The following is a 72,089-nucleotide window of genomic DNA, read 5'->3' on the forward strand; positions in this document are numbered from 1 at the left end:
CCCTAAATAACTGTTCTGCAGTATTTAGCAAGTGTCATGCTATAGTAGACATTCCAGAAATATCCAGGAGAATCAGGGCTCCCTTAGGATTGCACATTGGCCCTCATATGCTCCTAAACTGCTCATTCTATTGCAGCAAGGTTTCAGTGTCTAGAGTTTCCTAGTCTACCCCGTGGGCTCTAGCAAGGAGTACGCTGATTTTCATCACTGTTTTCTCAATATCTAACACAGTACTGAGTACAAAGTAAGGTCTCTCTCCACCAATCGACCAGAATGAGTGCCTTACAAGAAGACTAGGGCTGAATCACCCCTGTCTGGCTTTTTATATATTGAAATAACCAGAGACTGGCTGGCACTTCTACTTAGTTTAGCTTTTGTAAGTTCATGAGGGGAGACAGTCTGAATTTTACTACTTCCTCATTTTTAGTGGCCTCGATCAATTTAGGTCAGTGGGTGTGAGGATGAGGTTGGGAACTGCCATCGGTGTTGCTGTTCTTTCTTTGGGCTCTTGCAGCTCCTGTAAGCTGAATACGTATATCTGAAATACAAAAATGAAGGCAACTACTTTGAATGTCATCCCCAGAATCCCGCACTGCCCCCAGCCCCACCGGAGTTCCACTTCATGTTCTTGTCTTCAGGTCCAATTCAAACAGGAGCCGCATCTCTGGTTTCCAAGGAAATCCTGAAAAAAAAAATGAAATTTACATAATTCGCTTTGCCCACTCCTGGAATGCAGCCACTTCTGGAGAAATCAGAGCAGCTGTTCAGCTGCCTCATAGCAACACTTCACAACAGTATGGGAGGAAAACTGAGAAGAGCAACGCACTTATAATAAACCACCCAGTGAGGGTAAGGTAGCGGGCGGGAAAGCATCATTTAGAACTGTCAGTATCTAATTAGTCAACAGACCTGCTCAGAAGGACAAGGCAATGCATTTTTAATGAAATCAAGAGAACCAGTCTTTGGTTTCATGTTCTTGATGAAGAACAAAGATACACATTAAATGTTAAAAATGATACATGTTAAATGTTACACATGATATATATTAAATGCTACAAATGATACACATTTAATGCTATCATTTAAGGACTCCATCTCTTCAGAACATGCTACCAAAGAAGCAACATTTGCAAAGTTGAATGAAATTTATTTCAAAAGAATCCAATATAAACACCCACAGTGAAGAATAAAAGCCAACTGAGTTATGTGTTTGCACAGTTCCTCTGTTTCCTCAAAAGTTTGTAACATTTCACTCCACTGCCACTTGTTCAGAATTGCCAAAACCTAGAGATCAATGCAAGAAGAAACATTCTAGTCTTTTTTAAAACTCAATACCAGCCGTTATTTGAATTATGATTCATAATTATGGGTTCATACATGAGAAGGTAGACTCACAATTTCAAAGGTTGAGAGGAAGACCCTGGAGTAGATAGGATCAGTACCGCTGCATGATGCTGTGTAGTTGGTTCTGTAAAAGGCACCTAGCCAAGGGAGAAGATGGAAGCTTAAAATTTATCACGATCACAGAAAACTAACCAATATGATCACGCAGACCACAGCCTTGTCTAACTCAATGAAACTATGAGCCATGCCGTGTAGGGCCACGCAGGACAGGCGGGTCATGGTGGAGAGATCTGACAGAATGTGGCCCACTGGCGAAGGGAGTGGCAAACCACCTCAGTATTCCTGCCTTGAGAACCCCACGAACAGTATGAAAAGGCAAAAAGATAGGACACTGAAAGATGAACTCCCCAGGTCGGTAGGTGCCCAATATGCTACTGGAGATCAGTGGAGAAATAACTCCCAAAAGAATGAAGAGATGGAGCCAAAGCAAAAACAACACCCAGTTGTGGATGTGACTGGTGATGGAAGCAAGGTCTGATGCTGTAAAGAGCAATATCGCATAGGAACCTGGAACGTTAGGTCCATGAATCAAGGTAAATTGAAAGTGGTCAAACAAGAGATGGCAAGAGTGAACATCGACATTCTAGGAATCAGTGAACTAAAATGGACTGGAATGGGTGAATTTAACTCAGATGACCATTATATCTACTACTGTGGGCAGGAATCCCTTAGAAGAAATGGAGTAGCCCTCATAGTCAGCAAAAGAGTCCAAAATGCAGTACTTGGATGCAATCTCAAAAATGACAGAATGATCTCTGTTCGTTTCCAAGGCAAACCATTCAATATCACGGTAATCCAAGGCTATGCCCCGACCAGTAATGCTGAAGAAGCTGACGTTGAACAGTTCTATGAAGACCTTCAAGACCTTCTGGAACTAACACCCAAAACAGATGTCCTTTTCATTATAGGGGACTGGAATGCAAACAGGCAAATTTGGCCTTGGAGTACAGAATGAAGCAGGGCAAAGGCTAATAGAGTTCTGCCAAGAGAATGCACTGGTCATAGCAAACACCCTCTTCCAACAACACAAGAGAAGACTCTACACATGGACATCACCAGATGGGCAATACCAAAGTCAGACTGATTATATTCTTTGTAGCCAAAGATGGAGAAGCTCTATACAGTCAGCAAAAACAAGTCTGGGAGCTGAATGTGGCTCAGATCATGAACTCCTTATTGCCAAATTCAGACTTAAATTGAAGAAAGTAGGGAAAACCACTAGACCATTTAGGTATGACCTAAATCAAATCCCTAACAATTATACAGTAGAAGTGAGAAATAGATTTAAGGGACTAGATCTGGCTTCCATCACTTCATGGCAAATAGATGGAGAAACAATGCAAACAGTGAGTGGCAGACTTTATTTTGGGGGGCTCCAAAATCACTGCAGATGGTGACTGAAGCCTTGAAATAAAAAGTCTTACTCCTAGGAAAAAAAGTTATGGCCAACCTAGACAGCATATTAAAAAGCAGAGACATTATTTGGCCCACAAAGGTCCATCTAGTCAAGGCTATGGTTTTTCCAGAAGTCATGTATGGATATGAGAGTTGGACTATAAAGAAAGAATTGATACTTTTGAACTGTGGTGTTGGAGAAGTCTCTTGAGAGTCCCTTGGACTGCAAGGAGATCCAACCAGTCCATCCTAAAGGAAATCAGTCCTGAATGTTCATTGGAGGGACTGATGTTGAAGCTGAAACTCCAATACTTTGGCCACCTGATGCAAAGGGCTGACTCATTTGAAAAGACCCTGATGCTCGGAAAGATTGAGGGTAAGAGGAGAAGGGGACGACAGAGGATGCGATGGTTGGGTGGCATCACCGACTCAATGGAGATAAGTTTGAGTAAACTCCGGGAGTTGGTGATGGACAGGGAGGCCTGGCGTCCTGCAGTCCATGGGTTAGCAAAAAGTCGGACATGACTGAAGCAACTTAGCAGCAGCAGCAGCAGTGCATATAACAATGGAATATTACTCAGCCATAAAAAGGAAAGAAATTGGGTCATTTTAGATTCTGCACATAAATGATTTCATATGATATTTCTCTTTCTCAGATTTCACTCAGTATGATAATTTCTAAGTCCATCCATGTGGCTGCCTGGATGGGAGGGGGGGATGGATACCTGTACAGGTACGGCTGAGACCCTTTGCTGTGCACTCGAAACTATCACAACATTATTAATCAGCTATACTCCAATGCAAAATAAAAAGTTAAAAAAAAACAGCTTCTAATTCGAATGGGCAATATAGCCTCTCAGGGATGTCAGAGCGTATCCACTTGGAGATGAAATGCACTTACCTTGTCCACTTGACTCACCTTGGATTCCTATGCATTATCCAGAGTCCACTAGAATTTTTTGTTGTGGGTAAACGGGGCAGTGAGTGAGAAACCACGGCATACGTGTTGTGCACATCTCCTCCATGTATGCATATGTGTGTGCCTGCTCAGTCGTGTCTGACTCTTTGTAACCCCACGGACTATAGCCCACCAGGCTCCTCTGTCCGTGGGATTCTCCAGGCAGGAATACTGAAGTGGGTTGCCATTCCCTTCTCCAGAGGATCTTCCCAACCCAGATGGAACCCGGGTCTCTGGCGTTGCAGGCAAGTTCTTTACCATCGGAGCCACCAGGAAGATAGGCTAATACAGAGAACAGGTCTTCTCATGCACTTTGGAGATAGTCCAACCTTTGCAGACTTCAAAGAGTAATTGCAGATTCTTAGAAAAGGTTCTTACCTTTTAATCATGTAGAGAATATATTTAAAAAATTCTTAAATAGGGAGCTATTTTAAACTCCATTCATCTTAGTGATATAGAATACACGAGAGAGTTGAGGGTTTTGTTTTGAATCTTACTGTGGTCTCTAGCCGTTAAATTATATACAATTTTATATTTGTGATTATCTGAGAAAAAATTTGGAGGGAGCCCAATTGTTCTCTGACTTTACCTTGATTAGGAAATGTTGAAGATCAAAGAAAAATTAGTGACTTCCCTGGTGGTCCAGTGGTTAAGAACCCACCTTGCAAAGCGGGAGATGCAATCCACTTTGCAATGGATTCGATCCCTATTCAGGAGAGCTGAGATCCCATGCCCCACAGAGCCGATAAGCCCACAAGCTGTAACCACTGAGCCCTCTCACTCTGAAGCCAGAACACTGAACTCCAGAGAGTCTGCACGCTGCAACCAAGATCCTGTCTGCTGCACCTAAGACCCAACGCAGCCAAATAAATAAAATTAAAAAAAAAAATTATTTTAAAGTACCTCTGAAGACTTCAGCAGAGTTATTGCCATTTGGGGTAGGGAAAATATAAATCCCAAGAAACTCCAAAATGCAAAAAGCATAATGATTCAGTCAAGAATGTTCTAGGATCAGTCAGAAATTACAAGTAGAAAAGAGAGGACAACCAGGACAAATATCCCAGCGTGAGAGGAGATGTTTGTGTCGTCCTTCGGTGATTTCTTCTTTCTTTCTTTCTCCTACTATTGGCTTCATGAGGCTAACAGTGTTAAGCACAAACAGGGATAATAATGCTAAATGGTGGTATTTTTCCTGCAAGAAGACTCAGGTAGAATTTAGAGCATGGGGTTCTGGGTAGTAGTGAAATTGAGTAAACTCATCAGGAGCTATTGTGTCTCTGGGTAATGGAATTGATTAAAGAATGTGCCTTTGCCCAAAGTTTAACTCCTTCCAGACCATTTTTAGGGCTACTAAAAACAGGAAACTAAAAGTTGTTAGTGGCCAGTTTTGCCTAAAATCTTAACGGGTTGATCGCAGCTCCTCTGTCGTTACCTCACAAGAAAGCTATCAAAACCACTTATCTTAACCATGATGAGGAATTCCCCGAGTAGTTCCTCTGGCCAGCAATCACATTCACCTCTGTGTCTACAAATAACATGTGCTGTTTCCCCAGAAATCGTGTTTTCATGACTATTAATGGGTTACTACTTTTTAAGCCCAGACAAAAGGTAGTTTAAAAAGGCATTAGCAGAGGATATTTTAGGTTTTGTTTTTCCTTTATTTATTTGCTCTGATGCTAACGATCTGGAAGGAAACACTTCATTATGTTTCTTCTTCCCCAGAATTATATTGTTTAAGTCATCAATACAGCAAAGTTCTCATGTAAGGAAAAAGGCCCCCTCGCCAGCAAAACTCAACAGAAGCCAGGAAAATGGATAACGAAGGCAGGGGAGCCTGGCTTTTGAAAACCATTAGCATCAGAGCACCGTTTGTGCTTTTTCAAATGACCGTGTTACATCTTCAAGTCCTGCCCTGTGTCTTTGGACATGCGCCCATGGAAACTTCTCACGTTGCGCTGGGTCAACAAGTTTCTGATCCTGGAGGGTGTTCAGTGAACTTTCAGGGAGGAGGGGTTTCCCTCTTCACTGATAAATGTATGTGCTGAATAAGGAAACTTGTGTTTTTACATGTTAATAGGTGTCTAAGAACATTGCTTTAAAAACGTAAGTTACAGAATTCATCATAGTGAGGTTACTAAGAGATTAATTATAATTAGAGCAAGCTGGGCTTCCCAGGTGATGCAGAGGTAAAGAATCTACCTGCCAATGCAGGAGACAAAAGACATAGGTTCGATCCCTGGCTTGGGACAATCCCCCGGAGGAGGAAATGGCAAACCACTCCAGTATTCTTGCCTGAGAAATCCATGGACGGAGGGGCCTGGTGAGCTATAGTCCCTGGGGTTGCAGAGTCAGAATTGACTGAGCATGCATGCAATGCTTAAGAAAACACTCTAAAGAATGTATGTACATGTATCTATATGTATGTACACACACACACACACACACACACACACACACACACATAACTGAGTCACTTTGCTGTATACCTGAAACTAACACACACTTTAAATCAACTCAGTTCAGTTCAGTTCAGTTGCTCAGTCGCGTCCGACTCTTTGTGATCCCATGAACCTCAGTACGCCAGGCCTCCCTATCTATCACCAACTCCCGGAGTTCACTCAAACTCATGTCCATCGAGCCGGTGATGCCATGCAGCCATCTCATCTGCTGTCATCCCCTTCTCCTCCTGCCTTCAATCTTTCCCAGCATCAGGGTCTTTTCCAATGAGTCAGTTCTTTGCATCAGGTGGCCAAAGTATTGGAGTTTCAACTTCAGCATCAGTCCTTCCAATGAACATTCAGGACTGATTTCCTTTAGGATGGACTGGTTGGATCTCCTTGCTGTCCAAGGGGCTCTCAAGAACACCACAGTTCAAAGGCATCAATTCTTCGGTGCTAAGCTTCCTTTATAGTCCAGCTCTCATATCCATACTTGACTATTGCAAAAACCATAGATTTGACTAGATGGACCTTTGTTGGCCAAATAATGTCTCGGCTTTTTAATATGCTGTGTAGGTTGGTCATAGCTTTTCTTCCAAGGAGCAAGCATCTTTTAATTTCATGGCTGCAGTCACCGTCTGCAGTGATTTTGGAGCCCCCCAAAATAAAGTCTCTCAATGTTTCCATTATTTCCCCATCTATTTGCCATGAAGTGATGGGATCAGATGCCATGATCTTACTTTTCTGAATGTTGAGTTTTAGGCCAACTTTTTCACTCTCCACTTTCACTTTCATCAAGAGGCTCTTTAGTTCTTCTTCACTTTCTGCCATAAAGATGGTATCATCTGCATATCTGAGGTTATTGATATTTCTCCCAGCAATCTTGATTCCAGCTTGAGCTTCATCCAGCCCAGCATTTCTCATGATGTACTCTGCATAGAAGTTAAATAAGCAGGGTGGCAATATACAGCCTTGGCGTACTCCTTTCCCGATTTGGAACCAGTCTGTTGCTCCATGTCCAGTTCTAACTGTTGCTTCCTGACCTGCATACAGATTTCTCAGGAGGCAGGTCAGGTGGTCTGGTATTCCCATCTCTTTAAAAATTTTCCATAGTTTGTTGTGATCCACACAGTCAAAAGCTTTGGTTTAGTCGATAAACCAGAAGTAGATGTTTTTCTGCAACTCTTGTGCTTTTTGATAATCCAATGGATGTTGGCAACTTGATCTCTGGTTCTTCTGCCTTTCCTAAATCCAGCTTGAACATCTGGAACTTCACGGCTTATGTACTGGTGAAGCCTGGCTTGGAGAATTTTGAGCATTACTTTGCTAGCATGTGAATTGATTGCAATTGTGTGATAGTTGGAACATTCTTTGGCATTGCCTTTCTTTGGGAATGGAATGAAAACTGACCTTTTCCAGTTCTGTGGCCAAACTCAGTCCTGCTGAGTTTTCGAAATTTGCTGGAATAATGAGTGAAGCACTCTCACAGCATCATCTTCTAGGATTTGGAATAGCTCAACTGGGATTCCATCACCTTCACTAGCTTTGTTCGTCGTGTTGCTTGCTAAGGCCCACTTGACTTCACATTCCAGGATGTCTGGCTCTAGGTGAGTGGTCACACCATCGTGATTATCTGGGTCATGAAGGTCTTTTTTGTACAGTTCTTCTGTGTATTCTTGCCACCTCTTCTTAATATCTTCTGCTTCTGTTAGGTCCATACTATTTCTGTCCTTTATCAAGCCCATCTTTGCATGAAATGTTCCCTTGGTATCTCTAATTTTCTTGAAGAGATCTCTAGTCTTTTCCATTCTATTGTTTTCCTCTATTTCTTTGCACTGATCACTGAGGAAGGCTTTCTTCATCTCTTCTTGCTATTCTTTGGAACTCTGCATGCAGGTGGGTATATCTTTCCTTTTCTCCTTTGCCTTAGCTTCTCTTCTTTTCTCAGCTATTTGTAAGGCCTCCTCAAACAACCATTTTGCCTTTTGCATTTCTTTTTCTTGGGGATGGTCTTGATCACTGCCTCCTGTACAATGTTATGACCCTCTGTCCATAGTTCTTCAGGCACTCTGTCTATCAGATCTAATCCCTTGAATCTTCTCGTGACTTCCACTGTATAATTGTAAGGGATTTGATTTAGGTCATATCTGAGTGGTCTAGTGGTTTTCCCTACTTTCTTTGATTTAAGTCTGATTTTGGCAATAGGGAGTTCATGATCTGAGCCATAGTCAGCTCCCAGTCTTGTTTTTGCTGACTCTATAGAGCTTCTCCGTCTTCGGCTGCAAAGAATATAATCAATCTGATATCAGTGTTGACCATCTGGTGACCATACATCTGTATAGATGTCCACGTGTAGAGTCTTCTCTTGTGTTGTTGGAAGAGGGTCTTTCTATGACCATTGCATTCTCTTGGCAAAACCCTGTTAGCGTTTGACCTGCTTCATTCCGTACTCCAAGGCCAAATTTGCCTGTTCCTCCAGGTGTTTCCTGACTTCCTACTTTTGCATTCCAGTCCCCTATAATGAAAAGGACATCTTTTTTGGATGTTAGTTCTAGAAGGTCTTGTACGTCTTCATAGAACCGTTCCACTTCAGCTTCTTCAGCATTATATTGAAGAATTACATAATGAAGCATTATAATCAACTGTACTTGAATAAAAACAGTTTAATTTGCCCTCATAGTCCCTAAAGGTACAGTGATGTAATATATTCCCCACGTAGCAAGTTAAGCCACATTCTTTCCCTTGTTCATAGCAGCCATACACCAAATTGTAGCTACTGATTTGCTAAGAGGGGAAAACAAATATAACAGGAATATGTGTTTAGCCAAAACTTTTCTTTGTATGATATATTTTGAATGGGGTCTACTCATCATTGATTTATTCTACAATCATAGATGTTAATTATTCAGAAAGAGGATGGTATATTGTATAGATGCTTGCGTGCCTGTGTGGTAAGTCATTTCAGTCATGTCCAACTCTGTGCAACCCTATGGACTACAGCCCGCATGGCTCCTCTGTCCAAGGGATTCTCCCGGCAAGAATACTGGAGTGGTTTGCCATGCCCTCCTCCAGGGGATCTTCCTGATCAAGGCTCAAACCCTTGTCTCTTATGTCTCCTGCATTGGCAAGCAAGTTCTTTACCACTAGAACCACCTGGGGTCCTTTATATAATATATAAAATAGATATAATTATAATACTTTATTATATTTTAAAATATATTCAATATTTAATTATATGAGTGAATATTTTAATTATATTAATTAATATTTTCATACTTTATAATGTAAATTTTATATAATTTATAATTATAAATTAATGTTTTATATTAAATATTGCAATTAACATTTTAACTATATAAAATAAATATAATTATCATTATATAACTATATATAATAAATAATAATTCCAATACTTAGGTAGGTGGCAAGCACAATACCACCCTGCCATCTTGTGGCAGCAGGAAATTTGACAGCAATATTATTTCCTCAAGTGTAATGAGTTTTATTCTATGGCCAGGGCTTCCCAGTGGCTCAGCTGGTAAAGAATCCGCCTGCGATGCGGGAGGGCTGGATTCGATCCCTGGGTTGGGAAGATCCCCTGGAGAAGGGAAAGGCTGCCCACTCCAGTACTCTGGCCTGGAGAGTTCCTCCATGGGTTCACAAAGGGTGGGAGAGGACTGGGTGACTTTCGCTTCCATTGGGCACCCTCCTTTTTGCCTGAGAAATCCCGTGGACAGAGGAGCCTGGCGGGCTACAGTCCCTAGGGTCGCAGAGAGTCAGACACAGGACTGAGCGATTAGCACTTTCCTTTTCAAACCGAGAGTGCCATAGTGACGGAATGGGCTGGCTGTGACCGAGTCATGTCTACGCACCCAGATGCTCACATTCTCATCCTGGAAACCTGTGAAAACTTAGATGATAAGAGACACGGTTATGGATGGAATGAAGACTGCCGATCCACTGACGTTAGAATAAGGAAATGATCCCAGTCTGACGGTGTGAACTCTTAAACGTGGGAGAAGAGGAAGAAGAATGTTGGAGAGAGAGGACAGAGGAAGGAGGAGAAGCACAGAAAGCGGTGGATGATGCAGGCCCTGAGCCAAGGGTCAGGCGGCAGCACGCTGAGGCCAGGAAAGGCAAGGGAGTGGATTTTCTAGAGAGCCCACAGAAGGGAGTGTAGCCCTTTAAAAAAAAAAAAAAAAAAAAGGAGTATAATCGCTCTACAGTGCCGTGTTCCTTTGCATCACACAACAAAGTGTGATGTTTACCTGTATGTGCACACACGCCCCCTCCGCCTTGAGCCTCCCTTCCCTCACGCCCCCACCGCCCTAGGTCATCACGGAGCCCCGAGCCGAGCTGCCGGGGCTGCAAACAGCTCCCCCAGCGGCTTCACACACGGTGATGTACGCGCGTGCACCGCCACCCCAGTTCCGCCCACCCCCACGTCCACACATCCTTCCTCTGCATCTGCGTCTTTATTCTTGGAGATGGGCTCATCAGTACCGCTTCTCTAAGTCCCACATATATGCATTAATATCCGGTATTTGTTTCTCTCCCTCCGACTTTCTTCACTCTGTGGGATCCACTCTAGGTCCTTCCGCGTCTGGATAAATGATCCAATTTCGGTCCTTTTTGTGGTTAGTGTTCCACTGTATATGTGCAGCACTGCGGATTTAAGCACTGTGAGACCGGTGCTGGACTTCTGAGTTAAAGAAGTATAAAGTGAAAGTGAAGTCGCTCAGTCCTGTCTGACTCCTTGCGACCCCCTGGCCTGTAGCCTACCAGGCTTCTCGGTCCGTGGGATTTTCCAGGCAAGAATACTGGAGTGGGTTACCATTTCCTTCTCCAGGAGATCTTCCCAACCCAGGGATTGAACCCGGATCTCCCACATTGTAGCAGACTCTTTACCGTCTGAGCCACCAGGGAAGTCTCAAGAAGTATAAGCTAATCCATTTTTGCTGTTTTAGATCACTATGTTTGTAGTCATTTGGTCCAGAAAATACACTAGTGTTGATGGTGAATAGACCAGGGAAGCCCGGTAAGCCACAATAAGGATTTTATTCTTTATGGTCAAGAGGGAGCTCTTCTGTAGTTCAGGAAGGATTTTTTTTTTCCCCCTTGCACAAGCAAAGATCACACCATCTGGTTTTCTTGAGAATTGATGAATGGAAGCAAAAGTGGACCCAGGAACACCTGGAGAGAGGTTGTTGCAATGGTCACTAACAGATGACTAGAGTACAGAGTAGCTTTGAAAAACAGAGACATCACTTCATTTAATAGATGTTTAGGTGGGAGAATGGACAAGCGTCACCCGTTGGTTATCAGTTCTGAGACTTAATGCCCACGTGGTGCCTCAGACAGGAAAGAGCACCCTGTAATGCGGGAGACCTGGGTTTGATGGATCCCTGGGAGGGGAAGATCTCCTGGTGGAGGAAATGGCAGCCCACTCCAGTACTCTTGCCTGGGAAACCCCATGGACAGAGGAGCCTGGCGGGCTACAGTCCACGGGGTTGCAAAGAGTTGGACACGACTGAGCACACACAACACAACAACTCACAACACAGAGTTAATGCTCTTGCTTCTGAAATTGTTAACCAGTAATATGTGAGTGACGAGCTATGTCTGCGTGGGCCGCTCAGCTGAGTTTCTTTTGCAGCTGGGTAGATCATGTTAATCCGAAAGATCGTGAGTCTTATCCACAGTCAGATTTCCATTTCCACTGTATGGATGAAGAGAACTCAGGCGCCTTCTTAACTCCCATTAAGGACCACAGAACAGTGCCTCTCCCCTGACAAAGGTGTCTGGGTCCTAATCCTTGGAACCTGAGAATATGTTACCTAACATGGCAGCACCCTCCAGGAGATAGTAGAGGACAGGGAAGCTTGGCACGCTGCAGTCTTTGGGGTCACAAAGAATCGGACACGACTTACTGATTCCATAGCAGCAAACAGCATGGCAGAGTGGACTCTGACGACGTGATTCGGTGAAAAATGAGTGACCGAACAATAGTGATATACCAAAATTAATTTCTTAGTTCCGACAAATGCGCCAAGCAATAGTAAAATGCTCACCTAAGAGGAAGCTGGGTGAGGTGTATACAGGAACTCTTGTATTACTTTGCTAAGTGTTTGCAAATATAAAATTGTTCCAAAAATACAATACTTATTACAGATGACATATATAGCCATATATTTCAGTAAGTATATTAGAGTGGTTTTTCAGTTAACAGTCTTGATACTTCTAAAATGAGACTATCAAAAAATAAAAAATAAAAAAAAATAAAATGAGACTATCGTATATTTGTGATGTGTTGGTCACTGTGTGTAGCTCACTGAAAGTACTCAGGAAATATTTGCCAAGCCACTGAATGATTGCTGTTGTCCAGTGGCTAAGTCGGATCCGGTTCTTTTAGACTCCATGCACTGCAGCACACCAGGCTCCCCTGTCCTTCACTATCTCCCAGAGTTTGCTCAAACTCATATCCCTTGAGTTGGTGATGCCAGCCAACCATCTGTCCCCCAAACTTGTTATTTTTAGTTTTCGAGGTGAAAAATTTGTATTCTTCACGTTGGCCACTAGGTGGAACTATTGGTACATTGGTTAAAATTCATTCTTCATCCATGGGGAAAAACTACCTCTTGAAAACAAATGACATTTGAAAAATGTTATGATAGATAGTAGGAGGAAGAATTCCTAGTACTGTGATGAAGATCAAGAAAGATATGAACTGGCTGTGGACAGAAATCCAGGATTCGGAGATATACAGAAAGGAGTAGGAAGAAAAAAGGCAGCCATTAATTTAAACATTTCCAGACACGGATATAAGTGCAGTTGGAGAGATAGGACATCTGGAAAATTAACAGACATCTATCTTTCCCCAGACATCAGTGCAGCCTGCAGCGTCTGAAACACCAAGGCGTGGAAGGCTCAAAGGGCCAGAGTGACGTTGTCAGGGCTTCCATATGGACGGCAGGCTAAGTGCAGGAGAACTTAGGGGCGGCCACTTAAAGGACTAAACAGCATTTATTTCTTCTTTACACGTTCTGTCACTTAGGACATAAAAGCGCTTTTTAGTATCAGACAGGACAATATGTAAGAAGGCGAATTCGAAAACTGAGAAAGAATTAGAATGCATTTCTGTGTTTAAAAAAACCGCTTGCTTTATGGTCTCCAATTCATCAGCTTCATTTGTTGAATCATCAGGCCTTTGTTATATTTTGGGTACCATGCCAGTCAAGTTCTCTGCTCTCTGTATAAACTCTCTAAATAAGGATTGAACCAGAGGAAAGAGGAATATAGCACTTTTCCAGAAAGATTATATTTGGCTGATACAAAGTCAAATACAATGTAATAACTTAATATTATGTAGTCAAATATAATATAGTGATTCAGCTATCATTTGATAGATATTGACTTATTTATTGATTATAAGTAAATATTTATAAATATCTATCTGCCTTAGATGCTGGCAAACTGAAATACATAAATAATGATTCACTCTGGTCCATTTTCTGAGTTATATATTCTTTTAGATATGTGTTGTGTGCTTCTTTACCTGCTTTTCAAGTTTAAAGATGCTGATTATTCCTCTCTCAGTTGTAAGGAAAATCCATAGACCAGGAAAGGAGTAATAAAGTCAACACATTCTTTTCAAGACTTTTTTTCATGTGGCCCATTTTTAAAGCCTTTATTGAATATGTTACAATATTGCTTCTGTTTTTATGTTTCTGTTTTTTGGCCAGGAGATTTTTGGGATCTTAGCTCTCCAAACAGGGATTGAACCCACACTCCCTGCATTGGAAGGTGAAGTCTTAACTGCTGGACCCCCCAGGCAAGTCTCAATACTCACTGTTTTAAAATAGAGAAAACTCCAGGAGTTTGTGATGGACAGGGAAGCCTGGCGTGCTGTGATTCATGGGGTCGCAAAGAGTCGGACACGACTGAGCGACTGAACTGAACTGAACTGAACCAGCAATATTGCTTCCCTGATGGCTCAGCAGGTAAAGAATCTGCCTGCAATGCCTGAGCTGCGGGTTCGGGTTCCATGCCTCCCTGGGTCAGGAAGATCCCTTGCAGGAGGAAATGGCAACATACTCCAGTGTTCTTGCCTGGAGAATCCCATGGACGGAGCCGGGCAGGCCACAGTCCATGAGGTCGGAAAGAGACACAACTGAGCAACTGAGCACAGCACACCAATTTCCCTATAATAATTAATCAATAAATACTGTTACGAGACACTTCCTTGCTGGTGGTTGGACAACTGTTGGTAGTTGTTGGACAATTGTCTTTGGTCAGACAACAACATCCTGCAGACATTGTCTTTTCCATATTTTATAGGTAAGAGGAAGAAAGCATAACCCTTGATGGTCTTTGCTGCTGCTCTGCTTCTGTTTTGCTTCTTTTTTTACAGCAAAAAATTGTAGCTGCTTTCAACTTCAAGGTTTTTGTAACAAGTATATGGGAAAATAGCATTTCATTCTGTCATTTATATTTAGAAATGCATCCAGTTTGGAGATGGGCAAAATACTCGAATAAATTAAAATTGCACTTTTTTGCTAGTTCTTGGGTTTTACTAGTTTTTACTAGTTGCTGTGTGTCTGGAATCACAGTCCTCCCGCACCCACCCCACAAGAAATACCTTTTTTTTTTTGAAGAAAATAAAAGGAATAAGGTGAAAATGACCTTCGTTTATTTTTTTTAAGGCACATTTCTTGACTGACTTATTTTCAGTTTTATATATATGCTAATAAAAAAACCAGAAGTAATGGATTTCTGGAATGAGACTAAGAACAACCCCCCGCCCCCCTAAATTAGGGAGTTTCTGAAAAACTAACGTAGCTTGTGATTTTACATATTAACTATCTGATCATTATAATGTACGTTTGTCCTCACCTACTGATTTTTAAGTGCAACTCGTTGTACTTAATCATTGTCTGAGATTGTTTGAGCATTTGCTCCTTGACCCAATTTTTTCTCCTCAAGAGAAGATAATTTTTTAGAAGAGAAGCCGTCTGAACTGCCATCGAGTTAAACAAGTTCTATGCGCAGTAAATTATTATTGGAGCCATCCACCCCAGAAGGGTCTGTTCTGTAAGGGGGTGTGTTTGGAGGCCTCCCTATGGAGAACAGAGGTTCCTTTGCTGGGACATAGTTTACAGCTGATGGAGAAGGAGTAAGCAGAGGAGAAATGATGATGAATGCGTGCTTGTTGCCACGGAAACCTCTCTCCAAAGGGCTCACACTAACAGAAACAAAGGCCAGTTGAAAAGGCGCTGACCTCGGCCTGGACCAGGTGAGCCTGCCGCACCCGCGCCTCCTGGCCGGGCCTGCAGAAGCCCGGGCCGTCCCCGAGCTGGCAGCCAGGGTGGTCGTCTGTGTGCAGAGCCGAAAGCAAATGGGCAGGCTGGAGCCAGATGTGGGGGCTCCCTGGTTCACTGACGGCTCCTGGGGTCCTCGGAGTCAGAGCAGCCGACCCGCGTTCCTGCTTTTCACCAGGAAACATGGAGACTGGAGACCCAAGGAGTCTGACAAGCCCCTGGTCCCCAAAATGGTCTCTTTAAGCCACAAAAGATACCAGGTTCGCTCTTCTCCAAGACTCATAATAAAAAGCAAGTATCTCTGATATACAGCAGCATCCGTTTGTGGTTTAGTTGCTCAGTGTCTGACTCTTTGTGACTCCATGAACTGTAGCCCACCAGGCTCCTCTGTCCTTGGGGTTTCCCAGGCAAGGATACTGGAGTGGGTTGCCATGACCTCCTCCAGGGGGTTTTTCTGACCCAGGAATCGAACCTGTATCTCCTGCATATCAGTGTCTGTTACTTAATCTAAAAGTAGTATAAGTGAAGTGAAGTTGCTCAGTCGCATCCGACTCTTTGTGACCTCATGAACTGTAGCCCACCAGTCTCCTCTGCCCATGGGATTTTCCAGGCAAGAATACTGGAGTGGGTTGCCATTCAGTTCAGTTCAGTTCAGTCGCTCAGTCATGTCTGACTCTTTGCAACCCCATGAATCGCAGCACGCCAGGCCTCCCTGTCCATCACCATCTCCCGGAGTTCATTCAAACTCACATCCATTGAGTCGGTGATGCCATCCAGCCATCTCATCCTCTGTCTTCCCCTTCTCCTGCCCCCAATCCCTCCCAGCATCAGAGTCTTTTCCAATGAGTCATTACCTTCTCCAAATTAGTAGAGTGAAGCTGATAAGTCAACGGCTGGCTCCACCTTGTGGCCTACGATCCAGTCATACATTTTCCATGAGATCCTTTCTAAGCCCTCATCCCTGAATGAGTTTCTAGAGATTGTGGCATCAACTCTTTCTACTTAGTGGAGAGAATTTTTGTTATTACTTCTATAGAAAAATAGAAATAAAATTCTTGTTTTCTAAAGCATCTAATTTGATCTTGTCCTCTTCTCCACCCAGCTCTAAAATCAACATTTTGGTTTTTCTTTTTTTTTTTGCTCAAACCACTTGGCATGTGGGACCCTAGTTTACTGACCAGGGATCAAACCTGTGACTTGGTGATTGGAAGCGTGGACTCTTACTCACTGGATCACCAGGGACGTCCCCCTTTGCTTTTTGTTTTTGTTTTAATTTGACTGAATAACTTCACCTTTATGTCCTCATTTCTAAAAGTACATCCCGGGTTGTATGAAATTCAAAAATATAATTATTATTGACTATAAACACAAACTGACTTTTACACATAGTTCACTTTCCAAGTGGGCCCTGATCTTACCTTCGAGCCCTGAACACTTTATTGATGTTCTCTACATCCCAGTCAAAATGAAACCAAATTTTGTTTTCCCTCACCGAGAGTCTGTTGACTGAAGCCACTAAATCACCCTGTTTCTGACCTCTGCTCGAAGTTCAAACCCTTTTTCACAGCCATTAACTTTCTCCGCGTCCCACCAAGCAACATGTGCTGTCTGTGGCTTAATCTCTTCCATCCTGGACGGCTGAGCGGCCTTCCTTCCATCTGATGTGGGCTTTGCTTCTGCCTGAAAACCTCATTCATGGAACCCCATTGGCTCATTTTGTTTACCTATGAGATAATTCAGAATAATTTTTCCCCCACAGGAAAGTCTTATAGTTTGCTTAGAGATTAAAATAAGAGATAGCAAGATTGCTGGCGGTTCAGTGGCAAAGAATCCACCTGCAATGCAGGAGGTGCTGGAGACCTGGGTTTGATCCCTGGGTCAGGAATATCCCCTGGAGAAGGAAATGGCAGCCCACTCCAGTATTCTTGCCTGAGAAATCCCATGGACAGCAGACCCTGGTGGGCTACAGTCCATGGGGTCGCAAAGACTCAGACACCACTGAACGATTTAGCACTCATGCAAGATTGGAATGATGTATTCACAGGAATATCCTTTCAAGTAAGTCTTAGTATACATATTCCTCCACCCCATATTTCTTCCTTGTTTCATTGCTTAGTCTCTTGTTCATGTCCAACTCTTTGCCGCCCCATGGACTGCAGCACACCAGGCTCCTCTGTCCTCCACTATCTCCCAGAGTTTGCTGAAATTCATGTCCATTAAGTGGGTGATGCTATTGAACCATCTCATCCTCTGCCGCCCCCTTCTGCTGTTACCTTCAGTCTTTCCCAGCATCAGGGTCTTGTCCGATGAGTCGGCCTTCACGTGAGCCAAATTCACATGTGAGAGTCACTGACAGTCAGTGGAATCAAAATGCCTTTTGATTAACACACATCTTCACTGCTCTGAATCACTGCACTGCGTCAAGGGCCATGCTTGCAGAAATAAGCTGGAAAGGAGTGAAGAATAAACTAAGAAACTGGAGACATAAGCCACATTTTTTTTTTTTTTTTTTTTGCCTATTAAAAGTAAGGGCAAACTGCATCTTGTAATTCTGATTTGCAATCCTTATTCCGCCTATTTTTAAAAATAATATTAAAGCTAATGTGTAGTGCTTATTGCTAGATCCTAAGTGCTAAGATATTCATCTCCCTTGTCTCAGTTGGTTCTCACATACATGATGAGGGCAATTATTATCCCATTCACCGGATGAGCAAACAGAGGCACGGTGTTTCAGGAAAATAATACCCTCCTCTTCTATGCTGTTGGGTCCCTACATTGTCCTTCTCGGTCTTTCTGCTGATATAGAAACTACTAGGAAATTCAGAAGGCATAGAATATCTGTTTTGTGTTTCTTTGGAGAAAATAAAACCTTATTTTAACCACGATTCTTTTAGGTTGAAAATGATTTCTTTCAGTCTCTTAATGCTTTAGTTAGACTATGGGTTGCTGCATTTGACCTTGGGCTTCGCAGATGGTGCTGGTGGTAAAGAATCTGCCTGCAATGGCGGAGATGCGGGATGCATCCCTGGGTGAGGAAGAGCCCCTGGAGGAGGAAATGGCAGCCCACTCCAGCATTCTTGCCTGGAGACTCCCATGGACGGAGGAGCCTGGCGGGATACAGTCCAGAGGGTAGCAGAGAGTTGGACACGACTGAGCACTCGTGCACATTTGACCTTTGCATTTAAAAATGGACAGCTTGCAACTCCTCTGCCTCCTTCCTTCAGAAGTGTAGTATGTGGAGACATCTCTGGTGGTCCAGTGGTTGAGACTTCCCCTTCCAAAGCAGCAGGTGTGGGTTCAAACCCTGGTCAGGGGACTCAGATCCCACATGCCTGGAGGCCAAAAACCAAGACATAAAACAGAAGCAGTGTTGTAACAAATTCAATAAAGACTTTTTAAAAATGGTCCATACTAAAAAAAAAACACAAAAAACAAACCTGTAATATGTATAGAAACATGAGAAATACGTGTGAAGAGGCAGATGACTTTTGAAATCTCCTTGACTCCATTTGTTCCTTGAGCAAAAATGCAATTGTTATTGATTCTCAGCTGATGCTTAAAAAATTCAATTCCTCCAAATTAATTCTCTTTCTAATTGGAGGTTCCAGCTGCCATTGGATTGAATTTTCCTGTTGTTTACTTGTCCCAAAGTCTCTGTAAAAGGTTTTATTTCTCTAGGCAACCAGCTGGTTTTTCACATAGATAAGGTCAATTAATTTGACCTTTGTTTCAATATGAAATGCATAATAAAAGCTGGTGCCCCACAGACCGGATGTGGCCTTTCAAAAAAAAAAAAAAGCTACTTGCCAGGACAAGGAACAATAATTTATGACCTCATAAACCCCAGTTGCAAGGCTTGTTGCTGAGCATGGCAATGACAAGGGGCCTGTGTGTCTTTATTTATTTATTTTTATTCTGTGTGATAGAAAGCTGAAAACAGAGCCGAGCACCTGCGCCTTGAAGGCGGGGAAATGGCAGAGGCAAAATCCAGGACTGTGTTTTTTTTAAGGATCAAGGACGCTGTTAGAATTTTCGTTTTTCTGCAGCTTGTTTTCTCCTGACAAAAATTCCTACATACAGGCTCAGAGTTTATTATTGCCTTCTGCCTGTAAGATCTCGTCATGAAAATGTATTGTGGTTCTGAGAGATGTGCAAACTCGTTATGAAGCAAAGTCGAAAGCAGAACATTTGAGCTGGTATCTATAGTCAATCCCCAAATGATTAGTGCTTGCGGTTTGATGGATGGATCTCTCTCAGAAGCTGATTCTAACACATTTAGGAGGATGTGAGCGTTCTGACTTTTGTCTTCCTTTAACTGTGTTAACCACTGTTCTGTATGCCATTAGCGACGTTCATATGGGATATGTTAGGAGTGTTTATTACTTCGTGTGAATCTATTATGCTTGGCATTTGTGTCTAATTTTGTTCTACATTTCATACAACCCTGGATGAATCCATTTTGGCTAAATCTTTGATCACATGTCTGATTAAGTCCTAGAAATGGGCTAAGTCAAGACATAAATTAAGAGCTTCCCAGGTGGCTCAGTGGTAAAGAATCTGCCTGCCAAGCAGGAGGTGTGGGTTCAAGCCTTGGGTCAAGAAGATCCCCTGGAGAAAGAAACAGCAACCTACTCCATTATTCTTGCCAGATGGGCTATACAGTCCATGGGGTCGCAAGAGTTGTATATGACTTTGTGACTGAACAACCACAAGAGACAATTTTGAATTAAAAAAAATTAAAAATAATTTTAATTTTAGTTAAAAAGACAATTTTAAATCTATTAGTTAATGCTTTTCTCATTAATTCCTCATCTCCAGTCACCATATATTTAGTGATCCATTATTTTAATGGTTCTTTTGAATAAGCCCTTTGGGGTACCTTAAATTTTGGGTAAAGGATACTGTAAACAAACATTCACTCCTCGAGATATGTGTGTGCATGGTCCGTCGCTCAGTTGTGTTTGACTCTTTGTGACCCAATTTCGTTCCTTTTTATGACTGAGTAGTAACCCATTGTGTATACATACTAATGAGAACCAGCTCTACAGCTCAGGGAACTCTACCTGGAGCTCTGTAGTGACATAAATGGGAGAGAAATTTTAAAAAGAGGGGGTACAAGTATACATACAGCTGATTCACTTTGCTGTACAGTAGAAAGTAATGTAACATTGTAAAGCAACTATTCTTTAATTAATTAAAAAAGAAGATATTCTGTCTTGGTGTGTGCAGTTTGAAACTTTTATCCTAGGAAAACCATCATAGATACTTTTGCAGAAAATAACTTGTATGTATAAAAAATGTATGTATATTTTTCCAAAGTTTCTCATATGTAGATAGCTAATTGGTATCATGCATTTTGTTTGCAACCAGTCTTGATTTTTTCACCCACATACTAACAATGATTATTTTTGGTTTATGTTTTTTTTGTGATGCTAAATTTTATTACTTTTCAAAATTTCAAAAGACAAAAATTGTTCTGTCTTTAAAAGTCATTAACAAATGCTACTTTGCAATGTCTAGGATGGTTCAGTATTTCATCTTTGTTCGGTCACTAAGTTGTGTCCAACTCATTCATTGTGACCCGTGGACTGCAGCACGCCAGGCTTCCCTGTCCTTCACTGTCTCCTGGAATTTGCTCAAACTCATGTCCATTGAGTCAGTGATGCCATCCAACCACCTCTTCCTCTGTTACCCCTTCTCTTCCTACCCTCACTCTTTTCCAACGTCAGGGTCTCTTCCTATGAGTTGGCTTTTTCCATCAAGTAGCCAAAGTGTTGGAGTTTCAGCTTCAGCATCAGTCCTTCCAATGAATATTCAGGGGTGATTTCTTTTAGGATTGACTGGTTTGATTTCCTTGCAGCCCAAGGGACTCTCAAGAGTCTTCTTCAGCCACACTTCCAAAGCATCAATTCTTTTTTGCTCAGCTTTCTTTATGGTCCAACTCTCACATCTGTACATAACTACTGGAAAAATCATAGCTTTGACTATTTCATCATTGAAGAGGAAGAAGTTGCTTTTTCCATATGTCTTCATACAGGGTTCCTCACAGCCCCTTGCCATCAAGACATGGACCTAGGATTAATGTTGTTAATATTATATTTCAAATGCACTATTAGTTAAATAGATGCTTTGTTGACTGTCTTAAGAACCTAACCACAATTTATATCATCATTTCCATTGGGAAAACCATATTCCAAGTTTCAAAAAGCTGACACGAAAACAAATCCAAAACAGCTTGTTTGTACGTTGAAGACCATCTATATATACATATTTTTTTTTTTCCCTCATTTTTACTACTGAAAACTAGTTGCTGCCCTGAAGTCATTAATTGCCTGAAAATACAATACACCCAATGCTGGAAACTGTGGTCTGGACTGTTTTCGACCTCTAGTTAAGAAAGGCTTTTTCTAGATCTTTGTCCCATATAGAGTATTTTTCTTTTCCCTATGGGAATTTCTTTATTAATTTACTTTTAAAGTTGTCAATCGAAACCACAAATTTACTGATGTAGGTTTGAACTGTGTCTGACAGAAATCAGGGAAGTCATATTTAAGATTATTAAATTATCATTCTTATGATTTTTTTTTGTTGGATTGCAACAAAACCTCAGAATAGCTGTCTCTCTCTCCAAAACTCCTATTATATTGATCTCCAGAGAACTAGCTAGCTTAAAAAAAAGAAAAAGAAAGAAAGACTATTATCGGACTGCCTGAATAGTTCCGATTGCAGCAAATCTCACCAAAATATTGTCAAATGTGTTCCAGCCATAAAGCTCAGGTAATAAGCTGAGTTTCTAACGGTCTGTGTCCAGACTCTCCTCTCTGATTCTCAGTGGTACTTGGGTCAGGTCAAGAAGAAGAGGTTAAGGTATATGGCACTAAAAGAGAGAAAGAAGCATATAAAAGCTTTGTGAGTTTCAGGAACATGAGACTGTCGGTTGTATGCAGCAAAATTCTCACGACCCCAAAGCTGAACTCTGTAAATAGGCTTGGCATCCAACTCTTGCCTGCAGAAAATAAAGAGAAAAAGAAACGGGGGTGGGGCGAAGACCCTCGCCCTGTTCCAACCCACACACAAATGCATGTGCATATGACGTGCAGGCACTGCTTAACTAGGCAAGGATGCACATAACTGGCCTTTTGCATGGTGTGTAACAGAACCTCGAGCCACCAACCCCGGCTGAAAACAGTCTTCTTTCCTTTGAATTTGCTTCTTGACAGGGCTTGTAACATCCCGACTAGACTGTGCCAGGTTGAATGATATAATTCTTTGTACTGGCAAACCGTCTCCACCTCTGTGTCTTGGAGAGTCTATTTCTAAGGTCAGTCCTATAAAGTCCCTAATGTGTGAGGACGAAAGGTAACTTATGATGTTACATATAACATGTTTATGTATTAGTTGATTGAGCCTTAGCCCAGCTAACTTCCTCCTTTGAAATCTAGTTTACGGTTTCTTTGCTTTTGGCTTTCTTTCCCTTAAAACTGTCAAGAGGAGTCCTTGCTTCTTTCCATTGTTGTGGACACCGAAAGACGCGCACACCAAGTGACCATACACATTTGGAAAGCTTAGCTCAACACCAGACTCCAGCTAAGTGTACAATCTACATATTAAATCTAATAATCAGCACAGTTATTATTATTATTAGGAGGGCATAGGGTTTCCCAGGTGGTGCTAGTGGTAAAGAACCCTCCTGCCAATGCAGGAGACGTAAGAGACGTGAGTTTGATCCTCTGGGTCGGAAGGTCCCCTGGAGGAGGCAACCCACTCCAGTATTCTTGCCTGGAGAATCCCATGGACAGGGGAGCCTGGCAGGCTACAATCCATGGGGTTGAAAGAGTTGGACATGACTGAAGTGACTTAACACACACATACACATACGCACACATGCATGCTGCTAACTGAAGTCATAGACCTGGTAAGAATGACCTGTACATCTAACATTTAGCTATTTTTATGTTTTCAGTTCCAAAAAGAGATTCTTTTAAAAAACCATTTAATTAAAAAACATTTGTATTGAAGTATAGCTGATTTACAATGTTGTGTAGGTTTCTGCTGTATGAATATGGATATGTAGGTTTCTGCTTATGTATATCGTTTTCTGATGTTTTCTGTACTAGAAAGTGTCTTGGTCTATTCTTGGCCCAGTCTGTTTGTTGCCTAAATGCTTTCTCTCCTCTCTTGGGACTTACTTCGAGTTTTTGCTTTCCTTGATTTTATTTTGTTTCAACCATCTAAATGCCTTTTATTTATTTATTTTTTTAAACATTCTTTTTTTGTTCATTTAAAATTTGTTTTTGGCTGCACAGCATGGCATGTGGGATCTTAGTTCCCCAACCAGGGGTTGAACCCACACCCTCTGCATTGGAATCACAGAGTCTTAACCACCACTAGACTGCCGGCAAGTCTCTAAATGTCTTTTAAAATCTCCTCTGAAGTAGACTCACTGCAAGATTCATGTGCCCGCTTTTCTCACATGCTGCAATTTGATCTTCAGAAAATCATCCCTTACAGCCCACCTTTGATCTTGTGACAAAATACTGTTCTTTCTGTCCACACAGGTCTGCTAATTCCTTCCCAAATTTTTGTATGATAGGCTTCTGTGTTGCTGATTTTCAGAATCACAAACAAGCCTAATAAAAATATGCAAAAATGCATATTTACCTCCCCTATTTTTCGCTCGTCAGATATTTTTGCAATTTGATAGATAAATCCATTGTCTCCTCTGTTCATTTCATCCCACATTCTCAAGGACATTTATTACCTTTAGGTTCGTAAGAATTTTCTGCTAGAATTTATTGTTCTCTTTATGTTACTATTATTATATTTTTATCTATTTTTTTGTTTGTTTCCCATTAAATACAGACAAGCATAGTAGATGCTTATTGAATAAATGAATAAGAATTGATGACTTCCACCAGTTACTTTATTACAGAAATCAGTTAAAGAGTGTGACATGATAAAGGCAGATATCTATGAAGAATTTTTAAGGGAAATTCTTATTTTTTAATTTTACTGGAGTATAGATGATTTACAATATTGTGTTAATTTCTGCTGTACATGAGTGATTCAAATATACATATATATATATATATATTCTTTTTAATATTCATTTCCATTGTAATAAGAACTACTAGACAAGTAAGTGCAGGAAAATGTGGCTTTTAAAGGATAGTCAATATTAATAGATTATACAATATTCTAGGTGTAGTAATGAACTGATAGAACTTTTCTAAGCTCAAGGACTTAAAGGAAAAGCAATACTAATGAATGAACAGATGAAAAATCTCAAGAGGGAAATTCAAACTATAATAAAAAAGAAAATGGTGGAATTTTGAGCAACAATAAAAATAAACCCAACATCTACAATGAAAAAAAAATCACTGAGTCATTAAGAGTAGTTGGGAGACTGATTACAAATGGGCTAGTAAGTCTAAATATTGATCAACAGAAAATGTCTATTTTAAAAAATCAGAGAAAAGAAAATTGAAAGAAAATTAACAGAGCCTCCCTGTGCTGTGCTTAGTCCCTCAGTCACGTCTGACTCTTTGCGACCCCATGGACTGTAGCCCACCAGGCTCCTCTGTCCAGGGGATTCTCCAGGCAAGAACACTGGAGTGGGTTGCTATGTCTTCCTCCAGGGGATCTTTCCAACCCAGGGATCAAACCCAGGGGTCAAACCCAGGTCTTCCGCATTGCAGGCAGATTCTTTACCTTCTGAGCCACCTGGGGAAGTCTAGTGAGCGAAATGGTACAGAGCCTCAGGGACCTGTGTAAAATTACAAAGTGGTTCCAACACACAGATAATTGGAGTCCAATACAGGAAGGAGGCAGGACATGTTTTTAAAGAAGTTCCCCACCTTTTTGGGTTAAAAAAAACCCAAAATTTGTATATCCAAGGATGTATACTTAATGTATACTGAGTAGAAAAAAATACAGAAAGGACTATATTTAAGTATATCCAAATCATAGAACTCAAAAGCTAAGACAAAGAGAAATTTTAGAATCTGCCAGAGCAAAAGAGAGAATTCCTTTGGGGATTTGGTTTTATTGTATGGAGTCAACTGATTTCCCATCAGTGAGCAAGAAGACAATGAAATAACATCTTTAAAATGATGGGGTAAAAAAGGCTGACCTAGAATTCTATTTCCACTGAAAGTCCCCTTCCAAACTGATGAAGAAATAAAGACGATTCCATCCAAACAAAGGCAGAGAGAATTAATTGCCATCAACATTTTAAGGATGTTGAAAGGATTTCTTCAGGCTGAAGAAAAACATGGCTGGATGGAAACAATGACATGGGAAGTACCACTGTGCTTCGAAACTCACAGGCTGGCGCAGCAGAATTATCAAAAGAGGCCTGGGAGCCAAGTGCAGCCTGCTGACTGCGTGTGTGGGGTTTACTGGACCAGAGCCACACCTATCCATTTGCATACTGTCTATGGCCGCTTTTGTGCTAGAATTACAGAGTTGAGTTGTGACAGAGATCTTATCTGGCACTTGAGAGGAAAAAAAAAGCAAGTCTTATCATAGAGAATGAAAAGCGGAGACCGTGATAAAACACAGCATGGGCAAAGTACAAGATAATATAGCCCACGTTCATGCGAAGAGGAAACCCAGGGTTTAATTTAAAAAAATAAAAGAGCTACGTGGAGTTTTTCACTGGTAAACTGAGAGACTGAAAAAGTGAAAACGTATGAACGTTAGTGAGAAGGCCACTGACCAGGGTCTACACGTCCACCAGGACGGGAGAATGGCTAATGGTTCGTGGATGCCCTCCAGGACTGGATTCAAGAGATGGCATGAATATAAAAAGTATGGTTCTATTGATTTTATTGGCTTTTCCAATTTACTTCAGGGCAAGTTGGATTCCCTTGTCCGCACAAACCCTGTAAATAAATAGAGTGCTTGTGGGTGGTTTATCCTGCGATCAGCTTTTATAAGGCTTATTTCCGTAAAGCATTAATTCCTAAAATTTCCTTCACAGAATGGAGATTTGCTGCCAAATCTGTCTGGCTATTAGACTTATAATGGCACAGGTGGGAGTTTAGGGAAATAAACAGTCCCCATAAGGACCTGTTGATAAATTTGAGCTCTGACTTTTCCATCCTTTATAGTCTCTCTCATTTCTGTATCTTTGCACATCTGTGACACTGGAGTTTGGCCCAGAGGAAGAACACACAGTTGAGATGAAGAGCGGGTGCCAAGGATGCTGAATATTTGGAGAAGATGGGATGCAGATGAACATCTGTGCAGAGAAAAGAAAGCCAAGGATGATATTCCTCAACGTGGAAATAACTATACAGAATACTACCCCTATAAAAGCTCCCTTTTTTTTTTTTTTGCCAGAAAGTTTCTTTCTTTTCCGTCAAAGTTATTTATCTGCCCATGCCTCTGCAGGTGTGTGTTTTGTTTCGGTTTACCAATTCGAAGCCACAGGCAAACTTCCTAGGACGTGTATCCATGTTTAAAGTGGGCTTGACAGTCCGATTTTTGCACTGACAGGCACACAATAAAAATCATGTACTGTTACTAGTTTTCTAGGCGGAATCATTTCATCACAATTATCTTCAAATCTCCAATGTTCTGTGCCCTCAAACCCAATTGTCTTTCTTTTCATAATTAAGTCGAAGTGACAGTGGATGACAGCTGCAACTGGCTTCATTTGGGAGGCGAGCTCCGCTTGCAGTGTCACCATGGAATCACGCTGGCTGTGTGTCAGAATGCTTAAGCCTTTGAATGTAACCAAATCTGTATAGTCAGACAAGGTGCACGTTTATAGGCAAGCACACATTTTGTGTGTGTCTGTAACATGGTACACTTTCCTACAAAGTTCTGATAGCTTAAGCAAGATTTGTAAAAGACATCTCCAAAATATTGAATAGATGCAAAGGGGGTTTCCTACGAAAGGGCTTTGTTCCCATGTTGGCCACAGTTTTCTGTAAAGGGCTAGATAGTAAGTTTTTTTGGTTTTGCAAGCCATATGGTCTCTGTTGCAGCTATTCTACTCCACCCTTCGAGTGTGAACGCAGAGACAATACGTAAATGAATAGGCATAGGTCTGGTCCAATGAAACTATTGATAAAAACAGGAAGCAGGGAGAATTTGGTGCCTGGGCTGCCCTAAACAATTATTCAACATATTTTATTTATAGCAGAGTATGCCCTGGTGGCTCAGACAGTAAAGAATCTGCCTGCAATGCAAGAAATTTGGGTTTGATCCCTGGGTGGAGAAGATCCCCTGGAGAAGGAAATGGCAACCCACTCCAGTGTTCTTGCCTGGAGAATCCCATGGACGGAGCAGCCTGGTGGGATGCAGTCCATGGGATCACAGAGTCAGACACGACTAAGCAAGTAACACTTTATGCACCATTTTAATATAAGTTCTTATTCCCTTTCTGACTACTATAAAGTATTACTAGAAATAGAGAGTGAATGTGGTTTATAAAGAAGAGTTTGGGGGTTATTTATGATATCGAACAACCCAACGCGTATTTTATATAGATATAGCAAGTGATGTTTACATGGAGTGTAAGACAAAGCTTCCGTGTCATTTACTCATTTGAGTCCCATAACAACCCCCTGACTTAGAAAGGACAGGTCTCTGTCTTAAGGCCCATAAAGCTTGAAAAGGGGGCTTCCCTGGTGGTTCAGTGGTAAAGAATCTGCTTGCCAACGCAGGGGACACAGGTTTGATTCCTGATCTGGCATAATCCCACAGGCCAAGGAGCAGTTAAGCCCGTGCGCCACAAATATTGAGCCTGTGCTCTAGAGCCCAGGAGTCACAACCCCTGAGTCTACATGGCTTACAGGCTGTGCTCCTCAACGAGAGGGACCACTGCAGTAAGAAGCTCCCACACCACAACCAGAGAGGAGCCCTGCTCGCCGCAACTAGAAAAAAACCCATGCGGCAATGAAGACCCGGCACAGCCAACAAAAAAATGAATAAGTGAACTTTTAAAAAGCGTTTAAAGGCTCAATGCCCCCCCGCCCCCATATCAGAAATGCAAAGCATAGAATCAGGTTTTGAATGCTTCCATTTGGGTACTAAAGTTTTTCTTTGGAGCAGCAGGCCGTTTGGGGAGCTGATTTTTGGTGATATTTTGATTGCATAGAAGTGGCCCTAATTCAGCTCCTGATTTGCAATTACTGTTAGCAGTGAAAAAGAAAGTAAATATTTTCTGTATAATCAAATCAATGGAGGCAACAAGAATGAATCATTCAAGAAAAAAATAGAAACAAGCGTCAAACAGTGATGTTTTCCTTAATAACAGTGTTTCTTTGCCTGAATTGTAGACGTAATTGCCTCTATGAGCCACGTGGCTTCCTCTCAGAGACAACACCTTAATAGCCTTTTATGTGAAACTCTGAAACTTCAAAAAGAGTCTGAAGTGATTCACGCCTAGCCAGCTGGCATTAGAGCAATCTGTTATGTATGCTTTGGCTTCTGTACAATTTAACTGTTATAACTTTTGTTACATAAAAAGCTGAAAAAAAGAGATAAACTACTGCATCAGGATTTTTGATACAGACACTGAGCCATCGGCAAAGGAAACCATATTTGTGGATTATGTCCATAGCTGTCTTGACTGCCTAAGAACTAATCACCTTATAATATTACCATCTAATATAACCATCTGTATTGATGGTTTTTCTCCAACAAGGGCAAAATGTTTTGGAGAAACTGTCTGAATATCTTTACCACATTGGTCTAAGATCACAGGGTTTACAATTTCCATTCTTTTTTTTTTAAGGACTCTTTTAGAGAAAACCAAGTTAAACTATTTCACAGTTGTATGTATATATAAGATCTGAGAATGCTGGCCATTTATAAAGGCTTTGGTGATGCTAAAACTATGTAAATATTAAGATGAAAGCTCTTCATTACTCTAAAGTTGGGTGAAAATGACGTGTATGGGAAAAGGTAGGCAGCTGGGGACACAGTTCCTCATGCCGCAGAGATGGCATCGCTGACGTGTAAAATGAAAAGGCAGTCTAACAGACATGGGAGTCGGTTTTCCTCTGCACACCAATGTCCAGGCTGAGGACTGGGGCTGAATGAAGGGGAAGATCTTGTATTTCCGTAAATATCAAGGCAAAATCGCTACCCTCCTGGACATAAAACAGTCATATTATTCAAGGAAGCCAATTTCATTTCTCAATGTATTTAAGAACAGCTGAGGTGGGAGAGAGGCTCAAGAGGAAAGGGACGTGTGTATACATATGGCCAATTCACGTGCTGCAGAGACATGTGTATACATACGGCCAGTTCACATGCTGCAGAGGCTAACACAACAGTGTGAAGCAATTATGCTCCAATTAAAAATAAATTAAAAAAATACGCATTATGTGTCAGCTTCTTAATTTGAGTCACTGGCCTTCTCATCTATTGAGATTGATAAAAGTGAGCAAATGGGTTCCTTATCTTAAAAAGGCGTGCATTCTTTTATTTCCCTCAAAGGTTAATGGAAATAGTACCTGGAAAGTAGTGCCATCCAAATTTCATCTCCCTTCATTTATCTATAATCAATGAAATACCAAAACTGCTTACAATAATATTGTCACTTCAGAACACTTTTTTTCTTTAAAGGACCTCTGAGGCTCTCTCTAAACCTATTTGCAGGGCAGGAATAGAGACACAGACACGGAGAATGGCCCTGTGGACCCAGTGGGGAAGGAGAGGGCGGGGTGATTGTGAGAGTTGGATTGAAATATACACACCCCTGTGTCCAAGACGGATGGGATATATGTATAATTACAGTGCCCTCCCCGGGTCCGGAAGATCCCCTGGAGGAGGGCACGGCCACTCACTCCAGTATTCTTGCCTGGAAACTCCACGGATGGAGGAGCCTGGTGGGTTACTGTCCATGGGTTCACAAAGAGTAGAACACCACCCAGGCGACTTAGCACACATTCGTATATCTAATTCATGTTGTCGTGCAGCGAAACTTACACAACATTGTAATACAATTATATTCCTTTTTTTTTTTAGTGTGTGCATCATTTTTTGCAGCATTTTATTTTCATCAATAGTTAGTGGCACAGTGTCTGGAAAGCAGTACCGTTCAAATTTTATCTCCCTTCATTTAGCTCTAATCAGCAAGACACTAAAAATGATTACAATAATATCGTCACTTCAGAGCACTTTTTTTTTTTAATGATCTCTGAGATTCTGTAAGTTATTTTTAAAAGTGGGGTCTGTAGCTAGGGTAGTCAGGATTAGAGTAAGTCAGTTCTGGCCAGCACCATAAAATCATCACGTGTAAACCTCTATACCAGGCCCAGTAGTGATGGGTATGGCGTGGGCGTTATGTACGAGGGCCAATACAGAGGGACACAGTAGGAGCTGAGAAAGGCCTTTAACAAAAGGCTGTCAGATATGATTTACTGAGCTGGCCTCTGCTGGGCAGGCCTCACTGAGCACTCTGAAAACAAGCTTTCTATAGTGGCAGACTTTTCCATAACCCAACAAAGACGCAGAATTATAGGCAGTTCATAAAAGTGATGTCTTTTCTTTAGTCCTAACAGGGTCTCTCAACGGGGGAGGCAAAACCAATGAAGTGCAAAATATAATATGAAGTCAATTTCCCTTCTCACACAACCCTGAAAATAAGAAAAGATTCTTGTTTTCCCGGGGCTGCTGGAAATCTGAACGTCTTCTGGGTGGCTGGAGGAGAAGACCAGGAGTATTTAATAATATTTTTTAGCTTAATTAGTTCAGGCATTTCATTTGCAGAAAGATTTAGTGCATGTTTCATCTGTTTAGAAGATCACAGAAGTCTGGGTAAGATCGTTTTTCCAGATATAGGGTGAGGTAGTTTGAGAGAGGGGTTATGCTTAATGAGATCCACTTTCAAAAAAAATTATATTAGTGGCTGAAGAAAAGGACCAGTTCTATGATGCAGGACCAACTCTAGCACTTAATTTCTGAACACAGTGATGTGAGACTTGAGTGACTCTGCTTCACAGCAGAGATGGGTGATAAACACATTTAACTGAATTTAATTGTTTATAAACCATGCTACTTCTGAATATGTGGCTATACTTGATATTCTTATGAAGTGAATATGAATTCAATTTATATATATATAAACATGCATATATATACATGTTCATGTATATAACTATATATGTAGCTGTAACTCTGGTGATGTTGAAAAACATAAATGACATTAAAAATTCCGATTATTCTCATTAAAAGAATATATGACACAGACAATGAAGAGTTCCTTGTTAGCAGACTGTTGAGGTTTGAAAGTTACATCTTACTTTGCTATATGATAGGGAGCAATTATACTCCCTATACTTCAATTATATACTCTAGTTCTTATAATGTATGTCCAACCCTCCAAAGAAAAATTCCTCTATATCTCTTCTAAGAAATTTTATTTACAAGTTGTAAATTAGCTTGCACCATCCCTTTGTACTTACTTGTGACATTAGAATTTTTTCCAGTTTTTTAATGTGACAGTTTATTCAGTAATATAGATAATATCATCTGTTTCACTTGTGCTGCAAGTGGATAGTTCTGTTTTAAATATAGTCAACACATATTTATTTTTAACTTTTTATTTTATATTGATGTATAGCCATAGTTCAGCTGGTAAAAAATCTGCCTGCAATACAGGAGACCCTGGTTCGATCCCTGGGTTGGGAAGATCCCCTGGAGAAGGGATAGGCTACCCACTCCAGTATTCTTGGGCTTCCCTGGTGGCTCAGATGGTAAAGAATCTGCCTACAGTGTGGGAGACCTGGGTTTGATCCCTGGGTTGGGAAGATCCCCTGGAGGAGGACATAGCAACCCAACTCCAGTATTCTTGCCTGGAGAGTCTCCATGGACAGAGAAGCCTGGCGGGCTGCAGTCCATGGGGTCACAAAGAGTCAGACACAACTGAGTGACTGAGCAGGCGCCTAGCCGATTAACAAGGTTGTGGTAGTTTCAGGAGCACAGCAAAGAGGCCCAGCCATATACACGTACCCATTCTCCCCCAAACCCCCTCCCATCAAGGCTGCCACATCCCACTGCGCTATACAGGACGTCCTTGTTGATTATCCATTTTAAATAGAGCAGTGTGTACATGTCTATCCCAAACACCCTAACTACCACTCCCCTGCCATCCTTCTCCCCATAAGTTCACTCTCGATGAGTCTCTTTCTGTTTTGTAAGTAAGTTCATTTGTATCTTTTTTTTTTTTAGATTCCACATGTAAGGGGTGTCATACAGTATTTCTCCTCCTCTGTCTTACTTCACTAAGTATGACTGTTTCTCAGTCCATCCGTTGCTGCAAATGGCATTATTTCATGCTTTTTAATGCCCGAGTAATATTCCGTTGCCATCACTTCATGGCAAATACATGGGGAAACAAAGGAAGCAGTGAGAGACTTTATTTTTTGGGGTTTCAAAATCACTGCAGATGGTGAGTGCAGCCTTGAAATTAAAAGACGCTTGCTCCTTGGAGGACAAGCTATGACCAACCTAGACAGCATATTAAAAAGCAGAGCCATTACTTTGCTGATAAAGGTCCCTCTAGGGAAAGCTATTTCACTTTTCACTTTCATGCATTGGAGAAGGAAATGGCAACCCACGCCAGTGTTCTTGTCTGGAGAATCCCAGGGACGGAGGAGCCTGGTAGGAGGCTGTCTATGGGGTTGCACAGAGTCAGACACGACTGAAGTGACTTAGCAGCAGCAGCAGCAGTGAAAGCTATAGTTTTTCCAGTAGTCATGTATGGAAGTGAGAGTTGGACTATAAAGAAAGCTGAGCGCTGAAAAATTGATGCTTTTGAACTGTGGTGTTGGAGAAGACTTTTGAGAGTCCCTTGGACTGAAAGGAGATCCAACCAGTCCATCCTAAAGGAAATCAGTCCTGAATATTCACTGGAAGGACTGATGCTGAAGCTGAAACTCCAATACTTTGGCCACCTGATGTAAAGAACTGACTCACTTGAAAACACCCTGATGCTGGGAAAGATTGAAGGCAGGAAGAGAAGGGTATGACAGAGGATGAGATGGTTGGATGGCATCACCAACTCGATGGACATGAGTTTGAGTAAACTCCAGGAGTTGGTGACGGACAGGGAAGCCCGGCGTACTGCCGTCCATTGGGTCACAAAGAGTCTGAGACGACTGAGCGACTGAACTGAGTATTCCATTGTACATACACCGCATCTTCATTATTCAGATAGATAACTCTTAAAACTGTGAAACAGAGTACCCGAGCACCAGAGTATCAACTGAGACCTCCAAGAAACAGACATCAAGATGGAATTAGTAAGAAAACATTTCCTGAAGAAATACTTCTGAAGGATAAGGTGGAGAAGGACTAGGAGTGAGCAAACCCAGGTCTGACATCTATGAAACAAGAGAGAAGGGAGGAAGACCCCAGGCTGCACTGCATCTTGGAGAATGGCTGAGCCAGGCTGGAGGGTGCTCCAGAAGGAAGACCACCTCTAAGAGAGTCCTGTGTTCAACAGGGATGTCTGAGCTCTGATACCCTGGCTGTATTGAGGCATTTTCTGTGATAAACCCGGAAGGAACATGACCTGCATTCCCAAGTTGTGTTGGCAAGACTACCAGACACCTATCTGCTTTTTTTCCCACCCATATGATTCTGAGTAGGTTCTCTCTTGAGGTACAATCTGAGCCTTATGCTCCTTTGTTTGACACATACCTAGAAATCTCTTTTGTGAAATATTATGGCATACTGATGTGGTCAACATGATGAAGAATTACAGACATAATCATACAGCAAGTGTGCTTCCAACACATTCAGTTCTAACAGAGATAAGATAGCACATCGCTGTGCAAGACTTATTCATTGAAAAATCTGACATTGAAAACATCAAAACAATTTCATCCATCGGTGGTTTGTTTTTCTTAACACAGGGAAAGAACGTTAATTCCGCTTTAGCAGCAAGAACCCTTGGATCATCTTGAAGCAGATCAGAGTTCAGTGGGGTCATACTTTTATAAATGCTAGTATAGGTTCTCTGTGTGCATGCTCAATCACGTCCAACTCTTTGCAGCCCCGTGAACTATAGCCCGCCAGGCTCCTCTGTCCATGGGATTTCCCATGCAAGAACGTTGCAGTGAGTTGCCGTTTCCTCCTCCAGGGGATCTTTCTGACCCAGGGATCAAACCTGCGTGTGCTGAATTGGAAGGCAGGTTCTTTACCACTGAGTCCCTGGGGAAGCCCAGTTTAGGTTACAAGTATCCTTTAAAAAATTAAATTCATGATTTAAACAAAAAATGATATGTATTATGGTACCTGGGCTGATTGTGTTCTTTCGGGGAGTAATTCACAACAAAAGTATGAAGAAATGTGTCTTCACGCCCTCTTTATTCCTCTTTCACATGCTACATTTTTTCATTCAACTCCAGTTCTCTGGGGTTGCTTTTTATTTTCTGCTGCTTCCAATCACTCAAAATGTTTTCCTCTACCAGATTCTACAGTCCCATCTTGCATTTCATTTATTAAGAGCCTCTTTTCCTTCCGCATCTTCCAGGTGAATGTGTTGAAATCATAAGGTGTATTTATTGTTGTTAGTCGCTAAGTCACATTCGACTCTTTGTGGCCCCATGGACTGTAGCACACCAGGCTCCTCTGTCCTCCACTATCTCCCGGAGTTGGCTCAAACTCACGTCCATTGAGTCGGTGATGTCATCCAACCATCTCATCCTCTGCGGGCCCCTTCTCCTTTTCCCTTCAGTCTTTCCCAGCATTAGGGTTTTCTCCAGTGAGTCAGCTACATAACATTCCAGGTTCCTATGCAATATTGTTTTTTATAGCATCAGACTTTACTTTCACCCCCAGACACATCCGCAGCTCAGCATCCTTTCCACTTTGGCCCAGCCGCTTCATTCTTTCTGGAGCTGTTTCTCCATACTTCTCTAGTGAAATATTAGATATCTTCTGACCTGGGGGGCCCATCTTCCAGGGTCATATATTTTTGTCTTTTCGTACTTTCCCTGGGGTTCTCCAGGCAAAAATACTGGAGTATGTTGCCATATTGCTGCTATTGCTGCTGCTAAGTCACTTCAGTCGTGTCCGACCCTGTGCGACCCTAGAGACGGCAGCCCACCAGGCTCCCCTGTCTCTGGGATTCTCCAGGCAAGAACACTGGAGTGGGTTGCCATTTCCTTCTCCAATGCATGAAAGTGAAAAGTGAAAGTGAAGTCGCTCAGTCGTGTCTGACTCTTAGCAACCCCATGGACTACAGCCAACCAGGTTCCTCCATCCATGGGATTTTCCAGGCAAGAATACTGGAGTGGGGTGTCATTGCCTTCTCCGTGTTGCCATATTAGGTAGACCCAAAAGAAAAGACCTCTCAAGCATACCTCCAAGAATGCGAGCTTATGACGTGGGTGCCCAAGATGTCAGGGTATCATATACTCTGGTTGCCAGCACTTCCAAGCCTGAGATGTGTCAAGTGCTTCATGGAGAACCAGACTCAGAGCTTAGATTTATTTAGAATATTAACTGAAGCCAAGGATGTCCCCTCCTGAGTATTGTCACCCAGTCCAACTTCTCATAAGGGAGACTTTGCTTCAGTCAGTTTGTCCAAAGCTGGGCAGAGTTTTGGGCTAAGTCACGGCCGCATGGCTCTCCTACCGGACGTCTGACTTCTCCGTCGAGAGCACGCCGTGAGCCCCACTTTAGGGACCAGTCAACAGCAGCTGTGCCAGCAGGGTTATTTTCTCATAGCCCTCATGGAATGAGAGCTGCTTTCTACATAGAGAACCTCGCGGGGCTGCTTGCTGCAGAAGAAGGCAATTAGAATTTTATGGACTCTCCGGTACAAGTGTTAATGTTTGATAAAACCTAACTTTGTTACTCCTTGCGCTTAACTGCATTTCATCGTTGCCTCAATGCCTGTAACTCAAAGCGCTAGACTTGTCTATAGTCACCGAGCTCTTTTTGGCTTTAAACAATGCTGCAAGTTCCTCTTTTGCCAAAGTCCAGACTCGCTCATCAACCACTGGCTACATGCCCTGGACTGATCACTGCACTTTTTTTTCTTTCTGGTAACTGAAGTGAACTCTATCTTCTCGTCTTTTCATGGACTTTAACTTCTGTTTCCAGTGCGTGATCATCATTTTTTAATGACAACTTGGCTCTCAATTCAGGTCGCTGTGTGATTACTCAGGACACCAGATTCTTTGCAGCTCCTATGTGGCTCAGAACCATGCACCAGGAAGGGTGCAAGAGTGCGTCTGCCAATACAGGAGCCCAATAAAGTTAATTGTTTCTCCGTTAGGCACTTTGCTAGTGCGCTGAACACGTGGAACCGATTATCTGGCACAGCAATGTTGTTAAATAAAATGTGCAAAAAAGAAAATACAATTATTGCTAAAGTAAAAACATACCACCAGGGGTTATTAAAAAAAAAAATCAAGATGTTTTACATTTTGAGGATGTTTCGCTGCTACATGTGGTGTTTGGTGAAAAACGATTCTCTCCAAGACACTACAGGGCCAGCGTTAAACTTTACTTCTGCTCCATTATCGTCCAGTTGCTTGAAATAAATGAAAGCAGACTTTTTCATTCTCAAGGAAACATTCAAAAAAAAAAAAGTTAAAGGCGTATTTTGCAACGTTGGAATAAAAATCACTCACTTAAAACATTCATCTCATACAAGAAGTAGGATGATTCTTTCATTTAAGAATAGATTTACTTCTATCAGCCCTCTGGGCAGGTCTGAAGTGCTTTTGAACTCTATCGATTCACAAATGGAGATCATCTCCCAAAGTAACTACATTCTGGTATAGAAAATAAATTACTTGGGTAGCATGGAAAAAAAAAAAACAACAAAAAAAACCTCTAATCCTGCTTAGGTCTGCTTAGGCGAACCGTGGGGACTTAATAAATACAATGTGTTTATAAGATGAAGAGTCATAATCAGCTTCCATTTACCTTCAAGGTTTTCCCATTTCTCACCAACACTTTGAAATAATAACATTATATTGCCTAAATGGAATGCAGTTACAGTTACATGGAGCATTTTAAAATTGTTTTTCTTGTATTGTGATCATAGCTATTTAGCCAATGTCCCTTAGAGATACAAGAGTGTTTTGTCAGATTGGCTTTTGTTATGAATGGGCTTTAAATAATCAAACCATATACATTTCTGTTGATTTGAATTTTGTGTGTATCAGTCGCTCAGTCCTGTCTGACTCTTTGCAACCCCGTGGACTGTAACTGACCAGGCTCCTGTGTCCATGGGATTTTCTAGGCAAGAATACTGGAAAGTTAGCCACTCAGTTGTGCCCGACAGTTTGTGACCCCACGCGTGTACTGTAGCCCAACAGGCTCCTCCGTCCGTGGGATTTTCCAGGCAATAACTCTGGAGTACGCTGCCATTTCCTCCTCCAGGGGAGTCTTCCAAACCCAGGGGTCAAACCCAGGTCTCCTGCATGGCAGGCAAATCCTTTACCACCTGAGCCACCAGGAAAGCCCTTGAATTTTGTATGAATGACCTTTAAATAACCAAACTGCATACATTTCAGTTGATTATTTAAAGGCCATTCATACAAAATTCAAAATCTAACAAAGCATTCTTGTGTAACAGAAGGCAAACAGAGAAGGGGGTGGCAGAGGATGAGATGGTTGGATGGCATCACCGATTCAATGGGCATGAATTTGAGCAAACTCCTGGGGATAGTGGAGGACAGGGGAGCCTGGTGTGCTGCAGTCCATGGGGTCGCAAAGAGTCGGACATGACTTAGTGACTGAACAACAATGCATTTTAGTAAAACACTATGTTAACTTGTTCAACATTACAGACCAATTCATATATTAGCCTAAAAAACGTGAGGACCCGAAAATTTTCATTTTAAAAATTTGGATTTTATTTTCTATGTCTTCAACTAAACAAGATGTTTGTTAATTTTTTTTTCTCTAAAGTGCCTCAAATCAATTAAAGTATTATTAAAGCAGATCTGAATAAACCCATGTAGCTATGAATTCGGAGAAGGCAATGGCAACCACTCCAGTACTCTTGCCTGGAAAATCCCATGGGCGGAGGAGCCTGGTAGGCTACAGTCTATGGGGTTTCGAAGAATCAGACATGACTGAGCGACTTCACTTTCACGTTTCACTTTCAAGCATTGGAGAAGGAAATGGCAACCCACTCCAGAGTTCTTGCCTGGAGAATCCCAGGGACAGCGGAGCCTGGTGGGCTGCCATCTATGGGGTCACACAGAGTCGGACACGACTGAAGCGACTTAGCAGCAGCAGCAGCAGCTATGAATTGTCCTGTTATAAAATGTGGATTTGTCTTCTTTGCTAATCAAAGACCCATACATTTAGGACTTAATATCGACGCAATAATTGATTTTGCTCAGTTTTCTTCTTATGAATAACTAGAATTGTCAACCTTGAGAGTGACTGGAATTTTCAGACTAGACTGTATGTTGCTCAAAATGGTCATTGTACTTTCCTTGCAAGTGGGCTCTTGCAACCTTATACTTTCTAAATGTAACACTTTTCAACTAATTATTAGTTCTATACTTTGGTTATTCTGTAGCTCTCTAACATACTAAAAGAATGCTCAAGTAGGAAAGAGCCTTAAAAGGAACAGAAACAGATTATTTTTTCTTTTCCGATGAGCGAAATTGGGAGGTTAAATCGTCATAAATCACTAAAGATAATCTTCTTGGAGGCAGAACTATTGATCCAAAGTGCTCTGGCAATGTTTAACTAGAAAAATATTGTTATTCAGTCGCTAAAAGTGTCTGACTTTTTGCGACCCCATGGACTGCAGCATGCCAGGCTTCCCTGTCCTTCACTATCTCCAGGAGCTTGCTCAAACCATGTGCATTTCGTCAGTCCATCCAACCTTCTCATCCTCTGTCACCCACTTCTCCTGCCCTCAATCTTGTCGGCTCTTCGCACCAGGTGGCCAAAGTATTGAAGCTTCAGCTTCGGCATCAGTCCTTCCAGTGAATATTCAGGGTTGATTTCCTTTAGGATTGACTAGTTTGATCTCTTTACTGTCCAAGGGTCTCTCCAGAGTCTTCTCCAGCTGCATGGCATGATTTAAATGATGTAAAATGCAAGGCTGCTGCCTTTCCAAGAGGAAGTAATTTAGGGTAATGGCTTTAACTCCCTTTAGCTAAAAGTGCAGCTAGTTGCCAACAATTTAAAAAAGACTTTGTTACCATTGAGAGGCTAGTCCATAAATTTCAATGAGATGACTGTCCATTATTGATAACTCTGATTTCTTTGAGATTTTGATGGGTAGAGAGAAAAGATGACTTGGCTACTATTAATAAGCACTTGTAGAAAATAGAAACGGTCGTCATGAATCATGAAGCCAGAGGCTATTTGAAAGGAGATCTGGAAGATAATTATAGAATTCCATAAGTGACATACTTAGCTTTTGGCAACTTTTTAGAAAACTTTGCAGACAGATATTACATGTTTAGTAGGTTAACTAAATCATCCAAATTACTCTTTTTATTCGTGTTACAAGTAATATAATATAACTACCCTACATTTTATAGGTTTGGCTTAATCAACATGATTTAATATACTTACATTCACATGTACGCCCGCTTTTCTACTCATTTCAGGTACATTTAAAAGAAGTTAAATTCTGATGTTTAACATGTAAACATTTTTAAATTTAATTTTTCTTTTATATAGGAGTATAGCTGATTTACAGCCTTGTATAACATGAAACATATGAATACTCTAACATTGACGATAAGATTTTTCTCTTAAAAAACAAAGTTAATCTTTACTGTTCAACATTAAAATTCTTTTTATCAAGCAAAAAATGAATACATTTACTTAAGACAGTTTCCTGTGTTGCCGCCATGATTTTCAGATTTTTCACAGGAAAAAATATAATTACAGATAATTCCTTGAAATCTTAATATATGAACCACTTCTTTTATTAATATATTTATTTAATAAATTTGATGTTTATAACTTATTCTTATTGAATCATTCAGTGGAAGTTCTGAGGTCACTCTGATTAACTGGCACATTTCTGAACTCGTGGCTTCTAAATGGCAGTGGCAATTGTACTTATATACCAATCTGCTGTTCCTCCTGTGTTTTTATTTGGCTTTACACTATCCAGGGCAGCTTGGTTTATTAAACCAAATAATATAGGGTTGCAGATTTAAATCACTACTCTGCAATTTCAGGAAAACATCACACAATAAATGTTTTATTAGAGGATTTTTACCAGGATGCATTCAATCTACAGCACAAATAATCATGTTTCAAAGAGCAAACATTTTGTATATCACACACCTGTTTTTGACACAGTGTTAAAGGTGGTTAGCTTGTAAATCGTGTGTATTTTAAAAATGCTGACTAATGTGTTTGTAAAATCACTGAAGCATCTTCTGTAAAAACGTCATGGTTCTCTTGAACACAGCATCTTCATAACCACAGTGTCCTTTGGAGAAGAATCTTATTAATTGTCACAAGAATAATGCTAATGTTTTCCTTGACATTTACAATGCAGTTAATGAAAGCACACGTGAAAATAATCTAAGAATAAGTGAACGCATCTGAAGTTTATTCGTGAACAGCAGAAGATCTCTCAGTAACAGCGTGATAACAAACAGGAGCATATGTCTCTTAAAGAAAAAATATCCAGAGGTTGGTGGAGCAGTTCATTCTCAAGTATGGCTGCTTGTGTTACTAATTTTTCATCCAGTAAGAAGGAGACAGGGGTTTGGAGGGGTCCATGGCTGTTACTTTTTAAGGACACTTTCTGACATTGTCATTGCTGTGCCTACTTACACCCCATTAATCAGAAATAAGTAACATGACCACGCGTAATTGCAGGGGATCTGGGGACTGTGATCCTTATCCAGGCACTCAGAACTTTCTATTCTTGTTTTTTTAATTCATCAGATTCATTTTTTTTAAGTTTTATTGAAGTATAGTTGCTTTATAATGTTGTATCAGTTTCTGCTGCTGCTGCTAAGTCGCTTCAGTCGTGTCCAACTCTGTGCGACCCCATAGACGGCAGCCCACCAGGCTCCCCCATCCCTGGGATTCTCCAGGCAAGAACACTGGAGTGGGGTGCCATTGCCTTCTCCGGTATCAGTTTCTACTGTATAGCAAAGTGAATCAGCTATACCTACATATCCCCTCCTTTTTGGATTTCCTTCCCATTAAGGTTACCACAGAGTGTGTGCTATGCAGTAGGTTCTTATTAATTATGTATTATATATAGTATCAATGGTATATATATGTTAATCCCTGTCTCTCAGTTCATCCCACAACCCCCTTTCCCTCTTGGTATCCATATATTTGATCTCTGTATATGTGTCTATTTCTACTTTTAAAATAAGATCATCTATACCGATTTTTTTCTAGATTGCACATACATGGGTTAATGTACAATATTTGTTTTCTCTTTCTGACTTCACTCTCTATGACTGCCTCTAGGTCCACCCAAGAACTTTCTATTCTTCTAAGAGAAGAAGGAAAGAGCAATATTCCAGGGAGTCAGAACAAGTTAATTATATATTTTTTGCATTCCACCTCTTGCTCTAAATCATGGCACATTTAGTTTACATTTGGATTCTGTATTCTTATAAAACCACCCCAACTCTGTCCTTCAGATCTTCGAACCAGAATTGTTATGGGTTTTCTAAGGAAGTTTTAGCCACCCACTCTCAACTGCAATATGACCCAGAAAGATCATGCTTTCAGCTAGAAGCAATGAATATGGAAAACTTTTAATACCATTTATTTGTCAGCCCTCACTCATCTTTGTCTTGTTTTGGTCATTCTTCAGTGTCTCCTAGTAATTATTTTTTGCATTTCATCTAGAATTTATCATTGTCCATATGTAGTTAGTCCTAGAGAGAAGCTTAGTTATGTGTGCATGTGTGCTAACTTGCTCAGTATTGCCAGTCTCTTTTGCAACCCTATGGACTGTAGCCCACCAGACTCCTTTGTCTATGGGATTCTCCAGGCAGCCGGTGGCCGCGCCCTCCTCCAGGGAGCTTCCAGACCCAGGGACTGAGTGTGCATCTCTCACATTTTCTGCATTGGGAGGCGGTTTCCTGACTGCTGGGGCACCAGGGAAGCGCCCCTTACTAGTCACAACTAGATGTAAAACCTCATGGAAGTGTTTCTCTTGATGCACACATGGCTGGTCTCTTCCTGCCGTTCAGATTCAACACAAACGTCCCCTCTTTGGGAAGGCTTTTCCTGAATGTAAAGCAGCCTTCAGTCTTATAGAAAAGCAGCCGGAGCGTCAGTGAGACCTTCTCCAACTGTGAAATCTAGAAACACACTGCTGTCTTACTACACACACAGGTACACACACACACACACATCAGAGTGAGTATTCTCCCCATTTTGCTTGGGATAATCTCAGATTCTTCTTCTTGTTTTTTTGAAAGTAAACTTTTCTTTAACATTTAATCTGGCCGTGCTGGGTGGCTTGTGGGGATTTGTTGTGGCCTGTGGGATCTAGTTCTCTGACCACGAATTGAGTTCGGGCCCTCGGCACTGGGAGGGCGGGGGTCTTAGCCACTGGGCCACCAAGGAAGTCCCAGATTATTCTCGTCATGACATCAGGACTAATAATATTTCCTGTCGCTGTCAGCATTTTCCAGATTGGTCTAAGAACTGTATGGTAAGGTGAAAAATCCCTATTATACTGCTTCCTTTTTCTTCCTATCACCAATTTGTTGTTTAGTCACCTAGTCATGTCCGACTCTTCATGACCCCATTTACTGTAGCCTGCCAGGCTGCTCTGTCCACGGGATTTCCCAGGCAAGAGTATGGAATGGGTTGCTGTTGTGCCTACACATATATATATTTAATGTATTATATAAGATATAGTTCTATACATTAAAGCATATGTCTGTCTCCCCATACTAGGATGTAATCCTACGAGGGCAGGAATTTTCTGTCTCATTCCCTGTTGTATTCAGGACAGTTATAAGCACAAGGAAGATGTTCAATATATGTTCATGGAAGGAACAAACGAACAATCATTTTCTTTCGTCTACCCCAACAGAATGTAAGTTACATGATACTGAGACCCGATGTTTACATTTCTCCAGTTTATCCCCTCTTCCTGATTACAGTAGGCCTTCAATACATTCATCCGTTAACCTTACAACATACAGGGCTTCCCAGCTGGTGCAGGGGTAAAGAATCTGCCTGCCCATACAGGAGACCCTGGAGATGTGGGTTCGATCCCTGGGTTGGGAATATCCCCTGGTGGAGGAAATGGCAACCCACTCCAATATTCTTGCCTGGGAAATCCCATGGACAGAGGAGCCTGGCGGGCTGCAGTCCACGGGGTTGCAAAGAGTCGGACACGACTGAGCACACACAACAACACAACTCACAACACACAGTTAATGCTCTTTCCTCTGAAATTGTTAACCAGCAATATGTGAGTGACGAGCTATGTCTGCATAGGCCGCTCAGCTGAGTTTCTTTTGCAGCTGGGGAGAAGGCAATGGCACCCCACTCCAGTACTCTTGCCTGGAAAATCCCATGGACGGAGAAGCCTGGAAGGCTGCAGTCCATGGGGTTGCTAAGGGTCGGGCACGACAGAGGGACTTCACCTTCACTTTTCACTTTCATGCATTGGAGAAAGAAATGGCAACCCACTATAGTGTTCTTGCCTGGAGAATCCCAGGGACTGGGGGGACTGGTGGGCTGCCGTCCATGGGGTCGCACAGAGTTGGACACAACTGAAGCGACTTAGCAGCAGCAGCAGCAGATCATGTTAATCCGAAAGACCGTGAGTCTTATCCACAGTCAGATTTCCATTTCCACTCTATGGATGAAGAGAACTCAGGCGGCTTCTAAACCCCCATTAAGGACCACAGAACAATGCCTCTCCCCTGACAAAGGTGTCTGGGTCCTAATCCTTGGAACCTGAGAATATGTTACCTAACGTGGCAGCACCCTCCAGGAGGTACTAAAGGACAGGGAAGTCTGGCACGCTGCAGTCCTTGGGGTCACAAAGAATCGGACATGACTTAGTGACTCAACAGCAACCAACAACATGGCAAAGTGGACTCTGACAATGTGATTCGTGAAAGACTTTGAGATGGGTAGATTCTCTGGAGTGACTTGCTATTGCTAAGTCACTTCAGTCGTGTCCGACTCTGTGCGACCCCATAGACGGCAGCCCACCAGGCTCCCCTGTCCCTGGGATTCTCCAGGCAAGAACTCTGGAGTGGGTTGCCATTTCCTTCTCCAATGTATGAAAGTGAAAAGTGAAAGTGAAGTCGCTCAGTCGTGTCCAACCCTCAGCGACCCCATGGACTGCAGCCTGCCAGACTCCTCCATCCATGGGATTTTCCAGGCAAGAGTACTGGAGTGGGGTGCCATTGCCTTCTCCGCTGGAGTGACTTGGGTAGGATTCAATACAATCACAGAGTCTTTGTAAACCAGAGATAGGCTGGAAAGTCGGAGTGAGAGACAGACTTGAAGATGCTCTGCTGGTGGCTTTGAGGGAGGAAGAAGGGGCCAGGAGCCCAAGCATGCAGTCCGCCTCCAGAAACAGAACCTCCCACAGAGACTCCAAAGAGAACACAGTCTGCTGCCGCTTCGACTGTACAGTAGTGAGTCCTGTTGAAGACACCAGACCCCCAGGACTGTAAGATAATGAACTGGTGTTATTTTAAGCCACGACCTGCGTAGTGATTTGTTACAGCTGCAACTGGACACTAATGCACTCTGTGTTAGGCTTCTTCGGTGTAATTCGCCTCTGGATGGAGACGTGCTCCTGTGGATCTGTTGTGAGAGAGAATAGCTCAGCCTCTGCTCCAAACTTCTTCTGGGTCCAAATCTGTACCAAAAGCTGTGTCCCCAGATTCTTCTGCTTTAACTAGAGTGCAGCTTCCAGGGCTCCTGCCGGGAAAAGCACAGCAGCCGCCTGCTGCCCTTCCTGGAGGCCAGGATGGCATTGGCCCAGGTAGCTGTCTCCCTGATAACCCGGACTCTTATTGCTATGCAGCCCACTCGTGTTCCCTGCCTTCCCCAGGTCTCACCTTGCAACCAGCTTCCCCAGTGCCAGGAAGAAAGGCCCATCAACCCGACTTTGGATGTGGCCTTTGCATCTAAATTGCACCCTGTGTCAAAAAGAGAAAAACAAAATACCACATAACATCGCTTATATGTGGAATCTAGAAAAGGGGCAGAGATCAACTTACTGGCAAAGCAGAAACAGAGTCACAGAGAGAGAGAGCGCAAACGCGTGGCGAGTGGCAGGGGAAGGGGGGCTGGGATGAGTCGGAAGGCTGGGGTTGACCCACATGCTATTAACATCATGTCGTTGACCACAAAGTTCCTTTGGGTTTTTCTGTAACATCTTACGGAAAAACTCGAACTTTCTCACCATCCGATATCTATAAAATAGGTAACTAATGAGAACCTACTGTAAAGCACAAGGAACTCTAACCCAGCCATCTGTGATGACAAAAATGGGAAGAAAATCCAAAAAAGAGGGGATATGTGTATACACAGAGCTGATTCACTTTTCTGAACAGAATAAATTAACACAACATTGTGAAGCAACTGTGCTCCAATAAAGATTAATAAAGAAGAAAGTTCTCAATTTCTGAAAATTCTGACAGCACCTGTGTCCTTCATTCTTACTACGACTGTGGGGTCCCTATTGTTAAATAGCTTTATTGTCATTTCTGTAGGATTGGGGGAAGAAAATTAGACAAACACAATGTGTTCAGCCTGTCATCCTGACTTAAAAAGTTGTGTTTCACACTGCCTTCCCCCCCACTTACTTGGTTGCTTTTTGCTCTGCTCATCCCCATGTGTCTCTACTTGTAAAGTAGTGGGGAATTATATACGTTTTTTTTTTTTTTTCCTCGCAGTGATCAAAGATTCTTGGGGCAGCCCTCATTATCTGTCAGGCCAGGCATCTGTGATTAAGAACAGGTGCAGCCAACCCCTTGCTTGACCTACCAGCTCTGCTGGCATCAAATGAAAACCAGGAGTCAGTTTTCTGGGGGGATCTTCCCCTCCCTCCCAATGCTTTCTTGCTATACAGCTTGCCAACATATTGGCAAGGATCTGAGTTTGTGGCTGACCAGTGGTCCCACATCCTGCCTTTGCCCCCACAAACTTTGCAGCTCTGAGATAGGAGGTTTTGATGTGGTTTCCCTGGAGTCCTATCGTTCATGTAATTTCAATTTAATCAGCTGCCTTACAGTCAGTGAATTATGGGTTCACCGTTCTATCCTTTATTATTTTTCTATGATCAAGTAATTCTTTGAAATTGCTCTACATGGATGGCGGTCTTACCTTCCTTCTAAATTAGACACCGATGCGCCCTTCTCAATTCTTTGCCTCCTCCTTTAGTTATTACACTTGTAGGCCGAGTTAAAGATGGAGCTTAAACATTTCTGCCCAAATCACCACCTCACAGAGAAGTTCAGATCTATTCACACGATCAATAAGCTTTTTTTATAATCAGCTCAGATATTGCTTTATCCACCATGACTTCGTTTTGTAGTTTTATCCTAAATTGCAGTGGAGGGTGAGGGGATTCCGTGTCTGCCTGCATGATGTTTTGGTGAGTTCTAAGAGATTTTAATGATAGAAGGGAGTCTAGTCTAATAGGCAAAATATAATTTCTCATTGCTGAAGGTAAAAGACAGTAAGAGATGTTCGGATTCTGCTGTCTGCACCAAAGTCTCAACTCCAAAGTATGCCCCAAATGACAAAAGTGAAAAGCGAAAGTGAAAGTCGTTCTGTCAAGTGTCTGACTCTTCGCGACTCCGGGGACTATGCAGTCCATGGAGTTGTCCAGGCCAGAAGACTAGAGTGGGTAGCCTTTCCCTTCTCCAGGGATCTTCCCAACCCAAGGGTAACTCTAAGGAGAGAGAAGTCCAGAAATGTTATATTACTTGGAGAAGGAGACACACAGGTAGTTTCACTATTGTCAATAGAGAGGAAGGGACAAGTTTCTGAGCTGAATTATTGGGAAGAGAACCGATTGCGAAAGAGGGGATACAGATACCAGGCCTTATGGATGTGGTAGACGAGAAGAAGGAGAGCTAGAAAGCTGCATCAGCTTATCTGTCACACTATCCTATGCTTGTTGCTGTTCAGCCAGCAACTCGTGTCCCACCTTCTGCCACCCGTGGGTCCCAGCATGCCAGGCTCCTCTGCCTTCCACCATCTCCCAAAGTGTGCTCAAATCCATGTCCTTTATAACACCAACAAACACTAACCTTGTGGAAAGCATCATTACAGATATGGCTTTGTTGGTAAAGTATTTAAATAAATTTTATTAACTGACTGGGTTCGGGTATGTTTACACCAAATATGTTTTGACTTCTTTACACCTAGGTTAATAATGTTCACCTTTTTCTGGGTGATCTTTATTATAAAAACTCAACTTCTATTGTCAGATCAATAAAATTCTTTAAAAATGTGGTTAGGCACTATACCTAGTCACTTTTCATGAGACAAAGTAGAGATTCCCCAACGAACAGAGAGCCAACTGTTCTCAATTGCATTCCTCTTTTGAAGGAAAGATTCCCAGCAAACATTTGGAAGAAACGCCTATGCCTTCCTGGGGCAGGCAGCTGGGAAGAGGGAAGAGTAATACAGAAATGATTAAGGGGACCATCCCGGTCAGTCCTGTTCTTCAGTTGCCTTGATTGAAGGCCTGAAGTTTTATTTTACTAACTTCTCCCTTGCCCTTCCAGAGTTGAGGGTGCTCACTCCAGGGCTTGAGCAGAAGTGCCCCGGGGAACCTCGGTGCAAAGGTTTGAAATCACAGCTGGGTTTGATTAGAGGGATTGGGCGAGATCAGTGCCTGATTAACTCTCAGCTGCTCTCGGCTTCCTCAGTTCCTGCAGGAGAATTAATCCATAGGTTCGAGTAAATTTTGGGTCTTAATGGATACCAGATACATGGAGCCCACCCAGACCACCAAGATCCAGCAGTCCCTTTCCTCACGTTTACACTGTGCAAATGAGTTCATTCCTCCTTTACCCAGTGGCCGAAATAACCCCGTCTCACTGCGTTTCTCCCACGCGGGTCACTTTATTATTCCTCCTGTTCTAAGGAAGTGTAGGTCCTTTAGGGTAAGGTGCAGCTCTTAGCTCTTGCATTTTTAGGCTGTGAATTTAATTCCGTTCGGAGGAACTAGCTCCGTTCACTCAGAAGACTTTGTTGGCTGAATAACGCGTTCTACACTCTTTCTCTTACTTCGCAGTCAGGGCACATGAAATTATACCAGCTCTATAGTGAGTATCCTTCACTCTCCACTTCTGTTGTAAGTATGACTTTATGCCATCCTGGTTAAGGATTCTTGAATTCGAGATGTATGCTTAGTACCATAAATCTTCATCATCATCTTGATAACATTGAAAGGTCGTTAAATATTTTTACAAGAACTCATGTTTTGGGATCCTTACAACCTTGACTTTGTTGATAAATTTCATAGCAAGAGAGGTTCTTTGTCTGATTGCTTCCTTGCTAACTGAATGTTCTTATACTTGTGAATCAAGGAATTCACTCAAAAGAGAAAACTCAGCACAAAAGTGACACACACAGATTTGTTTAAACTTCAAGAGACTTCTATCTTTCTGATAGATTATTATCATAGCATTGACCTGTGAGACCCACCCTGTTAAGATCAGAGACATGTAAATAAAAATAAAGCATTCATCAACATAAATAAATCAAATGGGAATTTCCCTAACTAGCGTGTAACTCGTTTCCTTTTGTAGAGTCTAATTGCAGGAAGTAGCAGGAAAAAAAGCCGAGAGAACTCAGAGTTTCATTTAATGCTCATGTGTTTCTCTGAAATTTTAATTTAACTAAATGAAAGAGGTAAATTTTCTATGGGTGACTTCTTTAATTACTGTGATCAATTTTAGATTTATGTCTCTTAGATTTATGTGTTAGTTTATTCTTTTCCAACAATTGCTTTGCCCAACTGACATACATTGGCAGAGCTAAATATTTCTTCTAAACTGTACGAAAGTTATATGTTGCTGGCAGCATCCTCTGTGTCAGACTTCTCCTCCATCAATATCACATGAACTTAATGCATACATCTATATATCTCTATTTATATCTATATCATGGTTATTTCCCTCTCTCAGAAGCCTTCAGTTCAGTTCAGTTCAGTTGCTCAGTCGTGTCCAACTCTTTGCGACCCCATGAATCACAGCACGCCAGGCCTCCCTGTCCATCACCAACTCCCGGAGTTCACTCAAATTCATGTCTATCGAGTCAGTGATGCCATCCAGCCATCTCATCCTCTGTCGTCCCCTTCTCCTCCTGTCCACAATCCCTCCCAGCATCAGAATCTTTTCCAATGAGTCAACTCTTCGCATGAGGTGGCCAAAGTACTGGAGTTTCAGCTTTAGCATCATTCCTTCCAAAGAAGCCTTACCTTAGTTAAATGGACCTATTCATTTTCCTCTATTAATTTGGTATTTTTTCACATTTCAGTTCAGTTCAGTCGCTCAGTCATATCCATCTCTTTGCAACCCCATGGACTGCAGCACTCCAGGCCTCCCTGTCCATCACCAACTCGAGGGGTTTACTCAAACTCATGGCCAATGAGTCGGTAATGCCATCCAACCATCTCATCCTCTGTTGTCCCCTTCTCCTCCCGCCTTCAATCTTTCCCAACATCAGGGTCTTTTCCAATGAGTCAGTTCTTCACATCAGGTGGCCAGAGTATTGGAGTTTCAGCTTCAACATCAGTCCTTCCAATGAATATTCAGGACTGATTTCCTTTAGGATGGACTGGTTGGATCTTCTTTCAGTCCAAGGGACTCTCAGAGTCTTCTCCAACACCACAGTTCAAAACCATCAATTCTCTAGCGCTCAGCTTTCTTTATAGTCCAACTCTCACATCCATACATGACTACTGGAAAAACCATAGCTTTCACTAGAGGGACCTTTGTTGGTGAAGTAACATCTTTGCTTTTTAATATGCTGTCTAGGTCATAACTTTCCTTCCAAGGAGTAAGCATCTTTTAATTTCATGGCTGCAGTCACCATCTGCAGTGATTTTGGAGCCCCAAAAAATAAAGTCTGACACTGTTTCCACTGTTTTCCCATCTATTTCCCATGAAGTGATGGGACTAGGTGCCATAATCTTATTTTTCTGAATGTTGAGTTTTAAGCCAACTTTTTCACTCTCCTCTTTCACTTTCATCAAGAGGCTCTTTAGTTCTTCTTCATTTTCTGCCATAAGGGTGGTGTCATCTGCATATCTAAGGTTATTGGTATTTCTCCCGGCAATCTTAATTCCAGCTTGTGCTTCATCCAGTCCAGCATTTCACAATATGTACTCTAAATATAATTTAAATAAGCAGGGTAACAATATACATCCTTGACGTATTCCTTTCCAGATTTGGAACCAGTCTGTTGTTCCATGTCCAGTTCTAACTGTTGCTTCTTGACCTGCATACAGATTTCTCAAGAGGCAGGTCAGGTGGTCTGGTAGTCCCATCTCTTTCAGAATTTTCCACAGTCTGTGGTGATCCACACAGTCAAAGGCTTTGGCATAGTCAATAAAACAGAAATAGATGTTTTTCTGGAACTCTCTTGCTTTTTCAATGATTCACCGGATGTTGAGAATTTGATTTCTGGTTCTTCTGCCTTTCCTAAATCCAGTTTGAACATCTGGAAGTTCACCATTCATGTACTGTGGGAGCTTGGCTTGGAGAATTTTGAGCATTACTTTGTTAGTGTCTGAGATGAATGCAATTGTGCGGTAGTTTGAACATTCTTTGACATTGGAATGAAAACTGACTTTTTCCAGATTTGCTGGCATATTGAGTGCAGCGCTTTCACAGCATCATCTTTTAGGATTTGAAATAGCGCAACTGGGATTCCATCACCTCCACTAGCTTTGTTCGTAGAGATGGTTCCTAAGGCCCACTTGACTTCACATTCCAGGATGTCTGGCTCTAGGTGAGTGATCACACCATCATGAATATCTGGGTCATGAATATCTTTTTGGTACAGTTCTTCTGTGTATTCTTTCCACCCCTTCTTAATATCTTCTGCTTCTGTTAGGTCCATACCATTTCTGTCCTTTATTGTGCTCATCTTTGCATGAAATGTTCCCTCGGTATCTCTAATTTTCTTGAAGAGATCTCTAGTCTTTCCCACTCTATTGTTTTCCTCTATTTCTTTGCATTGATCACTGAGGAAGGCTTTCTTTTATCTCCTTGCTATTCTTTGGAACTCTGCATGCAGGTGGGAATATCTTTCTTTTTCTCCTTTGCCTTTTGCTTCTCTTCTTTTCGTAGCTATTTGTAAGGCTTCCTCAGACAACCATTTTGCCTTTTTCCATTTCTTTCTTGGGAATGGTCTTGATCACTGCCTCCTGTACAATGTTATGAACCTCTGTCCATAGTTCTTCAGGCACTGTGTCTGTCAGATCTAATCCGTTGAATCTATTTCTCACTTCCACTGTATAATCATAAGGGATTTGATTTAAGGGATATCTGAATGGTCTAGTGGTTTTCCCTACTTTCTTCATTTAAGTCTGAATTTGTCAATAAAGAGTTCATGATCTGAGCCACAGTCAGCTCCCAGTCTTGTTTTTGCTGACTGTATAGAGCTTCTCCATCTTTGGCTGCAAAGAATATTATCAAGCTGATTTCGGTGTTGACCATCTGGTGATGTCCATGTGTAGAGTTTTCTCTTGTGTTGTTGGAAGAGGGTGTTTGCTATGACCGGTGCATTCTCTTGGCAAAACTCTGTTAGCCTTTGCCCTGCTTCTTTCTGTGCTCCAAGGCTGAATTTGCCTACTACTCCAGGTGTCTCTTGACGTCCTACTTTGCATCTCATCCCCTGTATTCACCTTCGTCCTTGCTCAAGTCCACCTGCAGCCTGCCATGCCCCTCCTGGGAGATCCCCTGGCTCCACGTCCAGAACCATATTATTCACAGGATTCTTCTTGATTTTTCACCCACGGTTTACTCCTCCTTCTTCATTTCTGTATAGGATTTTGTTTGAATCACATATTCAGCACTCAGTGGATTCTTGCGTTAATATTTATTATTTTGTGAAGTTAGTCTTGTTGTAAGTGCTCGAGGTAGGTGGTATAATTTTTAAAAATTACATCTTTTCCATACAAAATAATATTTTTTGATTGACGTATATACTAGCATGTGTAAATAGAGAGCCAGTGGGAAGCCGCTGTGTCGCGCCGGGAGCTCAACTCAGTGCTGTGATGACCTAGATGGGTGGGTAGGGGGTGGGAGGGAGGTCCAAGAGGGAGGGGATATATATCTACATAGAGCTGATTCACACTGTTATAGAGCAGAAACTGACATAACATTGTAGAGCCATTATATTCAGATAAAAACAGTATTTTTAAAAATATTTGCAAAGTATGATGCCGGTGGTACAAACAAGAGAAATAGTATAGTGGCATTTCCATTTTCTTTGACTCAAAACAATAACGTGCAAAATCTTACATGTTTAGGAAAAGTACCATTTGTTAATATCTATAAAGACTGCTGCATGGAGTTCCAGAAATGAAATGATAGGTGATGAGAAAAGGCAGGGGAACCAGAGATTAAATAGCCAACATCAGCTGGATCATCAAAAAAGCAAGAGAGTTCCAGAAAAACATCTATTTCTACTTTACTGACTATGCCAATGCCTTTGACTGTGTGGATCACAATAAACTGTGGAAAATTCTGAAAGAGATGGGAATACCAGACCACCTGACCTGCCTCTTGAGAAATCTGTATGCAGGACAGGAAGCAACAGTTAGAACTGGACAGGGAACAACAGACTGGTTCCAAATAGGAAAAGGAGTGTGTCAAGGCTGTATATTGTCACCCTGCTTATTTAACTTATATGCAGAGTATATTATGAGAAATGCTGGACTGGAAGAAGCACAAGCTGGAATCAAGATTGCCGGGAGAAATATCAATAACCTCAGATATGCAGATGACACCACCCTTATGGCAGAAAACGAAGAGGAACTAAAAAGCCTCTTGATGAAAGTGAAAGTGGAGAATGAAAAAGTTGGCTTAAAGCTAAACTTTCAGAAAACTAAGATCATGGCATCTGGTCCCATCACTTCATGGGAAATAGATGGGGAAACAATGGAAACAGTGTCAGACTTTATTTTTTTGGGCTCCAAAATCACTGCAGATGGTGACTGCAGCCATGAAATTAAAAGATGCTTACTCCTTGGAAGGAAGGTTATGACCACCCTAGATAGTATATTCAAAAGCAGAGACATTATTTGCCAACAAAGGTCTATCTAGTCAAGGCTATGGTTTTTCCAGTAGTCATGTATGGATGTGAGAGTTGGACTGTGAAGAAGGTTGACTGCTGAAGAATTGATGGTTTTGAACTGTGGTGTTGGAGAAGACTTTTGAGAGTCCCTTGGACTGCAAGGAGATCCAACCAATGCATTCTGAAGGAGATCAGCCCTGGGATTTCTTTGGAAGGAATGATGCTAAAGGTAAAACTCCAGTACTTTGGCCACCTCATGCGAAGAATTGACTCATTGGAAAAGACTCTGATGCTGGGAGGGATTGAGGGCAAGAGGAGAAGGGGATGACAGAGGATGAGATGGCTGGATGGCATCACCGACTCAATGGACATGGGATTTCAGTAAACTCCGGGAGTTGGTAATGGTCAGGGAGGCCTGGTGTGCTGTGATTCATGGGGTTGCAAAGAGTCGGACATGACTGAGTGACTGAACTGAACTGAACTGAGAGATTATAAGCTTCCCATCAGATTGCAAGTTCCTTTAAAATGGCCATCATGTCTGGTTACTACTGTATTTCAGTGACTGGTGTAATACAAATACATAGTTGGTGGTCAGTAACTACTTCTGAATGGACCAAATAAATGAACAAGTAAAATAATTCAGATTAAACATAAAAGTCAACTTTCATGTCTTTCTTAAGATTACTTATGTTGAATAGGAACAGTGTTAGCAAGAATGGAATGGCTACCAATATTCTGATACTGGGAATCATCCAGATAAATGTTTAGAAGTAATTTAACCTTGCTTTTCTCAACAAAGTGAATGTGTGAATATCTTTTAAATACGCTGAGAACTAGATAAAAGTGAAAAAAAAAATCTCTAGGTATCAACCTCTTTGCAGGTCAACTTGGCTGATATTTCACCTTTGCTAAGCTTATCAGGATTTTGAACATGTTAGAAAATTAATGTTTCCAAGGCCATTAAATCCACCTTACTTACACAGTAGTTGAAGCTGATCGCTAAGGTTAGTAAGTGAAATTCTCTCTGAGTAGAGGTTTCCCTGTTTTTTTCTGATTTCTTTTCCCATCTATGGCCTTTCACAGACTGAGTGAATCACTGACAGTGCTTGAAAGACTAAAGCCCAGAAGATACTGAGTGTGTAAGAAACTAGGATTTGGGGCGATCAAGAGGAACAGTGTGTGTGATTGCTGCACAAGCCTTCGCTGGCAACCGAGACCTTGAGCACAGGGGCTTGCCTGGAGACTAAGCGAGTAAAGAACCCACCTGCAATGCAGGAGCCACAAGAGATGCAGGTTAGATCCCTGGGTTGGGAAGGTCCCTTGAGGACGGCTTGGCAACCCACTCTAGTGTTCTTGCCTGGAGGATTCCCTGGACAGTGGAGCCTGGTGGGCTGTGGTCCATGGCGCAGCAAAGAGTCAGATGTGGCTGGAGCTGCACGCAGGCACGCACAAGCCCTTTAGCACAGACGCGCTTTCTCCTTGGATCTAGACTTAGCTGACTTCCGAAACTTGACCTCTATTTCTCTCATTAAAAATTCCAATCTTCCACATGCAACTGATCTCATCTGCGATTGGGAGAACCCACTTAATTCACTCTCATTAAAGCATGGACGTCTGGTCATACCTTCTAGAAGACAGTGTTTAAAAGTTGTGCTGGCTCAAATATATAAGGCTTTCCAAAAAGTTAGATGAAAAGCAAAATAACAAGCTCCTTCTAGAAATATTCTATCACAGTTTTTAAGTGTTGGGCTAATTAAAGTGTTTGTCTATACACTGGACTGTCTTCAAGGTTTTCCAAAAAACTAGATTAAAAGCAAAACAATAGGCGCTCCAGAAATAGACAGTATTTTTTTAAGAAGCTAATTACTAGGAATTGCTTAGTAGGCATCACTTATAAAGTGGCTTCTTTATTTTAAATATTTGTACTTATTTATTTGGCAGGACTGGGGCTTAGTTGTGTCGCGTGGGATCCTTGGTCTCCACTGCAGCACATGGGATCTACAGTCGGTGGCTTGTGAACTCTCCGCTGGGACTTGTTCGATCCAGTTCCCTGACCAGGGATCAGACCCAGTCCCCTGCACTGGGAGTGTGGACTCTTCGCCACTGGACCACCATGAAGTCCCAGTCTTCTTTAATTCCTTCACTGTCCCCGTTGGGGTCACCTTTTCTACAACGTCTCCCTTTCTTGTGTGTGTGTGTCTTGAAACCAGCAGACCAAACCTTGTCCTCATAGCCGGCATGCTCCAGGTCCCATCATGGCAAGGGGAATGAGACAAAGGAAACTTCAACAACAGAAATGATCACTCACTTCGCTTTACATCCGTGTGTTGGGGCAGTGGAGTGTCTGCACATGAGAAGGTTGGGACAAAGGACAGACAGAAAGGACAGAGTGACAGTGAAATGCACTACGGATCTTTACTCTTTGGGGAGCTTCCAGAATACAGGTCGCACACAATCCTCCTGGGGATGCAGTCCATCATTCATGATCAAATGAATAAGCTATGATAAAAGGCATATAAATGGTATAAACCACAGCCTCCTAGAAAAGCAATCAGGATTTTTGAGATGTTTCATATGTGTCACACCAGAAGTCAAGCAATATGAGCATCACATAAAATTGTTACACAGAAAATTAGATCTAAAGGAAAGTCACTTTAAGGAGAAAGATACTAAAAAGAAGATGCTTTAAAAGCCAGGAAATGATATTGAGACTCAAGTTTCCAGTTTGCAGAAGAGGGTGTGTGTGTGCTCAGTCGCTCAGTCATGTCCCACTCTTGCAACCCCATTTACTGTAGCCCACCAGGCTCCTCTGCCCATGGGATTTCCCAGACAAGAATACTGGTGTGGGTTGCCATTTCCTACTCCAGGAGATCTTCCTGACCTAGGGTTCGAACCCATGCCTCTGGCATCTCCTGCATTGGCAGGTGGATTCTCTACCACTGGGAAGAGAAGATTCTCTACCTCGGAAGCCTTGGAGAGAAGCAAAGACATGCAGATGAAGTCTTTGCTATTGTCTGAATCTAAAGGTATTTTTCAGAAGCCTTGGAAATAAAAACCACTTATCAATAAGCCATTTTTGAAAACAGATGACATCTGTCACTACTTTCTAAAGAACTACAGTCTGCTAACAAGATTATGTAAGAAAAGATCAGCTGGATCATCTGAGTCCCATTGGAAGCTGTCAGCTTTGATGGTGAAGAAGGACCCCTTTGTCTTGCTGGAAACACTGTATTTACATTCACCATCGACTTGGTCTCACAACTCCCATTGTATTTATTTTCCCAAGTATGAGCCGTCCAGCTCCACTGTGTCTTGTTCCTCATTAGACACACTTGGGGTAATGGGCAAGCAGTGGTCTTTTTATAGGAATCAGGGTCTGGCATGAATGTGTCCCGGGGTTGGAATCCCTTTCTCTTGCCCTAGGATCAGCCAGTCAGGCAATCGGCACCCCATTGCCAGAGACGGGCTCTGCTGGAGGCAGCGCCTGGAAGGAAGGGCGCTATCTTTGCACTCGAGTGTGTCCTTGCGATTGTATCTTCCCTGCTGTTCAGCTCCAGGTTTCAGAGGCTACCGACCTGGGAGCTTTCATCAGCCTGAAACCCGCTTTTAATAACAACAAACTCAGGGCATCTGCGGACGTGTTCGCCCACGTCTGGAGCTCTGACAAATGGCTCCTCGCGGTTCTGCCTGGTGAGGTCCACCGGCGCTTCATGGGCCATATCTCCTCCCCTGCAGCAGTCCTGGAGGCAAAACCAAACATCGCCTTCTGGAGTGAAACCGGCAAATAAAAACAAACGAACCCACCTCGCCTCCAGCCCCACCCCCCACCCCGGGGAGGTCTGCTGGAGCCCAGAGCTCCCTTTAAAGTTGTGTTTTACAGCTTTCTGCGCTGGGTTCTTTGGGTAGGCACCACGCTCACGGTGGGTCTCTTCCGTTCATCAGCATTGAGCGCTCCGCTCCTAGGGTTCCAGCCCATGGACGCCTTTCTCAGCTTGCAGCCTTGCTCGGCGCAACAGACTGCAGGCTATTTACCTCACGCGTCAGATATTGTTAGCCTTGAACTGGGGGCCTCTCGTGTGACTGATCTAGGGAGGCCAGCACCGTCGGACTCCGGTTTCCCTTCTGCCATGGACCTGACTTCAGATCGAGCGCTATCACGGTGGTTTGAACTGAACTCCTTGCATATTCTGTCTAGAGACTGACATGGTGGCTGGACTTCAGTGGAAGCAGTCAGCATCCTGAATGCAATGTTTCCTTCGGGGAGTTTTGTTTCCTTCAGGGAGTTTCTGAGTCAAGATCAAGTGCAGGGCAGGTCTTTGGATGACCTTGCACGCTCGCTTTCTGGGGATCCACAAAGCATCTGTTTCTATGGCTATTTCTCCTTATCCACCAGTGTGTGTAATTTCTCAAGTTCTCCCTCCTTGCCAAAGTGTATTTGGTCACGTGGATCTTCTTGAGTCAAATTCTCTTCCTACACTCTTCTTTTAGAATGACTCAAGTCATTTCTCACTTTTCTGGAAGCTCTTCTTCCTACAGAGTCAGCACCTAGAAGTTCAGCTTTCCATGTCCTCTGCTTATTTCAAGTGTGTGACTTTCCTCTCACAGGTCAGGCAATATGCTGAGAGCATCCAGTCCAGCAATTTCCCAAAGCAAGTGAGCTGGAGAGAGGGCGAATTTATAAATGTTGTACGTACTTATCTGATCAAATTTTTTGGAATAACTACTGAGGATCCCAGAGAAAAAGAATTCTCAGGTCTGTGTCAGGTAGCATTCTGGATATGATGTGAGCCCAGAATTACAAAGGAGCATCAATGTGAAAGAGTTCCAAAGGTCAAGTTCTCATGCCTGTGAAGACTGCGGCAGGGAGAATATTCTCAATTCCTCTGGTCCAGTGACTCAGCGGGGGAGATTTTTTGCCCCCAGGGGACATAAAACATCCAGAGACATTTTTGAGGCTTGAAGTTGCTAATGACTCTAGCGTGCAGAGGCCAGGAAAGCTGCTAAACATCTCAGGGTGGATTACTAACAGCACTTCCTCACCCCCAAACAAAGAGCTGTCTGGCCCCAAATATCAATAATGCCAAGTCTGAGAAGCTCTGTTCCAGCCTTTACCAATACTTAGCTCAGTGTTTTAATCATAATAGAAGAGAATAAATAATAAATGTGCTCCCCTGATAGTTCAGTAGTAAAGAATCTGCCTGACACAACTTATAAACAATGACAACTTAACAACAAATAATAAATAAATTGCAAGATAGAATGAAGGTTTGGGGAATAAAGACAGGAATGAATTCAGTGTTCTGAACTAGAATGGGTGCTGCGTTCTGCTCCCTGCGGGTATGTGTTAGTTTCTCAGTGTCCAACTCTTGGTGACCTCGTGGACTGTAGCCCGCCGGGCTCCTCTGTCCATGGAATTTTCCAGGCAAGAATACTGGAGTGGGTAGCCACTCCCTTCTACAGGGGATCTTCCCGGCTCAGGGATGGAACCCAGGTCTCCTGAATTGTAGGCTGATTCGATCTGCTCGCTAGCACTCCCTTATCAGTCTCCTTGATGCTGAGCTGTGCCTGTCCGCCTGGACTAACTATTTCTTCCTGCTGGCTCCCACCTCCTGGGACTGGCCTGCTGCAGCCTGGGTCTGCTGGTTCTTCTCGCCCCGGGGCCCACGCCTGCTTAGCCTTCAGTCTCCACCTTGACAGCTTGCAGACCCAGAAGACCAGAGAAGCAGGATCCATAGACGATCTGGAATCAGAAACAGCAAGGGTTGCCACCACTTATTCTAAACACTGAAGTCGCTTGATGAATTTCGGCAACTTTCCCATTTTATGCCAGATCCTGTTGATACAAGTGTTGTTGCTGTAATAAAGTTAAACTCAATATATTTTTTCCTCTCGTTATAACTGGCAATACTTTTGCAAGTTCCCAGCTACCGTGGAATCCATTTGGAGCAGGCTAAGAAAGCAAACAAGCTCCAGTATGAAATGTAATTGTGGTCACCACATGTGAAAAAGGTTAGCTACTCAACTTCTCTCCTGCGCTCTACTCCGGTTAACAGACACTCGCTTTTGCTTCAACCAAGTATATTTCACCAATAGGAAATGGAGACAATTATCTGGACATTTTATATAAAGAAAAATGGCTTTTCCTGGAAACATTCAGATTATAGAGACAAAGTGATTCTTAAACTATATTGCCAGAAGGTGTATCAACATGTTCAGATTATTTATCAGAGAGACATGGAAATCCACTCTACACCCAGGTCTGGAAATGTGACGAGACACAGTTAGTGAGTGCTTGCATGCTATAGGCTGATTGTACTTTGTGTGTGTGTCAATAAAAACCTTAGGCATATCAGCACATATACATTTAGATTCAAGTTTTCAAACACTGGTAGTTTCATTTCAATACAGCTTGTGTTAGATAATTTTCAGATATCAGCATATATATGGGCCATTTGAACTTTTTTATAATTTTAAAAAGAAGTATTTAATTTTTTGAAGTTCTTTTTAAAAAATTATTGAAGTATAGTTGATTTACAATGTGTTAATTTCTGCTCTATAGCAAAGTGATTCAGTTATGCACACACACATATATATATATATATATATATATATATATATATATATATACACGTATCCCTCTTCCTATTCTTTTCTATTATGGTTTATCTCGAGATGTTGGACACAGTTCCCTGTAGACCTTGTCATGTATCCATCCTGCATATGAGAGTTTGCATCTTATCCCCAGCTTCCAGTCCTTCCCTCCTCCACTCCCTTTCCCCCTCGGCAAGCACTGGTGAAATTCTTCTTTTTAATCTAGCTACAGATTTTGGTAGTGAATCTCTTGAGAATAGCAGGCACAGCTAACTTGTGCTGGAACACAAATAATGATAATGATGCTGGTGTATGACCTCATTGCACAGATAGGAAAAGAGGCTTCACTTAATATTAGAAAGAACATGAAACAAAAAAACCCCATAAGTTCACTAAGATAATAGAAAAATCTTAAGCAGATGTCAGGAAGTTTGGACACACTTGGCGTTGTGAGATAGCCCTAAATCTTCAGCAATAAATGCGGTTTCTATTTTCACCAGTGTCATTTACTGCCAGTTTAAAATCCTATGTCTGTCCCTCCGGTGATCCATTCATTTAACCACCTTCATCAAAGTGTAATTTATTTCTAAAATGGATAGTTCTCCCTCAGCCTGACAAAAGCAAATCATCAGCTGGTCTAAAGTCCTCTAAAAATCATATATCGATAACTGAGTAATGTTCGGGCATCTCACTTAAGTTTAGATGTGTTGGTATAAATACTTCATTGTATCAGTAGATGGAATTCTTTAGCCACTTTAAAAAAATATTTAGCTGTGACATCCTGAAGAAAATGTTTCCATGGGTAGAGAAAATACTCTGGAAAAAAAAAAAAGGAAACCTTAAGGTCCTTACAGTCACTACAAGTTTCTTAATCATACTTAATTCATCTTGTAAGTCAACTATATTTGTACAAACGAAAGCACACATTTCATTTAAGTAGACCAATTTGCAAAAAGCCCTGTAGTACATCCATAACCTACTATAAACATGAACACACAGAGTCCTTTTATACTTATTGTTTTTTTATATTTTTATTTCATATCAAGGATTTCCACCGACATCTTGGCAGTCTGAGAATTGGACTGAGCGGTAAAGATGTAACAGGCAGTAGCTGAGAGGGTTTTTAGCTCATTGGCTGAAAGAAAATCTTGCATAAGTGATCCAACCCAATGAATCCTAATTTAAGAAATTTCATCTATTTCCATTTTTAGGAGTGGAATAAACAACATCAATAATAATTGAACACGGGCTACGGTTTTGGACACTTAAATGTTTTAGTTGGGTGGAAGCTTGTTAAAAAAAGAAAAACGGACTTTCTATTCCAGCCCAACACAGCACATTTCCATCTCCAAATGCTCTTTACTAGAATTTCCACAATTATGTGAGGAAACAAAGGATTATGATACACATATAGTGCAGTTGTAAATTCACATTTTTTGTGATACCTATTAGTCTCCATTTGAAGATTCTTCCCACCTTAAAACTAGCATCTGTTCCTGTCCTGTCTGCCAACATTTTTTTTTTTTCCCCAGAAAGTTACTCAGAGCTGTTTAAAGCATCTGCAAGATGTCTGGACCATGAAATCTTTGATCTTACACAGGATCTGTAGATCCTAACTTGCTAACTGATCATATCTTGGTCTCACCTGGTTTACAATTGTCTTTCCCAGGTAATTCTGTCTCTGCAAGGAAAAATTAGATTTCAGATTCCATCTCCCAATGTCTTCAAATTGTGTCTGGGTGTACATACTGGGACCAGAGATCAGTTTATTGACCTGTGGAGACCCGAGAAAGGTCCCTGTTAATATTGTACCAGAAGAAAACCTAATGCTGTTTCATAACCTTCTGACATGGAAGAAGTATGCACTTGGAATAGCTAGCCTAAGTTATTTGAAAACCCTGCCTCCTTTTTGAAAAGGAAAGCAAGCAAAGGTTTTTCATACTCAACCATCATGCAGACCATCTTCAAATAGGAAATCAGCATTAGGTAGAACCCAGAACTTTCCAGTAATTTTAGTAACACACAGGACAGGGGATAGTCCCTGGCAATTCAGTGGTTCAGACTTCACCTTCCACCACAGGCAGTGTGGATTCGATTCCTGGTCTGGGAGCTAAGACCCCAGATGCCTCCCACCCCAAAAAACCAAAACATAAAACAAACAATATTGTAACAAATTCAATAAAGACTTTAAAAAGTGAACTACATTAAAAACATCTTTAAAAAATACAATGCAATGATGTGTGAATGTGTATGGTGGGGGTGGGGGTGGGTAAATGAAAATCAATTTTGTGATTTTTTGACTCCTAAATTCTCTCATCACTGGCTATTTCAGAAGTGGCTGTGAATCATGCTTCTAGAAAGAGGCATTGATAACGCATATTCATGTTATCTTGGGAGGAGAAGAGAAATATCTGGCTTTCAAATGGATAGGGGTCTTGGGGTAAGAAAGCAGATGAATTTCCTTTCTTGGACTCCCGAGTACACACGCTGCTTAAGAGGAAGCCTGCGTTTCTCTTTTTCACTTTGTATGAAAAACAGTCGTTTCCCTTGAGCCCTGTGGTGAGGTTGAGGCAGTCAGGGTCCCAAGCCTGCATTCCCAAACTCTCCCCCCTTTACCCCGACGCCGCTCCCTTGCTCCCAACGAATCGCACATCCGTTGTTTTACCACCCAGCGCATTTGATCCCCGTGGAAGATGAATGGCTTTGACTAAGAAAATTAAACAATAGCAGAACTAAAGTGCAGCACAGACTAAACCTGAGTGCCCTGCAGAATTTCCTCCTTTCGTCCCATTGCTGAAATCAGGTCTGGCCTTTTTTGCTATCCATGTGTATTTGCTGGAGCTCTTTAAAATCACTGGGGTTACTCTTTAGAAATTCAAAATTATGGCCATTTGTCTGTCATAGTTTTCTGTTTAGTAAGAAGCAGCTGCCATGTGCGAATAGCCCACAAGATACAGAATGTGGAAATCTGGGGGAGGGGGGGTGTGTTGATTCTGTCACACGACTATTTGACCCTGGCTCCCAGATCTGTGACTGCAGAATATTGGTTTTCTTATGTGCACAGTAGAAGCAATAATTGGCTTGTTTCGACCCTTAGGATAGTTGGAAAGACATAAAAATACGATTTATATAAAAGCAATTTGACAAATTTACAATGGACTAAACATAAGAGGAATTAGACTGATAAATCTTGGTGCAAACTTAACTTATTAAGTACATGTGAGTTGAGAACAAGCAGAAAAATATTACCAAAGTCTCTTCCAGTGTTTTGTGGAATATGAGTCAATCAGTGCAGAGACAGACGTGCTGTGCTCAGTGGCTCAGTTGTGTCCAGCTCTTTGCAAATTTTAGCTGACAAATAGCATTTCCGAGTGACTGTTGCTACAATGACATTTCAGATTTCTATCTTGGGATATAACTTGAGTGAGGACCAAATCCCTACTGCGTACAAAAATATTTTGTCACCAGTTTCCATCGTCCTGAAACCACAATCATTAACATACTCGATGGCTCAACAACTAATAACGTTTCTGGAAAGCTACTGAGGCTTCTCCACTGCTTGGTCTCAGAGGTAGAGGTTAAATCATATTCAGTTAGAATGCCAGGATGAATTTCAGGCAGCACTTCTCAGGGCCCAGGACTGGTAGTGGTGATGGTGTTTATGATGGAGGTCAGGTGCGTGGAGAGGGTATCGCAGCTTCCACAGTAGGAAGCTGCGGGTAATGGCAAGTTGACCTGAATGACCCTCTCGGCAGCCCAGCCATGAGCTAGCTCTCTAGGCAAAGCGGCAGGGCTGCTAATCTGCAAATGCCCCAGACATCTGGAGCCCTAGAGCCTCCTGTTTCTCAAGTTAGCATCCCTGAAAATGCAAAGTTGACCTCTTCCAAATCTATCCGATGATCCTTGTCCCTTCCCACATCCCCTGGACGCTGGCAAGGCGGCAGGGATTTAGTGTCCACACACAACCTAACAACCCATGGTGAGTCCAGATGCGCCCGGTCCTAGACGAATGTCTCATGGAATGAGGAAGGTCTACAATGGATGGCTCACCCTGCTTGCCTGGGGCCTCTACATTTCTGCGTTTAGTTTTACCTTGCGTTTGGATATTTGCTCTTCTGTTTGTCTGACGGGGAAGGTGCCATCCACCCTGGGTCCACAGCCTTCAGGAAGCGGCCAGAGGGTTTAACCATCCCAGGGATGAAAGAACCACCCTTAGCATTGTCGGTGGGTCACACGGCCTCACTTAAATTGGACTTGTTTAGTACATGGATCCTCCTTCCTTGGTGGCTCAGAAGGTAAAAACTCTGCCTGCAATGCAGGAGACACAGGATAGGAGGGTTCGATCCCTGAGTCAGGAAGATCCCCTGCAGAAGGAAATGGCCACCCACTCCAGTATTCTTGCCTGGAAAGGCCCATGGGCAGAGGAGTCTGGTGAGCTACACAGTCCATGGGGTCGCGCAGAGTTGGACATGACTGAGTGACTAACACTTCCTTTTCATGTGTGTGGACCACTGAAACACCAGGCCAATCTGGGGAGTGTGAGATATTCCCAGGGACGTGGGGTAGTAGCCTGACCACATGTGCTGGAGTGGGTTTCCGGGGAGTCAGTGTCCTGTTCACACACTGCTGAAGACCTGAGGAGATGCACGTGCTATGAACAAGACCCCTGGGCAGTGGGCCCACTGGGGAATTTCAGGTGGAGCTGCTTTCTACTCCCTGGGCCGGGCTGGGATTGGCGTAGTCTTGACGCTTGCAGGCCCACTGCTGCCTAGAAGGGGAACCACAGAGCTGAGGGAGCTGGAAGGGAGTCAGGTCTGGAACGATGGGGGAGCGGATCAAGGACAGAGAATGGCAGCCCGCTCCAGTGTTCTCTCCTGGAGAATCCCATGGACAGAGGGGCCTGGTGGGCTACAGTCCATGGCGTCTCAAAGAGTCAGACACGACTGAGCGACTGATGCTACATTTCTTGGCAGAAGGATTGAAAAAGAAGATATCAAAGCCATTAAAAGGAAGCAGAACCACGGGGCAAATGTGTGAACCAACGGCCCTTATAGAGACGAAGAGGAGAAGGATGACCAAGAGAGAGAGCGGAAGATAATCTACAAGCGATCTCAGTGTTTGAGAGATCGGGATCAAGAGACTGTCGAGGGATGTTTCTGGAAGAAAAGGGCTAATTGCTAGATCCCTGAGAATTTGACCCATGATAAACCGCGCTTGCTGCGTTGACTCCAGCTTCCAAGATGAAGGAGCCGAGGTGACTGTGTTCCTTGAAGAGGAAGCTCTTCTGCTTCCTTGTCGAGGTTGTTCATCAAGTACCAGCGGACAGATGTTGATGGGATGGAGCTGTAGGCGGGTACTAGTGAGGTACCCCCAAGGCCCAGGGAGCCGCCTGACTTAAAAGGTGTGAAACTGGAGAAGCCTGGCACGGATGGCCTTCTTCCCGTCCTCCGTCGAGGGGGACTGGGACTTGGGAAGCACGGCCACCGTTGTGCTGTTACCATGCGGGCTCTGTGGTTGTGGTCTCCCTCTGTTCTCAGAAACTGAATATGAATGTTCTCATTCATTCAGCACTGACTGGAGCCTACATCTCCTGAGTCTGACTGCCAATTTGAACCCCGAACTACTGACGATCTGATGGCTCTGAGAATAGTGATATTAAGAAAAAAAAAAAAAAAAGACCTTCTGCAAACTTCTCGAATCAGGCCAGGGGTGATAGGGAAACAGAACAATGATGAGAATATCTTGGCTGCATCACCATAGAATTTGGATAGTTCAGATGGGTACAGGGGTGGAAGGTCCATCCAGAAAGATGAATATGTGCTTAACATGAGCGGTTCAGAGCTTCTGGGACGACGAATATTTAGCATGTGAATTCCCAGAAGCAATGTAACGTACTTTATGTCTCTATATCCTATGGGGAAGGAAGTGAGAAAAAGAGTTGCCAACACAAAAATGTCCCACCTAAATACTGGTGACTCGGTGTATGTTTTTCCTAGTGTTTTCCTAGTATCCTGAACAATCTGTATGAATACAAAAATAATAGAAATTCATAACTTACTTAAACATGTGTGGTTTGGTGGTTTGGGGGTTGGATAAAACATCACTTTCCATACAAGTAACTTAGGTTACAAGGAATTTAAATGACTGTGAGCTGCACACTGGAGCCCATTGCTTTTGCGTTCTCTTGCTAGTCATTTGTCTATAGCCCGTCTCTACAGATATTCTTCTGTAAGCTGTGTTTTGAAAGTAGCCTCCTCTGATCATAGTTTTAAGGGAAATAAAACATGGTGGTGATTCAGGAGGCTGTTTAATAAATGTCATTGGAATGACTTAATAAAGCCAAAGACAGCGACATAGGCAAAATCCAACATTTCGATATTGACAGGAAGATGGAGCAGATGACAAGAAGGCTATGCAAGTACTTCAGACAGAATCAGGCAGTGAGTATCAATGGGACAATAGCATTCAATCAAGCAATTACATAACTTGGGTCAGTTCAGTTCAGTCGCTTAATCATGTCCGACTCTTTGCAACCCCATGAATCGCAGCACGCCAGGCCTCCCTGTTCGTCACCAACTCCTGGAGTTCACTCAAACTCATGTCCATCGAGTTGGTGATGCCATCCAACCATCTCATCCTCTGTCATCCCCTTCTCTTCCTGCCCCCAATCCCTCCCAGCATCAGAGTCTTTTTCAATGAGTCAACTCTTCACATGAGGTGGCCAAAGTACTGGAGTTTCAGCTTTAGCATCAGTCCTTCCAATGAACACCCAGGACTGATCTCCCTTAGAATGGACTGGTTGGATCTCCTTGCGGTCCAAGGGACTCTCAAGAGTCTTCTCCAACACCGCAGTTCAAAAGCATCAATTCTTTAGCACTCAGCTTTCTTCACAGTCCAACTCACGTCCATACATGACCATTGGAAAAACCATAGCCTTGACTAGACAGACCTTAGTTGGCAAAGTAGTGTCTCTGCTTTTGAATATGCTGTCTAGGTTGGTCATATCTTTCCTTCCAAGGAGTAAGCATCTTTTAATTTCATGGCTGCAATCACCATCTGCAGTGATTTTCGGAGAAGGCAATGGTACCCCACTCCAGTACTTTTGCCTGGAAAACCCCATGGATGGAGGAGCCTGGTAGGCTTCAGTCCATGGGGTCGCTAGAGTTGGACATAACTGAGCGACTTCACTTTCACTTTTCACTCTCATGCATTGGAGAAGGAAATGGCAACCCACTCCAGTGTTCTTGCCTGGAGAATCCCAGGGATGGGAGAGCCTGGTGGGCTTCCGTCTATGGGGTCACACAGAGTCGGACACGACTGAAGAGACTTAGCAGCAGCAGCAGCAGTGATTTTGGAGCCAAAAAAAATAAAGTCTGACACTGTTTCCACTGTTTCCCCATCTATTTCCCATGAAGTGATGGGACCAGATGCATTGATCTTAGTTTTCTGAAAGTTGAGAAAAAAGTTGAGAAAAAGTTAAGCCAACTTTTTCACTCTCTTCTTTCACTTTCATCAAGAGGCTTTTTAGTTCCTCTTCACTTTCTGCCATAGGGGTGGTATCATCTGCATATCTGAGGTTATTGATATTTCTCTGGTAGATCCAAATAAAAAATTGAGTTGGTTAGTGTTTTCAGTTTAATTCTCGGACTTTGTGTTGTAAGATTGACTCATCTGTTTTGACTTATTTCAGACAGACTCTAGGTCCATCCATGTCTCTACAAATGACCCATTCTCATCCCTTTTTATGGCTGAGTAGTATTCCATTGTGTATATGTGCCACATCCTCCTTATCCATCCATCTGCTGACAGACTTCTAGATCGCCTCCCTGTCTTGCTGTTGCAAATAGTACTGCAGTGAGTACTGGGGCGCATGTGTCTTTTTGAAACACGTTTTTCTCCGGGTGTGTGCCCAGCAGTGGGAGTGCTGGGTCATAGGCTAGTTCTGTTTCTAGTTTTTTAAGGAAACTCCATACTGTTCTCCATAGTGGCTGTGTCAACTCACATTCCCACCAAGGGTACAGGAGAGTTCCCTTTTCTTCACATCCTCTCCAGTATTTAAAGTTAGTGGATGTTCTGACTGGTGTGAGGTGATGCCTCATCGCAGTTCTGATCTGTATTTCTCTGGTAATGAGTGACATTGAACCTATTTTCATGGCAGGAATAGCGATGTAGATATAGAAAGTGGACTTGTGCACACGGGAAGGGGGAGAGTGGAGTGAATTGGGAGAGCAGCATTCACGTGCACACACGGCCACACGTAAAACAACTTGTGGGAAGATGCTGGAGGGCACAGGGAGCTCAGCGTGGTGCTCTACAGTGACCTGAAGGTCGGGGGGGGGGAGACAAAAAGGGAGGGTGCATATGTACACCTATGGCTGACGCACTTTGTTGTACAACAGAAACTAACACAACATTATAAAGCAATTATACTCCAACTAAAAAAAATAATAATAAAGAGTCAACTCATCTGGAGCAGATATTCTTGGAATCTAATCTGATCTCTGCTGCTGCTAAGTCACTTCAGTCGTGTCCGACTCTATGCGACCCCATAGACGGCAGCCCACCAGGCTCCCCCGTCCCTGGGATTCTCCAGGCAAGAACACTGGAGTGGGTTGCCATTTCCTTCTCCAATGCAAGAAAGTGAAAAGTGAAAGGGAAGGTGCTCAGTCATGTCCGACTCTTCGAGATCCCATGGACTGCAGCCTGCCAGACTCCTTCGTCCATGGGATTTTCCAGGCAAGAGTACTGGAGTGGGGTGCCATCGCCTTCTCCGAATCTGATCTCTAGGATGGCTAATAATGACCTCAAGTTTCCAGGGAACGCCAGGTGAATAAGTACCTTTCACTCAAAAATCTCTTATCAGTAAGGAGCTTCAGACTAGTGAGAAGAATCCTCAACATTCCTGAAACGATATCCTTATTTCTACTAATGACCAATCAGTTTTAATTATGAAAATTTTGAGTTATGTAAAGATAATAAGCTCTTGACACCAATTCGTTTTGTGGAGTAATCTGTACTGGTGTTCACAAGTTATGTAATACATAAAAGAAGCTTAATGTTTCAGATGATTCTATAGGATAGCCTTGGAATTTCAATGTAAAATAAATAATTGTGTAGCTGACCTTAGAACCAGGTTTTTTTAAAAAATGGATTCATTTAATCTCTTTAGTATATTAAAAAGCAAGAACCTATGCAAATGTTTATTTGTGGAAGTCATTTTTTGATCAGTGACACCAACGGAGGGCAATTACAAGGACTATGCAAAATAAATAATTCACTAATTCCTTGTTTCAGGATAAGAGACAGGGAAAAGGTCACACTTAACGAAATAGCTGGAATCTGATGTTTGGAGACTAACAACTTAGTAACTTTCCGTTAAAGTTGCAGCCTTGGTATTTCTAAAACTGTCGTGATTCCTAACATTTTCACAGATTCAGGCTTACAGTAGGAGAAAGAAAAACAAAAAGACAGAAACAAACAAACAAGATCCTTTATATTTCTTATACTAGAGATGGTGATCTTGAAAAGATACGTTGAGCTGGAAAAAGCCTCCTGGATACTGGAAAAGGAACAAATAGCTCAGTGAAAATATAAAAAAAGAGATTCTGCGGAGAAATGAAGCCAAGAATAGCTGAAAGGATACTCTCTCAGAATTTGAAAAAAAAAAGGATGAAGGAATGAAAACTAGAAAATGAAGGGGAGCGACAGCCATGAGGAGAACAGAGGCAAGAACCTCAATGACAGAAGCGCAGAGCATGCAAAGCAAGAGGAAAAGCCAAAGCAAGATGGACAAAAAGCCACGAAAGAAATCACAAATGGCAACAGAAAACGAATCTCCAAGCTGACAATGAGTGTGCTTTTTCATGTTAAAGGGTTATAGCAAATTCTAAGACGACATAATGAAAAGTTAAAGCAGCAAAATACATGTATAAATGTATATAAATATTTTAAACTGAAATATAGATGGGGAAATATTCTGCAAGCAAAAGATTACCAATAAATGAAAACAAAAAAACTAGTTGAAATTAGATTTCTTTTCCCAGAACTAAATTTTTGGGGTTAATGAAATGCATTATAAAGATGTTTAAGAAGTAAAGAAAGAAGTCTGATAATTTTTTATTCAGTTAAATATTGCTTAGGTATAATGTAAACATTTAAATATTTTAGAAATGCATTTCAGAATTACAAAGGCTCAGAGAATGTATAATACCTAATTACTGTTCTTGAAGGAAACAAATAATCCAATGATGGGAACTTTATGATAGAGAAATGATGAAAAATGAAACCACTAAAATATAATGTTAATGTCATTATGACACTCTAAGAGGGCATAGAAGTAATCGAAGAATATGCAGAATCAGGATGTTTTCTGGAAGAAAAAGAAAATTAATGCTTATTAAAATTCATACAATTTTTTTTCATAACAGAATATAAACAGTTCTATCCTCATGAAACACAGAGAAGGAGACATTCATACTCTATTGGACTAACCTGACTGTTCACTTTCAAACAAGAAAATCCAGCTCTGATTAAGTGGACAGGGAATTTATGGCAAGGCTTTTCGTCAGCTGTCACGAACGGCAGGAGATTGTAGGACAGGGTTCAGGCAGAGGCAGGCGTATCACACTCTGGAAGGATGACTTACATGCTGTCACAAGAACCATCGTCCTGGGAAACTTGCCAGCTTGGTTCGAATCAGGGATTCTAACACCCTGACCAACGGAGGGGTCTTAAGTACACTGTAGCTTCCCTGGTAGCTCAGAGGTTAAAGCATCTGCCTGCAATGCGGGAGAGCTGGGTTCGATCCCTGGGTTGGGAAGATCCCCTGGATGAAGGAAACGGCAACCCACTCCAGTATTCTTGCCTGGAAAATCTCATGGACAGAAGAGCCTGGTGGGCTATACTCCACGGGGTAGCAAAGAGTCGGACATGACTGAGCAACTTCACTTCACTTTCATCAATGGGAATAAGCCCTCTTGAAACTGCCCCTGAAAGCGTGACCTAATGTGCAAAGATTCCCAGTGGAATTCCTGACTCTCTAAACCTAGGACCTCTGCCCACTTCTTAGCTTAAAGGAGATCCTTCTCTTGGCCCCACCTCCTGGTGACTGGGATGTCTATACTTTGTAAAGGATGAAAGGACAAATGTCCACCCCAGGAAAAGGCACACACACAAGTGTAAATGGACATCCTCCCATTGTTCAGTGGACTGTGAATTCGAGCTCTGGTAGGAAATCTGAAAAGCCCAGCACCAGGGGCTTCCCAGGTGGCACTAGTGGTAAAGAATCCACCTATAAATGCAGGAGACGAAAGAGACATGTGTTCGTTCCCTGGGTCTGGAAGATCTCCTGGAGGAGGGCATGGCAACCCACTCCAGTATTCTTGCCTGGGAAATCCCATGGGCACAGGAGCCTGGTAGACTACAGCCCATGGGGTCACAAAGAGTCAGACACAACTGAAGTGACTGAGAACACACACATTTATGTACGTGTGTGTATATATATATATATATGTATAACTGAACTGATATATTATATATATATAATATATCAGTTCAGCTCAGTCTCTCAGTCATGTCCGACTCTTTGTGACCCCATGGACTGCAGTACACCAAGCTTCCCTGTCCATCACCAACTCCCGGAGCTTGCTCAGACTCATGTCCATTGAGTCAGTGATGCCATCCAACCATCTCATCTTCTGTTATTCCCTTCCCCTCCTGCCTTCAATCGTTCCCAGCATCGGGGTCTTTTCAAATGAGTCAATTCTTTGCATCAGGTGGCCA

Source organism: Bos mutus, chromosome 19 (genome assembly GCF_027580195.1).
Source record: "Bos mutus isolate GX-2022 chromosome 19, NWIPB_WYAK_1.1, whole genome shotgun sequence".
Classification (NCBI taxonomy): Eukaryota; Metazoa; Chordata; class Mammalia; order Artiodactyla; family Bovidae; genus Bos; species Bos mutus.